The 72,089-nt window shown below is 41.7% G+C and overlaps 1 long non-coding RNA gene across 1 annotated transcript; it reads left to right on the forward strand.

Moving 5' to 3' along the window:
* The first annotated feature begins 9,053 nt into the window (after positions 1-9,053).
* On the forward strand, positions 9,054-27,804 carry LOC134171628 (uncharacterized). Its single transcript, XR_009967691.1, has 4 exons — positions 9,054-9,482; positions 10,638-11,054; positions 24,543-24,708; positions 27,685-27,804. It is a non-coding gene; the product is annotated as an uncharacterized LOC134171628 (long non-coding RNA).
* The last annotated feature ends 44,285 nt before the right edge of the window (positions 27,805-72,089 follow it).

Consider the following 72,089-nt stretch of genomic DNA (forward strand, 5'->3'; position numbering starts at 1 on the left):
AATAACAGGAGATGCTTTTATCTGTCTATGTGGCTGAGTTAATTTTCATCTGCTGGAATTATTCATTTAGTTTGCTTTAATTATTCTATATTGGCAGTATCATAAAAGGGCCTGATCCTGCTATCTTAATATGGACAGAGCTCTTCTTGAGTCCAGAGGAAGAAAGACTAGATTCAAGCTGAGCTAGTCAGGAGGTGCAAATTGGAACGCTGAGGCTTTGGGCTTGCAGAGACGCATGCAGACATACTGCTAATGGTACAGAAGTCCATTTAAATAGGGGTCAGGGCAGAACTGGGCAGAGACACACTCACCAGGCTCTGAGATGTGGAAAATCCACAGAAGAGGTGCTGTGTCCTGTTAATACAGGCATTCATGCTCTCCCACATCTGTTTGGAGGGACTTTGGAGGTTGAAAGATTCACTCTTGTGTCCTTCCAGGTTTTGCCCTCCTTTTGCCAGGGCAGTAATGTCCCCAGCTGGGCTAGCGGATGTTGGTAAAGCAGGCAAAGCCTGTTCCCTTGCTTTACTCACCTCTAAACTGCTGGCATGTTTAACTGCCCCATGCCAAACAAGCTTTTGGGCTTGCTTCTTTTATGTGTCTTTTGTGGCACTGGGAATGGTTGACCAAATAAAAAGATTACTAAGTAGATGGGACCTGCAGTTAGATTCCCATATCCTTACCACACACTTTGGTCTGACTTTTGAAGTGCTAAACACTTGGCTTCTCTCATGGCCTTCAGTGGTACCTGCTGGGTGTTTGCTGCTTCTGATAGCAATGCCTACTTGGGTGAATGCTAAAATCCCTGCTCCTGTGCTCTATTTGCAGTAGCATCCCTGTGGCCATGAAGAGCCTGGAACTTGTCTCAGATCTTGTCTTATATGCACATTTTATTGATCCTGTGCCTTATTACCTTTGTATCTCACCAGCTTAGCTCCCTCTTCCCCTTGTATTTTGGCTAAGAACACAGCCATCAATACTGGCATTGCATCTCTAAACACAAATATTTCTTTGCTGTATTTGACTTTACTTAAAACACAGGAATGACCTGAAAGAGGAAAAATTAGAAACTGATGATGCAGCCTTGTGTAACTATGCTATGGCTGTCATTTGAAGCAGGTGATCAATAAAAATATTTATCATGGTTTTTGTTCAGATATTAGTTGTCACATAATCCACAATGAATCAGCATTCACAGTCTCAAGAGCTTTTCCAGCGCCCTCTGTATGTTATGTTATAGTTTATTGATTTTCATCTTTTTCCCCTTAGATGTATAAGTCATGAACCCTCTGTTATTAAGAGCAGTCCCAATTGCACATACCTTTCATTTCCTTTGGATTACATTAATTGCCTGACATCTAAAAGTGATCTGGGCTTTTCAGTCTTCAGCACTGGACCACAAGAAATATTTACCAGCTAAAGCAGATTTATAAAGATGCCACCAAGATGCCTTGAGACTAACAATCAGAAAACACAGCAGCAAAACAACACTATTTTTTAAGGTTAAATGCTCAGAATGCTAAAAAGGAATAGCACATAATAAAGCCAAACAAAGACTTGTATTCAGCCCATTTTTTCATCCACTTTTCTTGCATAAAAGGAAGGTGCTGATGGTTTAAAAACGATTGCACAGCATCACATGACAATTAGAAATTTAAAAAGGTAGCTTTAATTTTAATTTGGTGTTGGGTATTTTTTTAGTTCAGATATCTGTTAGATTCAACCCTCTACCTCTATTGCACAGTTGTTTTCTTTTCTTGAAAGCCTTGCCTCCCTTCTTTGTAAAACTCAGCTGAGAATGGCTGGATGATACACTATAAAGAGCAGCTAAGGTGAAGAAGGGATTTTCCAGGCTGATGCTAACAATCTAGAACTCAGACATGTCCTGCACAGAATCCTAGAATCTTTTAGGTTGGAAAAGACCCTTAAGATTGAGTCCAACTGTTAAAAACACCATTAAACAATGGTTAAAGCTGATACACTGTACTGTACAGCTGATGAGAATACAGCATAGTCCTTCAGTATAGTATTTGCATGACTTCAAACAAGTCATTTAGCCTCACTGCACCCTGTTTCCCAGGTATAAAGTGAAGGTAATTTCACTTCTCTCTCACTGAGGGCTGTGAGGATAACCGCTGTAGGAGGTGCTCAGGTACTATGGCAACCCGACCAGGAAAGGAGCTTTGACAGAGGAAATATCCTGTAGATGTGTAGCGGAAAGGAAATGATACAAAATGTGCAGTCTTAAATGCATCAAAAACTTTGCAGCTTTGTTTCAATGACAAAATTAATAGGCCTGATTCTCATTCAGCCACAGTCACCACTTCTTGTATCTAATAAGATCTGTCCTAAAGGCCCCACATCACTCGCAGAGACACTACCCTTTCATCTATACAGGTATTGGGGTCTTTTTCACTTCCTTGAGGAAATGACTGAGGTCCATATGTATGATATGAAGATATTCCCTGCTTTAAAGTGACTTCAGGTCTGCAAGTAAAAAAAATAAACTTCAAGAAACAGATGTTTTACATTGATCTTGGTGTTATTTATAATTCAAAATGCAATGTTCTATGTACAAACCCAATGGAATTGAACCATTTAAAGCTAGTCGGCAAAGGCAGTAATAACCATTCTTTAACGATACGCAGTGAAAAAATGTGATGCAAAATATTAGTAATTCTTACCCAAGTGACCTTGTAGCAATTGTTTGTGTTTGTCTGGATTTTAGATAAATGCTGCACACTTACATATTTATAAATCGTCTTCTTTCAGAGGGAAAGGACTTGCTCACAGGGAATGACACTTCAGCAGCAACCTGACCTGTCCTGAGGTTCTGAGAGCCAGGGGGGAGCAAACCAAGTTCCATGGTGAGTGGGGATTTTAAATAACAGAGGTGCCCACTGTGGTGGGTGTACTGGCCTCATTTGGGAGGCCATCAGAAAAGATTGGCAGCAGCAGGGAAAGGCTGGAATTGGTAGTCTTTTTCTTCTCTCAGTGCCTCAATGGGAACTTGAGAGATGCTGTTATGGCCTGCTAAGCTGGTTAAGTGAGCCATCTTCCTGGGGGTAGCCAGAACTGCCTCCAAAAGCACGTTAAACTCCCTCAGTGGTGAGGAAATTGTTGAGCCCTTTGCTACCCTCTGAACTACATCTTTGTATTACCACAAGTTTGTGCTGGGAGCAGGTTTGAAAACCACCCTAAACAGGATAAAAGAGAGAAGAAAAATTCCACAGTGGTATAGCCTTCCATTAACAACAATTGAGACATTATTGGCAGGCACTGTTGTCTTTCCAAACCTTCTTTGAGATTTTAATTTCCCTTAGGAGGTGCATTAGATTTAGTCCATTTGTCTGTAGTTTTTCTGAAAGGTGCTATTGCTGCAATGGGACATGCTGATGGAGGTGAGCAGCAAAGCTGCTGTTGCAGGTGACCTAGACAACTCAGTTTGGATGACTGGTTACTTATCAGCTTCCTGAAATTGGTTTGCAATAGGTAGGTGACCTAGGTACTTTGAGCAGACCAGAAGCTGAGGTGATAGTGAACACTGCAGGTTGCTAGCAATTTAGCACAGCAGGGTGCCTGGTGCCAGCAGCGTTTGAAGCAGGGTCAGCCCTTGCACTGTACCCTCTCCATTATGCAGGACAGAGTGGTTGGCGGCAAGAAGTTTTGCACACTGCTTAACATTCACATTATCTACGTGTGTGTGTAAGGCTGAGGTATATAGCCTAGCTATTTTAGGGAAATGCATCATTATTTTGTATTAGGAATACCTGAAGGGGCTTGAAAGTTTGGATTAAACTCCTATACAGACTCTGTTGACAAGTACCCTGATTTCAGTTTCTCAACCTATTACCAAAGTGAGTTAATTAAATAAAAATGGTCTTAAATAATTTTGATGAACTCAGTGGTGTAATGTGGTTTTAACTAATTTTGTATAAATTAATATCTTTAATGTACATTGTTCTTTCTGAGAACCCTTTGATAGATGAGGTCTAAACATAGGCTTTAAAATCTTCAATTGTTTTATACTTAGCAGTAAGTGGAAATAGTTGTTTTGAGATCCCATCTTTGTGACTGGTTTAACAAGCTGATTTTGTTTTTCCAAATGTGTATAAGCTATTTTCCAAATGGAATCCTTATTTGAGAAATAGTAGGAAATTTTCACAAGCAGGTACTTGGTATTTCTCAGTTATTTTATGTGCCTGACCCTCTTTGCCAACATGGCATTGAAGGAGCTATTTTATTTTTTCAGCCCCTGAAGTACTGGATGGCAGGTATTATTAATTTTGTGTGGTTATATCACATTGTGACTCCAGGTTTATTCTTCTGCAGTGAAAAAGGAAAGATTTTGAGTTTGCAGTGCATTAGAACATCACATTTGTTACTCTTTCTTATTTTCTTCCCTCTGCCATTCAAGTTGGAAGGAACTCCTCTACCTTGGAAATGGGTCTCTTTCTCTGTGGGCCTTCAAATCTTTCAAAGCCTAAGGCTGGCTACAGTAATCCTGCTTTATCCATTTTTTTTAACCCTTAAACAGAATTAATCATGTGAATTATTACTCATGTGAATCTGCAGTACTCATTTTATTATTGTTCTCAGTCTCAACTTTGACTGCTTTTGATGATTCAATTCAAACTGTTATCATATATTCGCTTTCAGGAAAAGGCTGTGGGGACTTAAATTTTTCTTTAATCCTACCTCTAGCTCTGAACCTTTGGAACAGAGAACGTGTGTGTCTGTGGTTGTGTGTGTGTGTGTATGTCTGCATAGGTTGATCTACTTGAGTGATCTTTTCTTGAGGATTTGCCTTATCTGTTTATAGATACAGTTAAGACCATAGAGGGATTATACCTAGTGATCTTTGCCTCCAAATACTCAAGTCATCTCTAAATTGGAGATGTCTCAGCAATGGACAAGGAAATTGGAGCTATTGCTTTTACAGATACACTTCAATATATTGTATTTAACCCATACTTTATTGCCAGAACAAATTGCTTCCCAGATCAGGGACTCCTGGGGAGCAAGAATGTATTTGTGGAGGTCTCCTGATGGGGACTTTCATTTTGGTCGCTTTTTGTTCACTTGTTTTGTTAACCTAAAATAATTGGGTTTAACTGGGTAATCCCTGTGTATTGAGGAGGTTGGGGAGGAGAGAGTATGTAACTTTTGCACAGATAATAAAAAAATTCTCCAAGGCTTGGGCTGAACAAATCTCTGAGGAATCCTCCTTTTCACCCTGCATATAAACAGCACCAGTATAAACAGTCTAAGCAGTTAGTTACATGCTCTTTTTCATATCTTAGTGGCCTCAGCAGCAGACATTTGCATCATTTCCCCTTCTTCTAATCTGTACTGTAGTATGGGAGGACAGAAGAGGAAATCATTAAAGGTGAGGGAGATGCCCAGTGAAGAGGACAGGAATTGCCAGCTGTGTTACAGCAACAGGTTCAGGGATGAGAGAAGGGAGCAGGAAGACCCTTAAGCAGCTGGGAAGATTTCCACAAGCAGAGAATACCAGTTATTTATCCAGGACATTTCCTCTAAGAAAATTAGGGAAAGGTAGGAGAGTAACTTACCTACCTGTGTGAAAGGAACAAAGACTTAGCCTCCTGAGCAGCACTGAAATACAAGAGGTGGCTCTGTTCTTCCCATTAGGATGAAGAACTGCTGCTGCAAACCAAATGAGTATCTGACTGAATGAATTTGAAGCAAACAGCTAATAAAATCTGAAATAAATGAGATAACTGAATCAAATCATAGAATGCAAAATATTTGTGTAATTGTATAATTCGAAACTGTTGTAATATTAATGAATATTATAATACAATGATTAAACAGAGGTTTCATTTCCTTTGCAAATGTGCCTAAGCCTTTAATCTAGCAGGGTATTACAACCTAGGTGAATTCTGTTAAGCCTTTCTGTGAAAGCATTTTATTTAAAAAACACAACTATAAACCCCTTTTGCTCAAAGCTCTCATCATCACTCATTGTTTCCTTTAGTCTGCTTCTTCCTATTGTTTCTGGATCACCTACTGAAGATAAAATGAGACAATATGCAACTAAGACGACACATTGAACAGTGAGAAACCAAGGATATAGTTCAGCACAGCTGAAGTCCAATTGCCTAAAGCACTCTTTTATTCAAATCCTGCCTTTTCTTTTCCTGTAGTCTGATCTAGGCTCTTGTATAAAGTGCTTTTTTCTCTGAATAATCTTGCTGTTCACAGTCAGCTCTTTCAGGAGCAAGGTCCTATTTAATGGCAGTGAGCATGGCAAAAACTAGCCCCAGGAGGAACAGTAAAATCTTAACTGCATCCTCATTTGTCTTAATCTCTGTTTATTTAAATTCTGTTTATACATCCCAACAAGCCAAACATAAGCCAAGCAGTATTTTTCCCTAAGAGTTTTTGGAACATCTTCTATTCAGTGGCTAAAAAAATGATGTTCAAACACCTTTGTGTTTCCTTCAGTCCTCAGGAAAGTTGCAGAACTTCAGCCTAGGCTGAACAAAATTGATTGCTCCTATTTTCTGCTGTCTGGTAACTAATCTTGCTCCTTGGAGCCTTGCTTTAAGTTGTTCTACAGAGCTTTTGTGCTGTTGTAAATCACTGCTGTTGTCAAGATGGAAAAGTTTTGAGCTTTCATCCCTTAATGCTTGCTAGTGTAAGGCTGTTGGCTTGTCTCTGGACAAAGTTTGCGAGATCCTGGCAAGAAGAGGGGCAGATTTCTTGACTGTAGCCTTTACGTCAGCACTGTGCAGGCAGTTGCTTTACGTCCTGTGATGTGAGCAGGGCTAAGAGCTTTTCCAGCCCCTTGAATACCCTTCCTACCATTTGTGTTTGAGTCTGTTCCTGGTCAAGTCACAAAATCGGAACTCTATGGACAGTGGGGGGCTGTGATAACAGCTCAGGAACTCCTGTCCTAAGCAAGGTAGGTGGTTTTGCTGGTTCAGTTTCCCATGCTCATCTCCTTCCCCAGAGAGCTGTGATGCTGAATCCCCTCAGTGGGCAGCTCCACCTCCTGCTCTGTCCCCCCAGCCTCTCCCTTTCCCCCCTGCAATGTACAAATCATGGCCACACCAGTGTCAGTTCATGAAAGAAGCACCCATCGGGTCTGATTCAGCTCTGCAGGCACCAAGCCATACGAACCAGGCATCTACCATTCCATTGATGAGTAGACTGTAATATCTATGGCTTTGAGAATGTTTTATCTCTCAAAAAGCTATTTCACCAAAAGGAGCATCTCCCCTGATTACTGGAAAACCAGTGAAAGAGGAACAGATGTATTATGCCTAGAAATAGGTGTATGTTTTTGCTGCAAGGGGAATTAATCATTTAAACAATTTACCTTGGCTTGTGCTGGATTCATTGTCACGTGAAGTCTTTAAATCAAAACTGGATGCCTTTTCTAAAAATAAGATCAGCTTCATTCAGAAGTTATGTGTCTGGTGAAGGGCTTTACTGGGTGAAATTCTGTCATACCAGTGACCATTCTAGTCCCTTTTAACACTAAAATTGGTATGAATCAGTGCTAGGAAGGTGGGTGAACCTTTCCCACACTCTGAACTACCTAGCAATTGATTGCATGGTGTTACAGTGATCATGTGAGTTGCCTTCATACTTTTCATTCCACATACTTGCACCCATCCTGTACTGCAGCAAGACAATATGATAGGATCCATTCTTTGTAGGGTGAGGAAAGAATCTGGTGAAATCATTTTGATTTACAAAACAAATTGCAGAAGAGATATTAGTAGATCTAAGGTGTACAAGGATGTGCATCTACCCTTTCACTCCTCCCAAGCAGCAGAGCAGAAGGCAGTTGTAATTTTCTGGCATGCACATACAGCCTTTTGTGCATCCATTTGTAAATACAGATCAAGATTTAGATTTCTGGCCTCTACACCTGAACATAGCACTATGGGCATGAGGTTCCTTGGAAGGCAATGAAAGCTATTATCATGCTATTGCCTCTGTCATGGTTTAACCCCATCTGGCAACTAAGTACCAAGCAGCTGCTTGCTCATTTCTACTGTCTTGGTTTAAGGATAAGTTGTTTGATGCTTGCTACCAGCAGACAGAGATGTCAGGAATAGACTAAGATTGATCCTGGGTCGTGTAGACAAAATACAAGATGAGCTTGGTCACTCCAGAGGGCATTACTATGGAATAATAGCATTGTTTGCATCAGTTTTTAGCATCAGCCATGTGGTTTTGTGCATGTATATGTTTAAGAAAGGTCTGGTAATGCATGTAAGGACTGTCCTAGATGCTTTCTGGTTAGGTTTGACTGCACAGTGGTATTTGATTTCCCTGTCCTGTCAACCAAGATGGTTGATTCCTTAATGTTACAAGAAAATTCTATTTTCCAACAATGATTTTTCTCAAATAACCTTCCTCCCACCCCCCAGTTTTGCACTAGAAATCACAGAAAATTGTAAATAAATTGCAGGTGCAGATGGGGCTAATTGCATCTGTCTGACAGAGCAAATTCTGGCCCTCTGAGCCTTGCAAAGGCTGTGGATTCAAATTGCAGTCTACAAAAGGACAAATGGAAAGCCTTTCTGAAAGTTAGGCATTTACTGAGTATGGCAGAGGTCCCCCTAAAGCTGTGAAACCAATGAGAGGTGATGAGCACTCCTGGAAATTAGGCTATGAGAATTTATATGCCTTAACTGAGGGAACTCTCACAGAGAGGCCTCTGTGACAAGTAACCCAGCCTCAAACAGAGCAGCCACCCTCTCAATGCACAAATGTTCAATTTAGATGGTTTCCTTTCCACATATATTTTGTATCAAAAAAGTATCTGTACATTCATTTAATTTTTTGCACTTTTTCTCATAGTGTATGTCCACATTGCCCCTGCAGTTCTGTTGGTTTTCTGTGGGTTTTTTTCATGTTTTTTTCATGTGTGTTTCAGTTTTGGGTTTTGTTTGCTTTATTATTCTCTCATAAAGCACCTTTAGGTGTGGATGACAAACCGTGGCCATGAGTGCCAATAGAATGCAGCAGAGGAGGAAATGGGAGGTGGGAAAAGAACTTGTGGAGGTGGCAGCTGGAGGTCTGGTGGGAACCTGATTATGGTTTGAACTGACTCAGGGATGTAGGAATGGTCTGAAGGAGCCCAGAGAAGAGTAAGGCCACTGAGCAGCAGGTAGGGATTAGCAGAAATGGAATGGCAAAGAACAATTTGTATGCAATTCTTGTCTCTTTGTGGCCAAAATGATTCTCCAGAGGCACCCCCGTGTGGACACAGGGGTAAACTTGAGGATAAGCTGAAAAAGGTGAACAAAAGGGGGTGGGTGGACTCTGTGACAACAGGAGTGTCTTCAGTGTGTGAAGGGTGTGGTCAGCCTGAAGCCTGGCAGGAGAAGCTAGGCATGGAGAGGCAGAGGTAAACAGAGCATTGAAGGTGTTGAAAAGAGGTACCTGTGCATGAGGACCTTGTGGGATGAAGAGGAAGAGTGATGCGGATAAATCAACAGGTGACTGCCAATGGAGCCAAACTGAGATATTACTAAGATGTTTTTCTCTGCATTGGACATACCTAACCTATTTTCTTCATGTTCTGTGGTTCCTCAGAAACAGAGTGTGTTTCTGTGCATGTCCTCTCTTTTGCCATGCTTTGTATTATCATTGCTGAAATACTCCTTGCCATCCTGTTTAGCTGATCCTATATTGTCAGTACCTTTGTGTGATCTCCACAGCTGGGAATACTCAGCATAAATCACTGCTATGTAAGTGCTATTTTTTGTGTGTGACACTTCTGGCAGCTGAACAGCGCTCAGTTCTGCACAGGGCGAGAGGGCTGTGGTGTGGATGGAGCAGAAATGCAGAAAGGGAGAAAGAGTGTGAAGGTTCACAGCCTGACTTGCCTTCGTAGGTACTGTGCTGAGGTCTCCTGTAGTCTTTAATGTATCCCCATGCCTGGTGCCAGCTTGCAGCCAAATTACCCATCTTGAGAGTTAGCATCTGACACAGAATTTACGTTTTCTCAGCATCTGGAAAGCATGTTCTATAAGGAAAAATGCAATTTCACTATAAACATGGCCCAGCCATCATTTTGAATGGGAATAGAGCACCTTCAAAATGAATTGCATTATGCTGCTCCATTGAAGTGTTAAACTGTTTGATGAGCATTTCAAAGCTGAAGCCCTGCCACTGATTGCTAACAGCACACATACATCATGCACCCTAGCCTGTCAGCATTGCTGGAGGGCTGCAGGGAGTGCCTGCTGCTCTCTCCTGGAGTAGCTCTTCCACCTGAAATGTCTGGATTTACTGCTTATTGCCTATAGTGCTTAGACTTCAGAATAACTCTGCATTGGAGTGCTCAGTTTTTAATGGCCTCTGACATTCAGACACACATCCTAATGTATTTCTCCCCAAAGTATGAGTTCTCACATCTTTCTGAGACTGGAGCTGGTATTCCCAGGTATTTCCCACACCTGGGAATGTCTAAGTTTCCATTTTACTTTGGAAAATACTGGCTCTCAGCCATTAGTCATGCTAAAATGATTAATTAGTATTCCTTTCATCCTAAAAATTTGTGAGAAGATACAGCTAGTTTAGGAGCACCATGACTCTGCTACCTGGTATGAGGGAAGGATTGCTTTCTGCTTGTGTTTTGTCAAAACCAGAATAGCCTACAAGAGCTGACAGGTTTGGGCAGGAGAAGAGCTCAGTGATAAGAAGGAACAACGACAGCCAACCACCTCTTGGCAATCAAGCAAAGAAGCAGTGACATCCATTCTCCTTTCCTGGGGGAGAAGTAAGACTGAATGTCAGCAACTACTTGTATGAACGCAGTGCTTTGTGAGAAGGAAGCAGGACTTCAAAGTGGTGAGACACCAAAGGTGGCTGCTGCTGTGACAGGGAAGCCAGTGCTTGAAAATCCTGCTGCCGCAGGAGAGAAAAATCCTGTTTGCTTCAGAATTGCTCCGCTGCACTGGTCTAGCTCTTCTCCCTTGGAAGCATTTTGATTTTATTGACAGCACAGTGGGACCTAGTGTTACAATCACTCAGTCTACCTCCACAGCCAGCATTTTTGTAATAGTGTAAGTAACCATTTGTGTAACCACCAAAATCTGGCTGTAAGAATCAGGGCCTCATCTGAGATTATTTCATTTTACTAAGCATAAGATGTGCCTTTCTAGACAGCAGTACTAATTCCTGCAGAAATCCTGTCCCTCGAAGATGTATTGCCTATGCTCAGACTGTGGGCTGCTTTTTACAGCTGGGTTTGCTCTAAGCATTTATTTTCTCTCATTGCTCAGGTCCTGGCGTGAAGGCTGTCTTTGTCATCCATGCTGTCATTTGGCATGAAGACTTTTTCATCTCAATTCCCTAGTCAGATATTTACCACTGTAACTCTGGCCACAGGAAGGCAGAATTAATGTTCCTGCTCGATGTTGCATCAGGGTATCACATAGAAAGCTGGGAGTGAAAGACTGAAGAGAGGCTCCAGAGACTTTCTAGCTCAAGGCACTGCTCCAAGGAAGGATCAAGTCAGCCCATGCAGCTCCCAAGACATACCACAGTTTAACTGTTCTCAGCAACTGCAATGAAGGGTTTTCTGCACACCCAAAGGCAGCATATCTTGATCCTTTACTACCTTAAGAAAATCTTTTTCCTTAGTATCCAGAAAGGGTCTTTGCTGCTAATAAAGCATTTTCCCTGCTCCTCCCCCTTATCCTCATTCCCACTTCCTCAACCACTAGGGTGGAGAATAACCTGGAACTCATCATCCTTTAGAATAACATTTAACATACAGACAGAGTATCAACCTACCCCACTGGCTTTCTGTTGGGTAGATGAACAAAGTGAAGCCATTCAGTGCTCATTTTTCCAGAACTTTTCTCATTTTGGGCTTTCCCCAAAAGTTCAAACTTCAGAGAAGCCTCAAAAGATGAATGAAACATCACTTTTCCTGGTTACTGGGCCCCATCTATTTAAGACTTCTTTTTTTCTTTTCATTTTAGTATTGTTGGAACTAAAAATATAAAAGGGGAAGTCTGGAAACGTGAAACTCTTGCAAATCAAAGTCTGCCTGAATTCATGTGTATTGTTTGACAGGTGAGATTCGAGCAGCTCATCAATCCATGCTCCAGCTCTGTTTCAGACACTGCAAGGAAGTTACTTAAAGCAAGAGGTTTTTTTCTCAACTTGCTTCTTTAGTGCAGCCTCCATCTGCAGGCAATACCATCTGCAGGAGCAATGTCTTCTTCAGGCTTGCTGTTCATTCTCAACTCTCTCCTAGGCATTAATTACTAAAGAAAATTTTTTGTTCTTTTCACATGAATACATCCTCATTATGGTATGAAAATTTAAAAGCAAAGAAACACATCCTAGATCTAGCAAAGGCATGATTTTAACTTGTTGGATACCATATTTTCTATTCTATGAGATGGTATTTTTTGAACATCCTCATCTGCAATCTAATCCTAAAAGATTTGCCAGTGTGCTGCACTTTCTGCTCACTGAGTGCACTCTGGGAGCTCCATCCCTTCTCACTGATAGCAATAGATTGTCTTATCAGTACTTTTCCCACTACATCTGCTGACTGGCTGGGTGCACCACAGAGTACTTAGAAAATTCTTTGCTGTAGAGCGAAACAATTATAAAGCATTTTTAGAACAGTGCACTGAATGTTTTTCACAGCTGGCAGTTCTGATTTATGACAAGTAATAATTGCCATGGCTAAAAAAAAAAAGGAAAAAAAAGGTTATTTTTAAAGGGAATTTGGTACCCTTGGATTTGAAAGTTGGATCCAAGCAACTGAACAGTGAGGGTGCTGAGAGGGATAGACCGGGTCTACAACAAGGCATTGCTCCTAGCTGGTGGTGCCAAACCTGTAAGAGGTATAGCTATACACTGACCAGGTGAAGACTGAAATAAGTGGCATTTTGGTTTTTGTCTGTGTATCTTGGTTTGTTTGTTTACGAGCTTTTTGGGGTGTTTGCGGAAGCTGTGTCTATCCTGTGGGACTGCAAAGCTCTTCTAAGCTCTCTGGCCTCAATGTTGTCCTGGATGTACCTAGAAAGCACGCAAGGGTGAAACCTGAGCCTATACGATGAAAAAGACCACACCTCTGGCCAGATTCCTGACTGCTCCAAACCTTGCTGTAGGAGGTCTGTATTCCTGTGTAGGAGAATGCTACTTCTGAAGCCTCCTCAGCTGGTAAAGGCAGCATAAGTGGGACAGAGACGTGAAGTGCCCTGTGCCTTGCCAGAATGGGATTCCTCTTACTCAGCCATTGTGCAAGAAAGTTATAGGGCTGTACCCCGAAGACCAGCTCTCATCTGGTGGGAAGAACTGCAGTAGAAACTGTGAGCAGAGCTGTCACCTGCTCTAGGACTGCAAATTATGTACAATGGCATTCACTCCTCACAAGTGATGATGCAGCATACACCCAATTAGTAAGCAACTTGGGCCATCTATCTAGAACATTTCTGTCTAGAACGTTATCTAGAGCATGTGCTATACAGTAGTGTATAGATCCCCAGGCTAGAAAGGGTATAGTTATAGAAACTCTTTCTGAAATCGGAAGAACTGGGCAGTAACATGATGCATTACCTTCCAAGTATGTGTTTTCTGAGCCACTCTGCAAATACATGTTGGAGTTCAAAAGGCTTGAGCTCCTATGGCTTCATACAGATTATTCCTCAGTGCCACTTGTTTCACTTAAAATTTTCCTTAAGAAATTCTAAGACAAAATATTATGGCTTTTGAATTTGAACTCCTCAGAGCAACTGTTTCTCAGTTGGATAGGTTCTGTGAGTACTGTTCAAAATCTAACACATTTTTAGTGTCCTGGCAAATACTTTTATTGAAATATTTCCCAATGAATCACCTAACAAAGCTTACAGCCAGCAACAAGCAAAAAGGGAGATTGCTTTGCAGGATGCAGATAAACTCTCTCCATTTTTTTCCTGAGCTCACATCACTTTTCCTGTTTTAGTGGGAAGACAAAATTTATCAAGACATGTTGTAAATAGCATTTCCATAACTAGTAAAGGTCTTTTATTGATGCTTGAGACTATTTATTTTCATGCAGAGAATGTTATATAGCCCATTTAAAATGGACAATACACTTTTTATGTTTCTTTGCTGTATGGCAAGCCCAGGTTCCACATAACCTTGGCTGGGAAGAAAGATCTTCCAACTCCTTATAAAGGAAGACAGAAAAGAACTGCCAGGACAGTCCTGCAAATGTAGGATTGCTCAGGGAGTGCCCCTGCTTTGTGGCTGGAAAGCTTGTGTATCTAGGCGTCACCAGTCTGACTTTCTTTCCAGTCTCCACTGTGTCTCTTTCAGAGCATGGGCTTTAACTCAAATCAGCAGGAGGGGACGAAGAAAAGGAAAAGATCAGTGTTTACTGTGACTTGGCTATGGCATCTAGATTGATAGCGTCTAAGAAGTGGCTGGCATGATGTGAGCACCCAGCGAGGCTTTTGGCTGGTCTTTTTATTTAGACTGTGAATTATTATCTGCACAGATCCTGCATCCTATCATGTTGTATGACATTCTGCGCAGTATTTCAAGGCAAATAAATAAATAGCAAGACTAATAATTCTCTTGCACTTTTCTCTGAGCTGCAGGATTTTGGGAACCCTTAGTTCACATTTCTTCTAGGTCTTCATTTTTGAATATGCCTATAATGAGGAGAATTAAAACAAGCAGTTGGCTCTAGAAAAGAAGGACAGTTAAAGCTTTCCGTTAGGTCTTGCACAGGCAAAGCCCAAAGCACCCTGATCTCTCATCAGTATTAGCAAACCCATAATAGCAAATAGTTTCCTGGAATTTAAGACGATTTGGGCTCTTCAGAAAGAAGTCAGCAGGAGTTTCCACATGCTGTAACTGACATGTTTTATGTGCTTTCTTGGGCTTAGGACTTTCGTCATTGTTTTCTGATGGTACCTTGGAGATTTTCTGCATCTCTGTGTACAATTAACGGCTTCTGGAAAAGCTATTTTATGGATAGTCTATAGGGGCTATTCTTGGAAAAGAAATGAGTAGCATATTTGAGGAAAATGTATTGTTTATCCTTCTCCCTACATGACTATGTGGGGTCACACAGGGACACCTGACTTTGGGTTCCAGTGCTATCAAGACAAGTTTTCATCAGACATCTTGTGCTTAAGTGAAAGCAGAGCTGTGCCTGCTCATACCAACTGAGGATTCAGCCTTTTTAGTGAGCATAAGGATTGACTTCAAATCCCATGCTGCCACAGCGGCAGAGCTGGATCAAACATGGTGAGGAATAATGCTCTATTGCTTTTTTTTTGTCTTAGGCTGCACATGTCTGAGCATTGCAGTTTCAAGCAAAATAAAACCCCTTGACTCCCTTCCTAGAGATGGATTTTCAGAGACAAGAGGATCCCAAAGCAAGCAGAACACTCTGGTGGAGGAAAGGGAAGATAAATGTAAGGGCTCAAAGGGGCTGAAACATGAACATTTCTTTCTCAAGAGGGAAATTTCTGTTAAAAAGAGGGCATATTATAGTGAAAACTCCTCCATTGCACCAGCATGTGATTCATTATGCCCAGGTGTGCATAGAAACTCCCTAAATGTAGCCAGGCAATGGCTTCTACCATTAGGATGCAAAAGCTTGAGCCTGAAAAGAAGAAGGCTGAGACTGATTTTGGAAGAGCTTCTTTAAGCTGGAAAGGAAAAACTAACACTGAAGGGGTTCTGTGTGTACAAGCACTGGGGTCCATGTGTTTTTGCCGAAAAAGTAGATGGGAGGAAACCCACCGTGGGGAGGTGGAGTAGGGAGAGAACTGCCAGGCAGCAGAGAGGCAGCTTATGCCAAAACAGCGGTGGCTTGAATTAGGCTTTACTGCTGACTGAATCCTGACCTGTGAGTACTGTGCTACTGCAAAAGGAAGATAGCAACCAGCTGCCTTAGGAATCACCTTGCCACAGGAGAGACTTTGAAAAGTTTTAGTTATACTTCAGGAACTAGGTATTATGTGCAGATATTATATGATGACTTTATCAACTGCACTGGTGTTTTCCAGTGTTGCTTAACAAATACGTTTTTGCTACACTGGTTGCTATTTGGGAGTGGAGAAAGTGCCTCACTGAGCATTGTAAAGACTTCAACTTCACAGTTTCTGGAAGGAGACCTGAGCCAGTGATTTGCTTGTAACCTTTATAAACACGACCTTTTGGCAGTCAGTCAGGTCTTGGCAGAAGACTTGCAGTTGCTTATCGCAAAAGTCTTTCATGTAAGTATGTCGAACTTACCTACACTTTTATTTTGGCCTTGATTTTGAATTCTTTCTAAGTAAAATTCTTTTAGCCTCTGGCTAGCCAAGGCTCTTGGGTAATTATTTAATTACCAGTTATGTATGGTATCTCATGTAGAGTACATACAGTTGGTTTATGTCTGATCTGAATAGTTATCATTTTTTTTTTTTCTTGCTGTTTCCTTGCTAGGGCTTGTTTCTGCCACTGTATGCTTTTGTCTACGTTTCAGAGCCAATACTAATAATTCATCAAGAATCACAAAAACATAAGTGTGCAAGTGATGATGCAGGCCAATGCTTGGCTCTCTTGTTTGGCAAAAAGGAGCATTTCCTTGGAGAAACAGTGCTAAGGTTTAACACCCCTTTTTGCCTCATTGTTTCTCCTGCTGCAAGTGGAAGAATGTGTCCATTTCTATGCTAGATCTGGTCCTCATTCAGGGCAGTCATGCCTGGTTTTGGGGGAGAATTTGAAATGAGTGGAGGAAGCTTGTAAGTGTCATCTACCTTGTACCTGTCTGCATAATCCACCTCTAGCTGTTCAAAGGCAGAAAGCAGACTGTTGACAAATGTCACCACTCTTTCAGAATGCATTGTAAGATAAAACCTAAGCCATATTTACTCTTGTGTTCTGCTACCCTGGATGTAGCTCAGTGCCTAGAATATGTATCTAGAACAATTCTTCTGTTTACATGAGCTATAGTGTGCTTACTCCAAGTGCTGGTTTCCTGGGAAAAAGGTTGGCAGTGACCATCTATTATCTCTTCTGCAAAAAAGTAAACGCTTAACCACATGTGAAATTAAGTGATTCTTTTTTAGCAATTTGAGTTTAGTTTTGGTGATAGTGTTGGGTTGTAATTTAATAGGTCATTATTTACTTTGCTTATAATCACAAAGTAATAAATAACTATTGGCAAGATGGATAATAGCTAGGTCTGAAAGGCATGAAAAAGATAAAGCAACAGGCAAAACCACACACTTTATATTCATAGGAAATGGATTCTAGCCAAGAAGTGTGATGTAAACTGATATGAGAGCAGATTTTTATGAGATGTCTCTGATCTGTCGATGGTTAAACATCTACAAGAGCTAGTTGTCTGTAGTTTATAAAACATGTTTTGGACATGTTACATAGAAGTATTCCTTTCTAAAGAGTTAATTCTGTATCTAATGGACCCTGACTCATGACCTCATGGACCTAGACTTCCCTCTGAAAGACCGCACTAGCCTTTTGGGCCCAATTAATCAAGTCATTAGTGCTTCACTGTTCACTTGCTGCCCTATTCAACATCTGCTGCAGCTGCTGCAAGTTGCACTGAATTTTGGGCCACAAGTTCCTCATCTCTTCCTTACTTGTGATATCTTATGCAGTTCCGGTCAAACAAGTAGTGGCCTCTTGCATCCTTTTGTATTTTCTCAGCCATTCTTGTTTCCTTCTGTGCAATGTAATAGTCATTGCAACATACCATATTGCATAATTGCATAATTTCTGCCATAAATTCAACTTGTTGGTTTTGATTATCCCTAGACACAATGTGCAGAGCTCCAGGCTTACTTTGTAGTGTGCAAGAAAGCAGATATGAAATTGAGATCCAAATGTGGCAACAAACTTCCTCAGGGTTGGACAGGGAGGATGGCATGGCTGTGGTGCTCATCACCAGCTCTTGAGCTCAGCATTTATTTCTTCTGTGACTCTATTCTTCATTTGGCTGGGGCCAGAAAAAGAAGATGAAGGCAATGTATAGATGCCTTTGACATGGTCCAGTTTTGAAAATGTGGGAATACAGTTGTGCAGCTCTGAGCCTGACATCAAGGTCATGCAGAGGAAGCCAGTGGCTGCTGTTGAAAGTTTTTTGATTAATGAAGAGGATTGACTTGAAGTATCTGTCCTTTTCCTTCTCAGGAAAGTTCAAAGAGAAAATGTCTTTGCATATTTTTTAGGAGGTGAGGCGATGGGGGGGAGGAGTGAGATGACTGCAAAAGTGCCAATGGATGTTTATTCGCTCCTAAACAGAGACAAACAAAGAGATCTCTTCCCTATTTCTCACCAGCCTCTCCCATTTCCAATACATGAGCTTTATATCTGATAAATTTAAGAACAAAATGTGCTCAGGGAAAAGAGATAAAAACTGTGAAGCAGTTTCCTTTCCTATCAACAAAACTGACAGAAAAATGACAAAATGCTTGTGGGAACGATTAAAGAGAGTGAGTGTTCTCATTCATGTCATGTTGTATATTGCTAATTTATATGAATTTGCTTTCATACCAATCTGGCAAATTTCAAGAAAGAATCTGCCAGGAATCAATGAGAAAAACAGCCCTGTATAATTTTTTTTAAATTAATAATAATAGTATTTGATGTGTTTTATTTGGGTTTTAATGACATCTGTAATGAGTGATGGATACCAGGAATGGAAACAACCAGTAAAAAGAGACAGGATGGCTCACAGCAGGACTCTGGGGCCTTGGGACCTCTTGCAGGCTCTGCTGTTGTCCTGTTGGGTGACCTTGGTCAATCAGTGTACCCTCCTCTGTGCCTCCATCTGGGCAGTGGAAATACTGATACTTGCCAGCTTTGCAAGCTAGTTAGACTGTGAGGTAGGATTGGCCACGAACCAGGAATTCTGCTGTGTAAGGAACAGCAAGGTCCAGTGTTTCATTTTATCTACAGGAAAATGGAGAGGTGAGACCTCTGAAACTCTCCAACAAGGGAGCAAGGTTCTGTGCAGTGCAAGAGTGGGGATCTGAATCTTTGCCTTCTGCCCCTCATACATGTGCTCTTGATTGTTGGTTTTCTAGGGGTTCCTTCTGTCTTTTTCTCTCTTTTCTCTTTCCTTCTTCCTATCTCTAAAGAAATTATAAGCCTCTAATTTCCTGGTTACTCTGTCCTGTGTGATACAGCAGTTAATAAATGCAAAACATAAATTGGGTATAAACATTCTTTCACTTGCTAGGGCAACACTCTCTTTGCTCATCTTTTGGCCACTCCAGTTTTCGATGTGTCACTAACTGATGCTTTCATTTTCCACTATTACTCTTTCCTCCATTGCCACTGATCTGCAAATATGAGACACTCACCTTTGACTTTTTCCTTTCAGTTTTACCCCATTATTTGGCAGCATTTCTCTAGATCACCCTAAATATCCTCTAATTTCTTCAATTCTGTTGCTTTCCCCATAGCAAGTAGGGAGTTATTTAAAGTTCCATGAACTCTGCTGGTTCCAGTGACGTGATGTTGAAATTAAAAATTCTCCTCAGTAGCCTGGGGAGTGTGTGTGTGCGTGTGTGTGTGAGATTCTGGCTTGTTCACCTGGCTTTGCAGAGGCATTCAGGTGCCCAAATCCTCTTGATTTCCATGTCTCTGGAGAGTTGGCCTTTATTTAATACTTCAATAGCCTGTAGATGTGCTGATTTAATTATCATTCAGCACAGTTATATAGATTTCGTTTTTTCAGTCTTTCCTTGTAAAGTATCACTTAGAGCTCTTTAATCACTCTGTTACTGATTTTATCTCCTTTGCATGCCAACCTGAATTTTTTGGCAAGGTTATTGCTTTCTAGGTTTTTAGCCTGAGTGTCAGGAACATGGCATGGCCAAGAATAGACCAGGAAATATGGTTCTTGCTAATCTTTTCTACAGAGAGAAAATGAAATTCAATGAGAAGAAACACGTGCTCTCTAGCAGAACTTGGTGTGATGAGAAAAGGAGAAGAAAGTAAAATGTCTGTGAGGGGTAACAACGGGGAAGCTAACAAGAACGTGATATGGGAACTCAAGAGGAACACCACACAGGTGGTATATCATCCCAGCAAATATGCTATTTTCCTGTCTGAATCCATTGATTTGATCTGAGAAATGTGTTGTGTCTAATCTGTGCCATCCTCTTTCTCAGAGAACCTTTGACAATGCACCTCATCTCATGAATCAAATTGCATTTTCATACCAGAGGCTGGTGCTTCAGGCTGCTGAGGCATTTACAATTTGCAGGAAGGCTAAAGCACTGCATGGTAGAGGACAATTCCTTGCACGATCAATATGTATTTCCAAAGGGAAGATTTGCCTTCATGGCCAGCCAGACTCAGTCTCACAGTATAAATGATGTGCTGTTGGGGGTCCTTGTCCAGGGGGGCCCACTGACCCATATTTTTCTCTCTTGACACCCATGCGTCATCTCTTAGATAACCTAAGAAGGGCTGGCGAGGGCCCAGACAGCCTGGGAGGGCTGTGAGCACTGGCACAGTGAAGCAGGGTGACCACTTTCCTCAACAGAAAGTTTCCCCTTTCCAAGGGACTTAAACCTGAAAGAACTGCTTGGTCAGATGATGGAACTGCTCCATCTCCCTAAACCACTTATGGTGTGAAATTTTATTTATTTCTTTCCATTCTGTGGACTCCTTTTACAGCAGGGTATGTCTGTTATGATTATCTCATACTCTGGTGTTGGAAGGAATGTCAGCTCAGCTTTTTCATTAGAAGCAGAGGAGATATTAACCTAGCCTGTGTATGGGAAAGGGGTGGAGAGGTAATCTTGGTCTTGGAGAGCAAATGACTTAATTTACTGGAGCTGCTTTGAAGTCTGTCTGTTTGGGCTGACTCTTCTCTGACTTGGCTTAACACAGGAGTTATCAGCCAGAGGAATTACTGTTTAGTGTAAGGGAAAGGAGATTAAGGGGCAGGGTCTGTGAATTGTACCCATCTGGTTTTGGAAGAAAAGTGATGTAAAGAGAACACAAACAATTGGTGCATATGCTGTGTTTTTTATCTTCAGAAGCCTGTGGTAGGTGTGCCAGTGTGCTGTTGTTCAGCAATTAGCAATAAAGGCAGACAGCAATTAACCACATGTCTTCTGTGACTGGTAATGCAGGTTATTTGTATTTAACCTTCATGATTCATGAACCACTTTCTTTCAAGGAACTAGAGAAAGAGGGAAATCTTATAGCCCAATGTCACCATGTGAAAAATGGTCAGGTTTTAGTTGTCAGTAATGAAAAAAATTATATCTATAAATAAACATAAATGTATAAACTTTTCCCATTGTTAGCAAATGAGATATAATTTCTCATATATTCATGCATGCATACATATCTATGTACATATATGTATTTGTTGGATGACAATAGATTTCTACTTCTGGGAATTTCAGGCTTTGTTTATTTTTAGGATCTCAGGTCAGGTATGTACTGAAGCCAGTGGAAGAATTCCCATCACTATCAATGGCTGTTGCATTTGGACTGCTAGTAAAACCACCGCTGTAAGAGCCATAGGCTTTGAAAGTTGTTGTTTTTTTGTCCCATGTGTTTTTTAAGGTATTAGACTTACTTGAGGAAATTAGCCTGTATAGGATTCAGTATTCAAAGGAATGCTATGGGACACCCAGATTGATGCAACTAAGCCTGTTCTGATGCCACATCCTTTTCAAGGATGTTTGAATTGGCAGACAGTCCTCAGGAAGAATTGTCATTGGAATAGGTACAGAGCTCAGTTCTTTTCTGTATTTTATATCTTATATTTTTATTATTTTTTTTTACTATATTTTATTTATTTTGTTTTACTTAATTTTAATTTTATTTTATTTTAACTATCCCAGCTGTGGGTTATTCTCTGTTAAAGAAGAAACAACTACTGCACAAAGTTGACATACACTGTAAGGTAACTTTTTCTTTTCCCCTGAGTTCTCTCACAGAACTTGTTTTTGGCAGAATGAGGTTTAGCAATCAGTTTGTCTCTTTATAGGTAAACAGGTACATTTTGGATAGTTTTGACCATTGCATAAATTTGGGCTTAACTGTAATGAACCTGCTCCAAAATGTGTATGGGAATATTGATTTTTGTGAATTAATAAGATATTGTTTTCAGTTTTTTTTATGGATTAATACTTAGCTACAAACTGTTCAGCATTTGGATAGAGAATATCCTAGTAGTAAACTGCAATTTTGTTTTTAAAACAGATGGCGCAATTGGATTGGTGGACAGATTGTTTTAAAGGGTAGCAAGGGATAAGCAGAAAGTGCCTTTATTGGTTTTTCTGTCAATACAAGTCATAAGTATTTCCAGTTAAAATCCAAGGAGAGCGAGTCTTCTTTTTGAAAATAGAGTTTTGGGGGCTGTTATTTTTGTCTGTGCCTAAAAATGTAGTTTTAGGGAAAACAAAGTAAGTATTCTGGAAGGAAAACAATTAACTTTTTAAAATAAAAAGAAGTCATTAAAATTGTGTTCCCATTTATGACAATGTACCACTTGGCTTTGAATCAAAAGCTTATTTAACACTTAAAGCAAACACGAAATCTGCTTTCCTCCTACTATCCTTATTTCCATTGGGAACTCTAAAATTTTCCAATAGGAACTTTTGCAAAGGTGAATTTTCTCAGGAGAATTTTCTTTCAAAATATGTACCTAGTAACCGAGTCATGGAGCATTTCAGATGTTCCACAGTGAGGTGAAAAGAGGTCATGATACTGTAGAAGGAGTTCAAGGACAAGAGAAGTGATTTGTGCTGAAGACTGTCAGACTTGTTGGACCATTTGGACCATTAGCAGTGGGCTAAGCATGTTGCAAAGGTTGACTGGCACAAACAAGAATGCGCTCTGCAATTTGTGACTACCCTGGGAAGTTCACTCTGCTGCGTTTGTGTGTGTTACCTTTGAGCTACCAGAGTCTGGACCAGACAAAGAGCAATGACGTTGGTTGGTGCCTGTGGGAAGAGTATTTCGAGTTGTACTGGTCCAAAAGGGTTTGCACTACAGCATATTGGAGGAAACAGCAAACTCTATGTGTTTTGCCATCCTTTATTTGACTTTAATTATTCAGCTATGCTAATGCCAATTCTGTTTTCAAATGTAATGCTAGGTAACTGCACTGGTTTCAGAGGAGTTAATCCTTAGTTGTTCAGCAGAGAGCAACATTGAGGCCATAATTTCTGCTACTAAGCAGTCACAAACACAACAGATAAATAACCGTTGGCATAGCTTCAAGAAATGTGTTTGATCAGTTATGGTTCTTGTGCCATGAAAAGACCTGTTACAGAGCATTCCTGTAGGGAACACGTTGCACTTGAAATGTAAATCAAATTCAATATTGTTAGACTTGTTAGTATAGTCTTTGGTGCTGCTTAATAAACAGACAGCACATGGAGCCTTGATGTATTGCTGTTTGGGCATTAATAAAGTACTTGGTCTGCATTTTAACTGGAAGGCAATAGGGAGAGATATGCAGGAGTGAACTAACACTTGGTCTGTATGTACTTCAGAGAAGATGTGAAAAACTTGAGTGTCCTTCGATTGGAAACAATCGTTTCTGGATCTCGAGAATAAGAGTGTGAAGGTGAATATGTCTCTTCCTGAACCTCAAAACACACTGTGCATCGTTATCAAAGCATATTGTTTTGCAGGTCTGGAGGAAGCATAGCTAAGCGCAGCTCATCAGACAGAGCGTGCAGCTGAGCTCTGCGGAGGGATTTGCTTTACAGTCACAGGATTGCCTGTGAGAAGCTTCTTGATCAGAACAGAAATATCTAATCAGGTCTGTCTCCTGTAACTGTCATGTAGAGTAAACAAGTCTTCAGACTGGATTTGTGTGATCAATGGGCAGGAAAGACCACTTTGTCCACCTTAGTGAAGCTGACTTACAAAACGAGGGTTTGATGACAGCACGGTGTTCTGGCAGGACCAACTCTTTCCTGTCTGGCAACTTGAGCTGTTCTGGAACCATACACTGATCATTTTTAAATTTTAGCCACAATTTATACCTTCTTGTAAGTCAATAAAAAACCAGCTGCTGAGTTCAGAAAGAATAAGATTCTTCTTACAGCAAAATCAAAGGAGAAATTTGCACTGATTGTACCCTAGTAGATACACAGAAAAATTTGGGTACCTAAAGGTATGTTTTGGAATTTATTCAAGTGCATCAGCGAATTAGAAACCTCTACATAGTTTTTCAAAGGCCAAGGCTGCAGAGGGGAGTGTGGTGCAGGGACATGACCCAAACAGAAATGGATTCAGGGCGTGAGCAAAGCCTCTGCAGCCAGGTCTGGCATCACGAGGCCACTGTTAAATAGATCATCCAGACCTGACAGTTCATAGCTTCAAGCATTTGCAAAGCATGAGCAACACAGCAGGTCTTGCTGAGTCTAGTGGCACTGTAAATCTAGTAAATAAATAACTGCAGAGAAGATGGGAGCCATATATGAATTTCATCTTACAGAGTTTTGGCATAGTGACTTGGCAGAGTCTGCTGAAGGATTTGAATTATCTTGATGGGTAATGAAACTATTTTCTAGTTTTCTCTCTCTGTTTATTAGAACTGGACTTTTTGTAAAAGAGGGACTGTAGGCAGCTGGCCACAGTCTGGATGTCTCCCCATGAGTCTGGGAGAGAGGTTGATGAGATGAAGAGTGCAGCTTTTGAAACCTCCCTGAACATGAAGAGCTGTAGGATCCATTTGGAGAAGAGAATAACTGCATCCTGGTATGAAAAGGAAATGGGTCACGGACACTAAATGACAAGTGTAATGGAGTTGGCCTCTTCTAATGACCTGATGTTTGCTTGCTTTGTGAAATCCTCTTTAAAGCAATACTCCAGTTTAAAAACAAAACAAAACCAAACCAACAATAGAACCCAGACTGGGATCTACAGCTACAATTCCTTACTTCAGAAAATGGAGCTTTTCTGAACAATACCATCTTCAGTCGTGCTTAATCAAACTAATTAAAAACCACAACCACACTTTATTAATGTAATTTATCTCTTGCCTGAGGTGAACTATATTTGTGCTCCAGTTACTCAAACATTACTGTTCTATGTTTGAAGGAATAATGTTATTCAGTGATGTTTATGTTCTGCAATATCAGGCAGTAATTGAACAAGTGCCTGGGAAGTTGGATATTTTCTATTTCAGAAGAACTTCTTTGGGGAACGCATTGTTTCACAGGTATATTGGTGAACAGGCTGGACTTGGGCATATCCTTCTCTGAATTGCAGCTGAAGGCCTACATAAGCCAAACATTCATCTGTAAGCATTATACACGAAAAGCCTGTTTAACTGAATGCACATGTTCACATCATTTAATGAATTAGGGCTGGGAAGCCAAATTTATTCCAGCTGAAGATCTGGCAGGGAAAGGCTAATATGTGCTGAAGGAGGAAGGAAGGAAGTTAGTTCTAGAGCTTAAAAACATTAAAGAAAGTGTCAGTATTAAAAAATGTACTTAGTTTAAGAGATATTAATGGCTTCCATGAAGCATGCCTCTAGTGTAGCATAGTTGCTAACGGGCACAGCATCCACCAACTGGAAGAAGGAGTTTAACATTCTTTGTGGGGTAGAACAGCTTGACACAATGGAAAATATTGTCCAAAACTGACTGAGGACTTTTCCTGGTAATCATGTGCAAAATTATTGCTATCTGCTTGATTAAAGCAGATAGGAGAGACAAAGGACAGAAGCACAAAGCTGTCATGGGCCTGGCCTGCTAGAGGGCTGAGACAGAATACCCGGATGTGCAAGGGTAGAGATACAGTGAATTGGCAGGGGAGGTAGCAGCCTTCTGCTTTCCCTACTTACCTGGTTTCATTTACAGTGCTGAGGTGAGCTGGATGAAGGCCACTTTGGCTGTCTACCCATAGTACTTAAAGAATCACAGATTGGTTTGGGTTGGAAGGGACCTTAAGGATCATATGGTTCCAAAACCCTGCCTGGATTTGAGGCTAGCCCTGAGTGCCTGAGAGGAAACCCCAATGGAACTTGGTCTTGAAAGTACACTCAGAAAGGACATTGCTTATGGCCTTTTTCTACATCTTAAGCAGATAAGATGGGCCCTTTCCTACAAGGGACCAGATTTTGCCTTAAGGGCAGCTGAGATCTGTAGCTGTCTCAGACCTGAACTGGATTCAAGCTGCTTAGGTATGGCATGTGCAGAGTTCTGGGAAAGCCTGGGCTCAGGTAACATAGGAATAGAGAAGATGGTGGGGAGCACAGCTGGGTGGGAAGATAACATCCCGCCTTGTGCTGTAGCACACTTTTCAGTCTCAGACCTGCAGGAAAATTTGCTGTCAACAGTTCAGAGTGGAACAATGTCAGCTGTCTTCCAGCCCACTGGGCATTAGTGCAATGACTATGCCATTTTACTCAGGTTGATTTAAAGAATTTCACAGCTAAATTTAAAGATTTAAAGCACCATTAAGTAGGATGATATGTGGGGAACAACACTATGCTGTTTTACATTTTTTTAAGCCTAGTGTTTGTAGTTCCTGCTTTCCTAAGTGGGTTCTCAAAAAATATCTGCTAAGTAGAATCTGTCTTGCAAATAGATCCAAATGAATTTTATTAAGAATTTTGCATAAATCTTTTCTACCCTGCTCCCAAGTTGACTTTGGCAGCTTAAAAATGCTTCTATGAAAAAGGAAAAAGGAGTCTTTATCCTTTATGAATAAGTGAAATGCAAATTTCCTTGGGTAATGGTTAAATCTATTTTGGACTTTCCTAGAAGAGGACAATGACTCACATCCATTGACAAAGTACACCTTACCTCCTTATTATTAACAAGTGCAGTCAGGTGGATCAGATTGCATCTGCCATTGAGACTAGAGATGCTTGTTTGGAGGACAGAGCAGGACTGAGCTCCCAGCATGTTGTGTTTATGGTTTCAAAACCAAAGTACAGATTGGAGATTTGTCCCAGGTCAGAGTCTCCTTGACAGCCTGTGCACTGTTGCATATCATTTTATTCTCCTGTATAAAGAAGTTGGATGGCAAAAAATAAATTCTGGTGCTCTAGAGTAAAAGGCAAGTCCTGATGTCTTTCACATTCTAGGAATGTGCCTCTCTGCCAGCTCAAAACATAGGATAAAAACAACAAAAAATCCCCAAAGCCACAATGAAGATGACAGGATGATGTGTGAGGTGCAAAGTGGCAGAGACTGAGGTAAAAAAAGAATAGAAATTATTTGGAAATAGAAAAACATGACTGGAGAGGTAACGGAATAGCATGTGAACCTGATGATAAAACAAGAAAAACCCATGCTACAGAGCTGATCATTAGTGCAACTGTGATTTTACTGCTATGTTGGATAGTTTCTTTCAATAGTGGAGAAATGGAAAGAATATGCCAAAGATTTGTTAACAAATAAGTCAGCTGGAGCAAGCATGTAGTATTCCATGAATGTGATGAGATCCAAAAAAAGCATAAGGACTGTAGAAAATGGTAAAATGCATGGCACAGTAAACTGTCATTCTGTTGTAAAAGCCATTATAGCAGTCCCAAAGCTTTAGTGATTTATGCAATCAAGAAACAGCAATTAATTGAAGCTGGAAGAGACTTTTCCAGATACAAATCTGGCTTCATGTTTCTAAACCTTTTTATTACAATTAATATTTTATTTGCAGCTATTTATCTGAAGGCTGTCTGCATATTAGGTCTACCAAGTCCTATCTTGTTGTTTCATACAGATCAGCCTTTCCCTGGTATTGCTGCCAAAGGCCCTTCAAAAGCTGTGGTCATCCAAAAGCCTCCTTTGGCAAGCAGCCTGGAAATGGGTCCTGCCTCATGGAAGGTAGTGGCATGTCCCCACAGTACCACGTCAGTGTGACAAGTAACTTTTGGTGTCATTGCCTTGAAAGAAAACTTGACAACATAGATTTTCATTAAAAAGAAAACCTACTCTAAGTGTATGATTTCTGTCTCAAAATTGGTGACCTTTACCTGGAGCAGGGTAAGATACTGTAGTCCTAAAGTCTCTTTGTTGCTCCCTGCCCCAGTAAAAATGAGAAAGAAAGCAGGATTGCAGCTGGAAGGGAATTGGTTTTGGAAGCTCTGGAGTAGTGCACAGAAATACCTCTTCCCCCTTCCACAAGAAGTGTCTCTCTGCAGCACAGCCAGGCCAATGAATCACAGCAGAATTTAACAGGTTCAGAAGAAGCTGAGGGAAAGTGCTTGGTAATCCTATGAGATGTATTGCTTTATTTGCTATTTATGCAGACAGCAGATGCAATTCAGATTTAGAGACTGACTACAGTAAATAAATGGCTGATATGGCCTAGCCAGATGCATTAAACAGTGGCACTTCATTGCTATTGCACCAATATGCTAATTTTGGTTCCTAACCTGGTGCTCAGATATCGATAAAAAGAAAGTAGCCCCCACACAAACTAATGTTTCCATTGAGGATGACAGCAGCAAAGCTAGGACAGACTGGTGCCTTTGTCTTGGGAGCTGTGAGGGGTAAGTGTACAGCACAGCCAGGAGATCTCTCTCCAGCACCCTAAGGTGATAGGTACTGAATGGTAAATCTCTTGCTTAAGAAATGGGGTATCTGTCCCTTTCATGGAGGGTCAGCTGGGGCTAATGAAACACAGAACCTCCAGGGGCTTTAGTGGCCAGTGAGCCTCCTAAGCAGTGTACCAGGACTGCAGGAGCTCTGGTGTGGTGTGTTGTGTTGTGTTGTGTTGTGTGCCCTGCAGAGGAGCAGATCCCACAGGTGGCTCCTGTGGGGCCTCATTACTTGTGGGAGAAGCTGCTAATGAGAGCTGCACCCTCTGCAGGGTTATGGCTGCTTTCAGGGATGAGGAACAAAGCTGCTCCTACAGAAAAGGGGAGAGCTCCACTACTGACCTTTGGTTGTTCAGCTGCATCCCTTGGAAGTATGGTAGAGGAGGCTGCAACTGTCAGGGGTGAGCGACTTGGGGGTTGCTGTGGCAGAAGCCTTGTGTTAGGGAAAAAGAGTAAGAGGAGGCTGAGGTGGGCCTAATGGTGAGCTGGGAAGGGAAGGTGTTTGCTTGACGGTTTGTTGTCTGGCCATGAGAAGGAATTGTCTGTCTGGGCAGCCCGATGCAAGACAGCTTAGGGAAGCTTCGCTCCTCTGAGTCCCCTTCTGTTGATGAGTGTGGCTTTCTGGAGATCAGTTTATTTTTACAGCTGGAGGATGGCTTGTCTCCTTGCGTGAGGTTATTTTCAGGTGCAGTTCAGTTTAGTCCTCAGGGTGGCTCGGCTCCCTGCAGGTGCTGAGGAATGACCAAGTAATGGGGCTCAGGATACTTTGGCCCTGATGTTAGTGATTGCAGCTTTAGCAACACCCAGCTGTATCGATAAGCAGTTTTCCCCCTTCTCAGCGTATGCTGCTTTGGCTCTGTTGTTGCTGGTGGCTTTCCTCCTCTTAGGCTTTCATGCTGAGAATTTTGAACCACAGCAGCATGTTGAGTGCAAGAGATTAATTGGTACAGCACGGTTTTGGGGGAAGCATGTGGAGGAGGGTTTCAATCCTTTGTGCTGTTCTGAACAAAAGGCTTCTGTTGTGGAACAAACTAGGTTTTTGTTTTTTTTTATGATGTAAAAAGTGCATTTTCTTCCAGTCGATGTGATGTATTTCATACGTTTGTCTTGGCCAAAACAGAGCTTTAATAATAGACATGGGGAGAAAGCACTGACTGAGGGTTGTTCTGCTTGTGTGTAGCTGTTGCTGAATATTCAGTGATGATACAGCTTCTTGGCATAATTTAAAATAAGTTTTTACTGTCTGTGGTTATAGGAAATATCTCGCGCTTAAATTCCTTTCTGTCATCATTGATGGTATCATCTAGCATCTGGATGCACGCAGGTGACAGGTTCAAGGGGAAGGAGCACTGTCTGTGCTGTTATCTGCTTGCTGTTGGTGCAAACCCTTGCCCCTATGGGGCAGCACAGGGATGCTGTGGGAGAACAAGGAGGCAGGCGGAGGTGCCGTGATCTGGATTGGACCCGTGGTGGGGTCCTCTGCTGTTTGCACTTGGCAGTAATAGGGCCATTAACCCCAATGTCCTGGCTAAACTCCAGCCTGCCTAATTACATTCTGCCTGTGAAGCGGTGTATTTCCACTGAAGATTCAGATGTGGATATAATTCTTCTCTTCTAAGCAGTGTTATATGAAGGGTGATCTAGTGCTGAAGATGAAACCTGTTTTATTCAGAAACCTTAATCTGAATTTAAGGATGTAACACAAAGTGGAGCCTTCAAAGCAATGAGCAGGCTCTTGAGCAGACCCAGGTGCAGAACGTGGCTCTTTCTCTCTTTTGCAAATTTTTCACATTCCTTTATTAATAACAAACCTCCTAAAATCTATTTAAGCTCATTACTTGTGGCAAATAAAAATACTTCACGCAAAAAGGAAACAGATGGTCCTGGCTGTTGAAGATCTATTTGAGATGTATTTTCAGCCCACTGTCTGGAACTTGTCTGAAGTTGTAAAGGAATTGAAGTTTAATTACAAGCTCTGCAACACTAATGCTGTGTAACCAGGGGATTCTCACATGTTGGCCTCTTTGCATATCAGCATAACTTAGTATTTTATGGTCTCCATATCCTTGTTAAAGGAAAATACTTACGTGTGCGTTTGAAGGAAAATAACCCTGGGGTTGGGGATTTCTCTTCTGGGACTTAATCTTAGAGTCAGAAAGTTTTACAGTTAAGGTGGAGTGAATGAAAGATCTGCATTATCTAGGCTGACCTGGCATCCTACCCATGGATATGGTACATGTGTATACTTCCTTCTAACCTCTCATTTACACTTCAGAGTGAAGCTGGGCTGTGCGAAGAGCCTCAGACTGCATCTATACCCTGTGTGTATAGTACTGCAGCCTGCAGTGTCTGCGTATTTCTCATTTCTATGATCTTAAAGCTGTATTTGGGAAAGTGCAGGTTTTAAGCACAAGCAACGGTTATGGATTTTTTTTTTTTTTCCATGGGGACACCTCAGGAGGTTAATTCAGTCTGTGTTGCTCAGACTCCACAGTTCCTGCTGGCACATCATCTAGTTTTCATTGCAGGTGTCCTCCTTCCAGCTGAAACACAATATGGTGGGGTTTTTGTTGTTTTTTTTTTAAATGGAAAAAAAAAAACCTATCACTCAGCTGCTGTTGTGTAGGTGTTGTGCTCTTAGATGACCCATGGACATGTTTCCAATCAGGTAGATATGATCACACAAAATGAATGAGTGGGGGAGGAGAACCTAAAGCCAGAGCTCAGGCTGAGCCCAAGCAGAGGAAGGGCTGCATGTGAGTGCACCAGCACCTGCAGGGCAGGTTAGCCCATTTCATAAAATAATTATTATTGTAATAAGTTGTCACCAAGATATTTTGTTTGGGAGGGAGGTCATGAATCTGACTCTGACATTAAGGTTCATGGGATATGTGAGTAATGATGCTGTTCCTGACAGCTAGGCTGTTTAACGCTTGTGCTGAGTTTGATTACTTGGGATGTCTGATGCTTTTCTGCCTGGTTGGATGCTGCACACCTTTGTAGCAGGACAACAGCAAATGACAAATACCATGCATCTGAAACGAAGCTCTAAAGGCGTAAATTCGGGCTTGAGACTGTTGAATTTACATTTGCATAACATCAGTGAATACCAGACTGGTAGTCAAACACCTATAAATAAAATAAAGGCTATCACGTAAAGGGGTTTTAATTTAAAAATTAATGACTTGAATGTAGGATTTTTATGTAATAAATTTTTTGTAGAAATCTTATTTTTGCCTCAAATCTAGGACTTGTTTTTTTCTCACTTCCTCCCCTCATGCTTTCACAGGAAGATTGGAATAGCTGTAAATGTAAGGGTTTATGGAGGAGGCATTCTCAGCTTCTATCTAATAAAATTATGGAGAAAGAAAAGGTTAAGCAAGTTTTCACTTATCAGATTTTCTAACAGTTTTTCTCCTTCACCTTAATTCAAAAATAATGAAGTGAAAAGTATTCTTAAACATAATTAAAAGGAAAGCTTCTGTCTCCTACAAAAAAAAAATAAAATCAGAATTTTCTTTCAAGAAAGGTGAGTGACAGGATTCTAACCTTGCAAATACATGATGTTCCCTACTCTACCTCCTTCACCCCAAAGTCCCACCAGCTCTTCAGTAAGAAGATGCCTCAAGATTACTCTCTTTAGCAAAGGAATATTTCTGGATTTTGTTGCTGCCACTGTTGTTTGTTTTTGTTTGGGACAAAGAAATCTCTGTTATTGCAAAATAAGCTAATATATCCTGGTTTATCCTCAAGGAAAAGAAAATCCAAACAAACTACCTAGTACTCAATGTTTGTATAGCTGGGATCTTGATTTGCTCTTGTGTGTCTGCCTGTGGCTGTGACTGTGGGCAGAGCGATGGGGCTGGGGTCTAGCAGGTTCCTTGGTCTATCTAACCTGGGGGCTGGTCTGATGTTCTGCAAAGGCACCAGCATTACTCAATGTATGTTTGTGCGGGTGTTTGTTTTTCCATGGACTGGATTCACAGTTTGGCTGTTTGAAGGTTTCTTATGATTCAGCCTCTGTGCCCAGCTGGGGGGATTAGAAAGCCTCTTGTATCTTCAGCCCATAAGCAGGTCCAGCTGCCCCAGTGAAGGGATTGATGATGCAGTGGGGAGCTTAGTGGAGGCCTTGGCAGGCTCCCTGGGGTTAGTGTGTATTCCGTTTCCAGGGCTCAAGCATGTTTTTCAGTGGTTTTGTTCCAAAACCATGCCTGATTTTATTATTCCATTTGCAGCTAGGGCATTCCTCTGCATAACTACTTCATAGCTCTAATAATATTCCCCTCTTAATTTTCAGCTAAGTATAAAACATTACCTCAGGAACAGCCTAACCTTCTCCTAACACATCTGCTGCTTGCCCCCAAATGTACAAAGAACTTGATATTCGGTCACCTTTGAGATACTGCCTATCAAAATCAGTCTTCTTTGGTCCCAGTGCTCATATTTTGTGTGTGTATTGCTTTCCGTTAATATGTATTTTGGTTTTGCCTGTCTACTCTTTATCCAGGATACAAGTGTTACCTTGTTTTGCAAGTGGTCCCAAAGTCTCTGATCAAGAATTCAAATGAAGTCTCTTTCCTGAGTGCCCAGCTTTGCTGTGAGTAAGAGGGTCTCCCCCTCTGTCTTTTACTTCGAGTGTGTCAATGAAATATATGTGTGGTCTTGGTACAGTTGCAGGCTCAGGCATCTGGTGTCAGATCCAGAAGTGTCAGTGCTTGAACAGAAATAACAGGTCCTCCCCATACTAAAAATATCTCTTGTGGACTTGGTGCTGCTGTTCATTACTTGGTGGTGTACGCTCCCAAATAGTCCCACTGAAACCACTGCAGGAAAGAATGGTTCATCTCCAGCATGTTTTATAGTGTGAAGTTTGAAGCATATTATCTTCAAGGTGTGGAGTTAAACGGTGGTTATATTGTTCAAAGCCATAATAACATTAGTGTGTCTATGGCAAGCTGCAGTGTGAAGTCAGTCTAAACAGCTCTTTAGCATTTTTAAGAAATCACAGTATCACAGTATGCTAGAGATTGGAAGGGACCTCAAAAGATCATCTAGTCCAATCCCCCTGCCGGAGCAGGAACACGTAGATAATGTTACACAGGAATGTGTCCAGGCGGGCTTTGAATGTCTCCAGGGAAGGAGACTTCACAACCTCCCTGGGCAGCCTGTTCCAGTGTTCCGTCACCCTCACTGAGAAGAAGTTCCTTCTCAAGTTTAAGTGGAACCTCTTGTGTTCCAGTTTGCACCCATTACCCCTTGTCCTATCATTGTTTGCCACTGAGTAGAGCCTGGCTCCATCCTCGTGACACTCCCCCTTTATATATTTATAGACACTAATAAGGTCACCCCTCAGTCTCCTCTTCTCCAAACTATGTAAGGGAGATGCTCCACTCCCTTAATCATCTTGGTTGCCCTGCGCTGGACTCTCTCTAGCAGCTCCCTGTCCTTCTTGAACTGAGGGGCCCAGAACTGGACACAATATTCCAGATGGGGTCTCACCAGGGCAGAGTAGAGGGGAAGGAGGACCTCTCTCGACCTACTAACCACCGCCCTTCTAATACACCCCAGGATGCCATTGGCCTTCTTAGCCACAAGGGCACAGTGTTGGCTCATGGTCATCCTGTCGTCCACTAGGACCCCCAGGTCCCTCTCCCCTACACTGCTCTCTAACAGGTCGTTCCCCAACCTATACTGGAACCTGGGGTTGTTCCTGCCCAGATGCAGGACTCTACACTTTCCCTTGTTATATTTCATCCAGTTATTCCCTGCCCAACTCTCCAGCCTGTCCAGGTCTCACTGGATGGCAGCACAGCCTTCTGGCGTGTCAGCCACTCCTCCCAGCTTAGTGTCATCAGCAAACTTGCTGATAGTACACTCAATTCCCTCATCTAAATCATTGATGAATATATTAAATAATACCGGTCCCAGTATAATCTTGAATGTGTTTTGTATTCTTCCAGAAGACACATTTTGTACCTTCCCCCCAATATGTAATCTGAAAACCCTTCCCTGATGTAGATTAATGCACTAGGATTGGCATTTTATGAAAACATAGGAAATTGACCAACCTGTTTGTTTTGGGTTTTTTTAAATTGCAAAATACAATAAAGCTGCTCTACACAAATGTCACCAATCCCTTCCTAGTGGTGTTTGTTACTGCATTTGGACCTGTGATCTAAGGTTGTGCATAGCAGAGCTTCTCTGTCAACCTTGTTGCAGAGAGTTTCTTCCTGAACATGTAGCTTATTGTTCTCCAGATGTAATTAGACTAAGTGTTATGACAGTTGGTAGGATTACAGCACTTTGATAAATGACTTGTTTCTTAGAAGGGAAGGTTTGTGAAAACAAGACCATTTATCTCATTTGCTCATTTCTTCTACCCAACTTTCTTCTAGAAAATATGTATATAGAGTAAGATGTATCCCCAAGGAGAGGACAGCCTGTGGCTCTGGTTCCCTCCAAGTGGTAGCCCTGCCCCTGAGTATATCAGCTCTTCAATATGGTGTCATTTACAAACTTTGCAAGAGGGCTCTTATCAGCTCCTGCAGGCCTCTGATACAGACACTGAAGATGACAGGTCTCAGTACAGACTCCTGCAGTACCCTGCTTGCTACTGGTTTCCAGGTACTCCTAAACCCCTACCTTCTGGAGCCCAACCATCCAACCTGTTTTTTTGCCCATCTAGTTGTCTCCTCTTCCCTTTCAGACTAATACAACCTAAGTTATATAAAAGACTGCGGGAGGTGGTGTCAAAAATGTTGTGGAAGTAGACATAAATGAAACCTGTAGTTCCAATATTTCTCCCATAGCAGGCAATCACATTGGTCAAGCATGATTTGCCTCTCTTCAGTCCAGGTAGACTGGTCCCAGCTGCTGCCTTCTTAGGAGCCCAAGAAGATTCCATGACTTTCCCACCAACCAAGGCAAAGCTGATTTCCCCAGACTGTCTTTTTGGCCTTTTTTTTGGAGATGGTTGCAACACTTGCTTTTCTCTGGTCTTTGAGGACCTCCCCAATCATGACAATATCTCAAAGATTACAGGAGTGGCCTTCCTATAGCACTGGTCCTTTCAGCACTCTTGGGTGCAACTCATCTGGTTCTGTGAGCTCGGAATCAAGAGATGGGATGAAAAATCTTCCATTTCTGATTTTTGTAACTGTTACTGAAAATGCACTGTGGAGGTCAGATGGACTCAGTGTCATGTCTCTTCCAGCCACGGTCACTGTAATGAACCTGGTAGACCTGTGCTTCATCAAGGGAACTAGTTTTGTCTCTTGGCACAAATTAGCCTCCTTCCAGGATGTTTTGATGACTAGTTCTCATCGGTTAATGTAGATATTTCTGCCCATGCCGAAGCTTTAGAGGAATTGCAAGATCATTTGGAGATAGCTCCAACCAGCTTGGAAAAGCAGCTAAGTGTGAGGGCTTCCCTGTGAAGTTCTGCACACTGGAGTTAATTTATTTATTTTCTGAGTAATATGTGTGTCAGAACTCAAGACAGTAGCTCACCAGAGGCTTGAACAATGGTGGCTATCCATTCCACTTTACAGTGTATTCTTTTATCTGAAATTGGGTTTTAGGCTTTCCTCTGTTGAGCTGTGTGACTGATCTTAAAAGCTTCTTGATATATTACCCAGGCCTATTAGATTCTGCTAGACCTCTCCATCACCAGGAATTGATTTCCCCCTCTTCACCCCTTAATGCTTGAACTTAGAAGGCCCTTAGGGCTTCTGGCTTAATTAAAAATTAAATTTACAGATAATTTCTCAAATCATCCCTTAAGCAGCCAGTAATAATGATCACTTCTGAGTGGTGTGTGTCACTGTCATCGTAATGTGCTGTGTTGTAAACAGTAATGTGTCCCCTCTGTGAACCCTGTGTAGAGCAAGCTGTCCTATGCTGCTTTCTGTTGGTGTATAATATGTGTATAATACAAAAATCACTGTGTTTTGAGCCCTGGAGATCTATACCATATCTATACTATATTCCACCTTCAGTCTGACTGAACATGATGGTTAGACTTGTTCATGTCACTTTTTCCCCCTTACCATAGAGAAGGAAAGAGTGAATTGTCCTGCATCTATTAACACTTCTGTCTGTTTTGAAAACTGTTTTCATCTTGCCCAAGTGTTTCCTCTATAATTTGAAGGTTTGGGTTTGTTTGTTTTTTTTTCTCCTCACTAGGATATTCAGTTTGTTGAAGTCCCTTTTCTTCCAGTTGAAAGGAAACTCACGTTACATGAAGAGAATAGCTGCCAATCCAAATGGGTACAAAAGGTTCTTGCTGTGTTGCTTCAAAGCAAACACACTGCTGAGAGTTTGTTAGGTGCTTCGGTACTACAGGGGGTAGAGTTCATTGCAAATGGATCATTCAACAAACTGAGCCCTTTCTTATGAAGCGGCCAATCTATAGGCCAATCCACTAATGGCTTTGTGAGGGGGGTTTTATTGCACAATTTGCCTGAACTTATTTAATCTGTGATGAATCTGCCAAGAGTTTTCTCCGATTATTGCTATTCATGCCATGTAATTGATTGCATAAAGCATTTGCTATATCTGCCTTTTTTTTTGTTGTTATTTTGTGGGTTCTCTGTGTGTTTTAAAATGGAGAATTAATGTTAATGGATACTGAATACTCTTGCTGATGTGCAAGTGTCTGTCCTTGTGAAATGTAGGTGTTTGTGTGAAGGCACTTTCAAGCATTTGATTAACATTTCACTGAGTGTAGACCTGTAGACTTGTACAAATGAGACATCTGGGGGCTCTGTCCATGTTTTCTAATCAGATAAGTGTTTTTCTTTGCTTTGTATATTTGCTTGTCTTCTCAATTCCATTTTATTTTTACTTTTTTTTCTGTATTCTTCTCCATTGTTCTAAAAGGCATGTGCCTTAATATTTGAATTTACTCAAGCTTCAGAGTTAAGCATGCCTTTCTCTAACCTGACCTCAGTAGCCCTGTGTGAAGCCAGAAAAGGCTTATGCTTGTTTCATGATTTGGCCAGCTTGGATGTTTTTCATTGTTCCTCACAAACATTTTAGCAAGCTGTCTGTGCTGTCACACCTTTCAAGCTGCCATCAGTGGACCTGTGCCCAGCAGCCTCAATTCCACCGGTTCAAGCAGCGTTGTGTTACCCTGATCTGTGGCTCAAGCGAGCTGCTCTTTTCACTCTCCAGGCACCACTCTGTTCTATTTCCAGATATATTTTTATTCATTAAACTCCTAAAAGAGAGGCTGATCAGAAGGCAGTCCCAGGGAGCATTTGGCCTAGAGATGCTTTGCCAGGTACTCTCCATTCAAGGCTGAATTTTGATGGGGATGAGCATTTAAGAGCTCTGCAAGTGGTCTCTGAGCTGAAGCCCTGCAGTGATAGTGAAGAACAGGCTTAGGAAGAAAAAAACACCCTTTGAAGCCCTTTTTACCAGAGTAGTACATAGTTTAATAATTGTTTGAATTACTCCAGTGAAAGCCCCTTGCACTCTAAGAAACATCACTAGAGAAAAATGTTAGCCCCTGCTGACTTACCAAACCATTAACCTCAGTTACTGAAGTGACAGTGCCTGCTTGGGCCTATGTGAAATAGCTATTCAACTAGTGCCATCAAAGGAGTGGCTATTCTCCATGTTCTGATGGGGGGGGGGGGTGAAGAGGAAATGCTGTTTAGAGTATTTTGTAGAACAGTCAGGGCTGCTTTAAAACAGTGGCTTGAATTCACTGTAATTTGCAGAACCCTGAAACTTTCCCAGTGAAAGTTTGGGATCCTGCCCAAAGTGGGGTCTTTGTGTAACTGCCTGCTGCAGATTCCCTGGAAACAGCCCGGAGAAACTTCTTCCAGTCAACCACAGCCAGCTTGAGCAATCCACAGCTCCTGATCCTGTTGCTTCTTGGGCTGGGGTTGTAGTGGAAAGGGCTGACCTAGAGCTAGGAGCTGCTAAAGCTTCTCTAAAAGAGAAGGCAAATCAGCTGAAGAGCCATGGAGTAGTGTGAGGCCAAAGAAAAATGTTGGTGGTTCCTCTCTTAGAGGTGCTGTTGCACCACAGCAGATGCAGGCAGAGCAGCATCTCAAGTGCACAGCTCCTCTGGTGGTTTGGGGTTTAAGAGACAGGGTGCCATTAATCTTCTGTCAGCAATTAGTCATTTTTTTCATTTCCTTTTCAGACGTGCAGGATAAACTCTGTGTTACTGCTCCCAGCCACAGCAGAGGGGGAGTACTTGTCTAACTGTGTGCCACTGGCATATGTGTGTTAGGTCCCTGATGAACGTGTGGACGGGTCAGCTTTCACCAGGAGCTCAGTGGGGCTGCAGAGCACAAAGGCCAGAAGGATAGGTCAGGGTAAACTATTCCCCCCACCCACAAATAACACGATAGCTCTTGAAATGAAGGCAAGAGCTCTCTTGAGTGTTATTCTGTAGTCTGCATGCATATCTGACACAGATGACCTCAGGGTTTTCTCACAACTTGGGCTGTCATAACAAATAGACTCAGAGTTTGAGGCATCTCTTGCATCATTAATTTGCTTTTCTTCATTCTCTCCCTTTTCCTCACTTAAGGATGCTAGTGCATGAGGAGTCCTTGTTCCTGATCGCAGATCACTCCAGGGGGTCATGAATTAATAGTTAAGGTTTTTGGGATGGCAACTTAGTTGATGTGCTGTTGTTTGAACTGGCTTGATTGATGCCTCCATGTGTGAAGGCAGGAGAGCAGCAGCCCTGTCGGCAGCTGGCTTGCCTAAGGCAGGCTGGGCATGGCAGCAATCTTCATTTTTCTCACATGGCTCAGGCCAGTGCTACCTTTAGATTTCCCCCTCACATCTCACCAAGGATCATCTGTATCATGTGGCTGCTGTTTGTGACGGTATCTGCCAACACCACCATGCTTGTCTTGGTACCAATAATTGGTTGACGAAAAGTCCTCCTTCAGGCAGTCTGTCTACACCCATGGTGAAGGGGGAAGGCATTCTGCTGGACTTGCTTGTGTAGCCTTAAATAACAGCATGTTTATCTTTGTTCTCTGATAGTGTGTTATTTCTTAGAGTAATGCTGTGTTTCAGAATATCTGAGAAACATCAGAGTGCCTGCAATAGAGAGAAACTATAGATTGCAGGTGCTCTGAAGCTTTTCTCAAGTAAATCTGTTTTGTGGAACTGTAGAAGATAATAATTGAATATACTTAAAAATAATGCCTGTGGGGCTCCAGTCTTACATTGCATGTTTTTGGGGTGTCCTGATAAGAGTTCAGCGCCAAGGGTGCATGTGTACAGCTAAAATGTCATCGTACCTGAGATGTCCTCTCTGTCTCATAGGATCCTAGTTCCTTGAAAGTATTTGATATGAAACTGACTGAAACTTTGAAGTTTGGCAGGGAAGCCCCTGACTCACTCAAGTTTCCCTGGAAGATGGCTCTTTGGGGTGGGTGAGAAGGAGAATACTTGTGTGGGATCAGTGAAAACAGCGTTTTAATTTCTGATCTGCTGTCAGAAGGCATATTCCTATGCCAAACTAAAGAGGATTCCAAGTGAAAAGTAATATTAATAAGGATGAAAAAAAAAGGTTGTTTTTTTTTTTTTTTTCCATAATGCTTCATTTTGCTTTACTCCTTTCACTGTCCCTCCTTCTTCCCTGCAAAGTTCTGGTAAAGTCACTGGGATCTTGCCAAGTATTTAGCAAGATTCTAGTAACTTTTGACAGATCCATCACTGATAATTCTCTGCAGTCTGTCCTGTCTGCTCAACACTGTGTCCTGCTCAAAGAGTCTACTTGAACTGTTTGTGTGTACATATAAATGATGGATTTAGACAATGCCCAAAATAATTGTAAAGTCCGGCTGTTTTGACACACTTATGTTTTACATTCGCTTTGCATAGACATAACTGATTGTGTCAGGCGCGCAGTATGGGACATGAACTGTATCTTCCTTTAATGTGTACTTAAGCTGCCATCTGAGGTCATGGTAGTGCTGACTTTTCTGTGGATGGAACAGTTGTGGCTTGCTGGAGTTCAGGAGAGTTTATACATTATTGAGCAACTGAATCTTCCAGTGGTGCTTTGAGAATGGGTTTTGAGCAGCTGTAGCCCAGTTGGGTTTTGTGGAGGTCCCAGTGGTGAAAGAACGACATTGACCTTAAGCCTGGTATCTGTTGGATGCATTTGAGGTCCTTATCCCAGCTACTCAGGAGCTTCTGGCTTGTGTCAGCTCATCAGCAGTAGCAACGTGGCTTTTCTTCTGTCCTCCAAGGTGGGCAACTCTGCTTTATGCATATCTCTTCTGCTGGAGGCATAGCTGGGGTCTGTCTCCCTGGTTGCAGGCTTTGCACCCAGGGCAGAGCTGGTTGCTTGTAGACCTCTTGCAGGATAGGCTGTGAGCACTTTGGAAGGTTTCCACAGGTGGTCCTCTGCTCAGGTGGGCCAGAGACACTTAGCAGTGAAGCAGCAAATATTCTCAGTAATGATAAAAATGCAAAAAAAAATGTATGTGAGTATATATTTAACAAATAGAATTAAACCCTATTTTTTCTTCTGTCTTCTGTTTCTTCTGTCAATCTGTGTGCCACCACCCCCACCTGGAGGACTAATACCATCAGTGCTGTGATGACCGTTTATACATATTTGTGTAAATGAGGTTGTTTGATCTAGTTGTTTAAGAGGAAATCATTGAAGTGGCCTCTGTACCATGCCATGCTGTTTTGTGTCCAGTGCACCTAGCCTCTGCTGGAACAAGATAAGCTGAGAAACCCTTTCAAGCTTCCCAGCAGAGCTCCGATGGTCATCTTGGGGGACTTCTTTGCCAGCAGAAGTTTGTGCTTGTCCTGCTGAGCCTTGTCTCGCGTCCAAGTTTTTCTTTCTACTGCCTTAAAGTAGATTAGCTTCTACTCTGTTTCTCTCTTCCCTAAGAAGAAAAAAAAGAAAAAAACAAAAAAAAAGAGGTAAGAAGGGATAACAGCTAGCTTGGGAACTGTAGCATATGTGAATGCAATTTTAAAGTAGATCTTGTCTGTTTTTCTTGGAGGCTACAGTTAGTCTGTGCAGCCGTGTTGTCCTGCCTGTTCTTACCAGGCTTGCATGTCAGTGCTCCCAACAGCCTCATGAAGTCCAATTCTCTGTCCTATCCTGATGCAACTGAATCCTAATGCAGTGAATTGGGAAAGCATCTTTTGCTCACCCTGTTTCTGTCGAATGCTGCTATCAACTTGGTTATTGTTCAGCCATGGTGACATTGCTGCTTGATTTATGTGGCCTCTATCCTTCTTGCTCCTCTGCTGCTTGAGTACAGCCATTATAAAAGCCATCTGCAGCTTGTGCCTTTATTCCTTAGGTTTCTAGGCTGGCAGATGGTACGGACAAAAAAAGAGCTTTCCTCTGTCTAAATTAAGCAATAACACATCAACTTCCAATCGCATTCTTATTATCACCTCGTGATCGCACTTTCATAAAATCCCCGTTTCTATAGCTAAGCAGGATAGATATTTCTCAGCCTTATGGCTTGTGTCTGGAAGGACTCTGTGCCACCAGCCCTAAAAGAATTTCAAGAAATGACACACCTGTCCTTGTCTCCCAATTTCCCATTTGCAGCAGCTCTTGCTCACCCAGCCATTTGTTGCTGCTAAAATAAAACATCGACAAGTTCTTGTGTTTGATAGGGACCAGAGGTAGCAACAGCCTGGCTGACGTGCTGGTGCCTGAACAGCCTGTTCCCTATCTCCTGTGCTTTCATTTGGTATGAGTTCGGGTATCATCGTAATTCTGAAATCTCATTTCAGAGGTTTTATCTTGTCACAATAAAAAGAAATAATTTGATTCTGTTTGGTTACGGATTTATTTTTTCCTTTTGACCAGCTGGTTTATTATAGTTTCCTCATTTGGCCTAATTAAAGTGCTGTGTACAGCAGCTTGTTAGTCTTAACTATGTCCCTGCATCGCTCCGGGTAGTGCATCTTCACTGATCGCTCTAGCAGCAAGATAGGCCCTGGGCAAATAATTTGTAGCAAAACACTTGACTGACTGAACACCACCTCCTTTTTTGGTTTATGAATTGTCTGTGGCAGATTGTTATTCTCTTAAGCTTGTTTCTTGCAGTGATTTCCCAGCTAATTCCTGTGAATAATTCCTGGCTGAAGTTGCTCACCCGTGGGTCCTTGTGACTCTGCATTTGCAGTTCAAGCTGCTCCAACTAGACCTGTAATTTGGATGAGATGCTTTGGTTTCTTGATTTAATCAGTATAACCAACTTCAACATCAATACTTAACAAAAAGTCCATATTTTCTTGGGCATTCTGGATATTTTAGTCAGACTTTCAGCTTTAGTGAAGACTTGCTTTATTGGATGTGGAAGTTGAACAAAGAAAATAGAAAGAAATTAATTACAGGAAATGTCTGATTTATCCCTGGCTATTTTGTGCTATATACTCTTTTGTATTATTTCCTTGGTTCTAGTTCCCAGTCTTCCCATTGACCTCTAAAAGGAGCTGGATTTCTGTGACTCAAAGGGACCACCCCACATCCAAAACTAGGGGAGCAGAGGTGACAGTAATGTATTGATGTAGCAGAGGAAACTTGTGGCCGAAGCTAAACCCTTCTGTCTTTAATCTGCAGCAAATGCTAAAATTTGCCTGCAGCGACCAGTAACTTCTTGTTTTGCTTGGCTATGAGCAGGCTTGGAGCAGATGAGTTTTGTGGCCTGTTCCCATGAGCTGATGAGGCACTGGGGGCTCTGTGTTTCTGCACAGTCATGCAGGGTCACATCCAATTCTGGCTCACTTCCAGCATTTGTATCTCTCCAACCACCTCTTGTGCCTTCATCAGCTCTGGCAGCTCCGTGCCCTCCAGGTGAGACAGTGTCTTACTCTCAGAAGAAGGCATTTGCTGTGCAGCAGGGGGTTAAGTTACTTGCATAAATGAAAACAAAGTGCTTAGTTTCTCTGCAGTGTGCTCTAATGGAAAAATATACTGGCTATTTTCTGCTCTTCCCTCAAAACTGATGTGTTTGTAAATTCTAAACAAGTACTGACAGGTGACTAATTTATTTGTGTCAGATTAGCAACAAAGGCTACCCTTTGCCGCCACATTCATTTGTTATGGCATTGCATTGGCTGACTTTGAGATTCATTTGGGTTTTTAATATATCTCACTGATACATCATTGTAGCTGTTCAGCTGCATTCCTCTCCTTTCCTTCCAAACCTAATTAATTTCTAATTTCTTCATGTTATTTCTTTAATCTTTTACATTGGCAGACTTGCATCTACAGATGGGCATTTACAATTTGCCTGAGATGGTGCTGCTATCCTAAAGCTGCCGTTTAGAAGCTCATCAGATTGTTGCTGACTTACACCTATATTTTTATAGCATAAAATGCAAGGAGAAATGGGAGAGGAGAAGAGAAAATTTTATTTGTCTTTTTTTTTTCTTTTTTAATTTTTCTGGAAGATGCAATGTGCCACTGCCAAAAATGATCAAGACTGATGTGCCAGCAAACGCATGAGTATGTCAGTGAGTACTGTCAGAGTTAGTAAGTGCCTGGAGCAGTGACAGCACCAAGTGCTCTCCCAGCCGCTCTAGGCTGGTGTGAACCCAGCCAGCCCAGGCAGTGCTGTGGGAAGCACAGAGCTCAGTGTGGGCAAACCCTTCACATCTTCATCTACCTTCTGGGGAGACTGGAGCTCTTAGTATTGTGGAGGGACACCTGAGAACAGATTCAGCTCAGCTCTGAAAAGTAAAGGGCTGGAAAAGTAAGGGATGGACCTTTGATTTTTTCCTGTACATAGAATCGTAGAATCATAGAATAGTTAGGGTTGGAAAGGACCTTAAGATCATCTAGTTCCAAGCCCCCTGCCATGGGCAGGGGCAACTCACACTACATCTCCTAAGTAGCCCACTGATTCCATAATACGAATGAAAATCATTCTCTTGACCTGCTTCTGCTGTCACCTAGCACTGGGTGTGATACCAGGGGTAGCAGGACTCACCTTCAGCATCTGATGCTCAGTCTGGGACTGGCTGCAGCATTTGACCATCTATAGTGATGCTAGGGGAGGACAGTAGTTCCTGTGAGTCTTCTCACCACTGTGGGTTGGTAGTGGCCCAAGTGTATGTCAGCCACCCAGAAGAAGCCACTTGTCTTGTTTTTGCTGATGTGAAACAACAGTTCCTCCTCCAGATTGTCTTAGCTTTGCTGGTGAGTGAAGTGACCTGTGCTGAACCTGGTTCAGAGTTTCCAGGAGTCCTTTGTGCTTGGAGAGGTAACTCTGCCCTGCCTCCTGGTGTCTTTGCAGCACGTCATGTGGCCAAAGATGTGTCCATCTTGGGTTTGGTCATTATTGTTCTTTGTTGCTGTTTGGCAGGAGCTTGTGGTGATACAGAACCACGGACTTGGCAGATATCGCTCTGTGCTTGACTTTGTGCTATTTTTGGTATGTTAATGTGAATAAGCATAGTAGCAGTCTTAGAGATTATTGGTTGAGATTATTTTCTTGCACACCATTCCTTGGACAGTTCTAGATCCTTTTGTCTTCATGCATCAGTTTAAAGCTGGTGGATCTTTTTATTTATTTGTAACAAAGTTGCTGGGAACTTCCCCTTAATGTTATGAGTACTAACATTGAAAAATATCTTTATAGCATGTTTCTAGACCCTTTAACTTCAAAAAAGCATTGAGTAGTTCACTGATGGCACCATTGCAATTATCTGTCCTCTGTGCATTCCTCTTAGCTGTCAGACTCAAACCCTGTGTTAACCATACATCATTGTTAGACTGACTTCATAGCACTAATTGACACACAATGAAATTCAGAGCAGGAAACAGAGAGGCTCTACCATTCAGTATGAACAGACTGAAAATTAGTGTTACTGCTGTACAGATTAACTTGGATTGAAAACTGTTCTCTTACTGCCATGTAAGCTGAATGCTTCCTGGGTGGGGGGGTGTAAGCCATGGTTGGCATCTAAAGAGTAGAGGGGATGCAAAGGGAAGGAGAGTACCCTGAGGAAATCTTGTAGCAATATTTCACTGCTGTACAGTGAATGTGGACATACTAAAGAACATGTGCTGGTTGGATCAGATCAGACCTCTGTGCTACTGTTCCATTTCCTTTGCTCATAGCAATATGCCTGCTCAGTGTCTACCCAAAAATGTCCAAGAAGCTGCATGTGCTAAGTGAGCTATCTTTTGTCATAGTTCAAGTGTGGCATCTTGATAGTGTCTTATTATTTTATGGAGGACATAATATGTGAAAGCTTACCTGACATAATTTTTTATAAGCTTCAACTGGAATAAATGTGTGCGTATTACTTGGTCCTTGGCAGGTCAAAAAGGCTCTTCTGAAATAGGATGGAGATACTGGAAGTAGTGACTGAGATTGCATATTAATGTCAGCCTTAATTAAAAGTGATCATTTGAACTTCGTAGGCAACTGGAAGGCACCTAGGCGACTCCTGAACTGAGGGGTCTTAAGAAAACCCTGAGTTTTATGTGCATGCATGGAAGGGAGCAAGCCAGTCCCAGCTTAGTGAGCTGAAAGTCTGGGACATCTGAAGTCAAATCAAGATAGGACTGAATGCTCAAATGTGTATAGGCACACAGCTTACTTCTGTTTTTACCTTTAAGCCACAGATTTGTACGAATTAAATGAAAGGTTATGGAGAAAGTCTTGCCTTTCAGAAATTCATCTAAAGACCTCCAGTTTTTGGCAAGTTTTTGTGTTAAGAGTTTACTATAAACATTAGAAGTATCTATTTAAATAGCTGAGTTCACAGAAAATAGTAATTTTTGGTCCAAAATGAACAGATACTGAACATTGGCTGCTGAAAACAGAACACAGCAGAATTGTCACCTGCATTATGCAGATCTTTCTCATGTGATAATATAGAATAGTTCGGGTTGAAAGGGACCTTCAAAGGTCATCTGGTCCAACCCTTGCAGTTCTTTCATTTCTCCTGTTCCTGAAGCACTGCCAGTGGACACTTTGGAAAAGATGTGCTAAACAGAGATGTCCAAGTGCACTGTGCTTCCCATTTCACCTGTGGCTGCCTCTCCTCCAAAGGACCTCCTTTCTCCAAGCACTGCCACTTAGGTATACCAGTGTCCATATCATCTTGTCCTCACAGCCAGCCTATGCAAACAAACCAATAGCCCAGGATATTCATCAGGATGTAGCATCAGAAACAGGTTTTTTAAATAGAATCATAGGTCTATCTGGCCTCCAGATCTATAAGAGAATTGTAATCTAATATGGCAATCTTTCCCATGATTATAATATTACAGTTCTTTAAACCTAAGTTTTACCCTTAAAAGTCTGTGAGTCCAAAAACATAGAGTTAGCAATATATATAAGAGCCAATAAAACATTTATTCCTTGACAGACAAGTTTATAAAACAAGTTCATATATATCAAATATGTGTTTCTTGCCAGTTATTGTAGTGACTGCTTATCCAAACCAAATGCACTGCCCATGTTTCAGCTACAGGATGAATTTCCATATGGCATGAGGTACTGTTTCTGATGACACACACACAAACAGCCAGTAAAACCTGCTAATATATTGCTTATTAGAATGCACCAAGATGCCGGAGGGTGTCCAGACACGCTTTTTTTGCTTACAGGGGTGTTCAGACAGAGCTTTAGAAAAGCTGAGTGGACAGTTCACTAATGACAATGTACTGTATGAGCTTATGAAAGCAGGGAAGCGCTGTGCAAATGGTTCATTAATTTCACTATAAATGAACCATAGAATAGAAAACTGACTATTGGCGACTAGAATAATTTGACTAGGAGAAACACTCGTACAAAAAGCCCTTTTCACCTTCTATGAGAAAGGTATGTGCTTTAGAAAGATCAGCATAAATGCTGCCTCATCCCGTGAACCTTTAGCTTTTTCTTCTGCAGGCTCCTTGTTCAGCCGTTGGCTGATGAGATGTAGCAAGAGCCCTTGAGAGGTTTGACCCCACCTTGTGAAATGAACCAAGTCTGCTTTGCCCATCCACAAATGACATTGCTGCAGAGAGGGTCTGAGTCCTCAGAGGATGGTTTGAATCCCTTTTGAATTGAATTCCTGCTGCTGCCATTGTATTTAGCAGCAAGTTTTCTAAGGCATTGAACTCAACATGGACGGGGCCAAACTCTGTAGCTTTAACTTGATAGTAAAATACATCTTGTTTATAACTTTAGGTGGAAAGCCTAACTCTGCATACTGCAGGAAACATAAGAAATACACTGGCTGCTTCCCAGCCCACTGACAGATGTCATGTCCGAGAATTGACTTAGGATGGATATTTCCAGCTCAGAATTGCATCCATAATAGTGTGTAACCTCTTCTCCTGTCAGTTAAAAAGGCAAATAGTGTATGTTTCACTTATTTTTTTCTCAATTTAGTTTTTGTTGGTATGCATGGCACCACACCAATTAAGTAATTTCTGTCTTGGTTTTAAAAATAATTTATAGGCAAATTCTCGTGAACTAAAGCATCTTTTATGAAAGATTACAGTGAAAGTGTTTATGTGCACTGTGATCAGACGGCTTGACTTTGCACAGCTGTATTTCATCTAATATGACTTCATGCTGTGACTTGCTAACAGTAGTCTGTGTCATGTCCTGTATCTGTATGATTAGCTTATCAGGAGATGTGAAAATAATATAAATATTCAGTGATGAATTTAGAAGTGACATACTGCAAAATACAGATGCTGTGAAATGAATGGTTTACAGGGTGTGATATTAACCCCAACATTCAGAACATGTTTTGTTTCAAATGTGAATGAAAATATCTTTTTCCATTGTCAGCATCTCCCTGGTGTGGGAATTATCTGCCAGGTCCATCCTGAGCATTTAATAGTTGCAAGGGAGCCTTGTCCTAACAAGTGTCCTAATGCCATGGTCTGAATGTATCTTTCACATACAGCTGAATGACTTTCCAAAGGCCTAGTCCTGACTGATCTTCAGCAGTGGAGAAGCTGTAAGGTTTTGACAGCCGTGAATGTGGCAGGGTTTAGTCTTGTTCATCAGAGCAGCCACCTCCATGTGGACTACCGGCACGAGGCTCTTGGTTTTGAGAACTGAAAGGCTCAGCAATCTTTAAACGCCATGTTTTGGTACTGCCAACTAAGGGAGTAGAGCCAAGCCATGGAAAAATTGAGTTGTTAGAAACTCAGAGTATTCAGGGAAGTGGTGGAGGTGGGGAAGAGGACTTCCTGAAGACTTTGATTAGTGGGCAGCTTAGTGACTTTACAGTTGGGCAGCTGGTGGTGGGGCTGGTACTTAGGAAGGGAGAAAGGGCTCTTGGTGCCCAGGGAGGTCAGCAGGATCTATCACACCACTGTGCAGTAAGTCTATAGAGCTAAAAGCAATTACTGAGCAAAGCTGGTCATTGGGAACTAAGTGAAAACAAGATGAGAGGTCCTCTGACAGCAGTAACACACAAGTTACACAGTGGCAGGGGCTTATTGTTCTGTGGTGAGGTGATGCTTGCTGCTGTGCTGTGGAACAGGGCTGTGCTGGAGTCCTGTTTTCCCAGCATTCCTGGCCCTTTGCAAGCTCCAGTGGCTCTGAACATTTTATACCAGTGTAATGATATTGAACACAGTACTGGTATTAAGTAATTACAACCAGGTAGAAAACCCCCCAGCACTAGCCTGTTTGCAGTGTCTTGCTACAATTCCTATTGCTGTTTCATTTAACATCTCCTGGAGGTGGATTTAGAGTTTCTTTCTAGAAATCCAGTGTTTGTGCTGCACTTGCTGCTTCTTCCCAGTGCTGTGATTTACAAGGTGATTGCATGTACTCTCATTACTAATAGCAGATTTGGTTTTATGCCGTGCACAAATTCTTTTGCCAAGAACCATGTAGTAACAAATTCTGTCACTTTGCTTTTTGGGTGTTTAATGCATTTGCTTTTCTTGCCCTCCCCAAATTGCAGAGGAATGGGGTGCTTGTGGGAAGGACAGGAATAGGTGTATAAAATGATGCACACTAGGGCCAGTGAGTCTTCCCTGACTAAATAAAAGGATACACCAAGTCCTGTAAACTTACCTTTTTAGTCACTATGAATAGCATATCAAGGCCAAATTACTTCTCCTAACCAAAGCAATGGCATAGAGTTGTCTCATGCAAGTCACGAGTAGGTAGCCTTCAAACTATTATCCTGAACATTAATTAGAGATAGTTGTTTTTGCACAGTCTGCTGCAAAACACCCTCCAAAATTGGAGTTTGGCAGTTCGTAAAGAACTTAGGTAGCCAAAACCTCATTGCATATTCCAAAATTTGGTGAGTGGAGCAGATAAAGAAGAGGACATGACTGTTAATCAGTGCCTCTGGAACTTTTGCGTTAGTTTAATTACCATAACAGAAGGATGCCACTGGGAATGCCAGGGCATTTAGTGGTTGATGTAATTTCATGATTCATTTGTAGTGCAGTTTCTTTTAGAAACCCTCACTATGGACCAAAACCCGTAATGCTCTAGAAGCAGCAATGACCACACTTCCCTGGAAAACTACCAGACTCACAGATCTTGTACTGGTCTCTCCTGCACATCAGGTACAGAAAAATATTTAGCACTTTTGCCCTTAAAATAAAATAAAAAATATAACACTTTTGTAGCTTGGGGGCAGTTTTGCATTGAAGAGATGTTTTTAACGAAGGGTGAAATCTGTTGTCCTTCAGAAGTTGGTTTTGTTTACCTCAATCAGTGCTGAAATATTCATTAAAGACAGCAGAACTGCTTTATATTATGCAGAGAAACTTTGTATTAAGTGTTATCTGTATGTGTTCTGCATATGAATGCATAATGTTCTTAATACTCAAATGCAGCAAATAGTTGTTTTTAGAAAAGGATCCCAATGACTTTCTAAAATACTTATTTGATAAAAAAAATAAGCTCAGGATTGTATCAGCCCTCTGGATAATTTTCATATGAAAGACTGGACAAAATTTCTTCCAAAGGTTTTTCTGGAAGAATAAATTGATCTAGACAGAAAATGTAAGATGGAAAAAACCTGATGAACTTTTCTACTAGTTGTTCTCTTTTGTTGCGTTTACGGGCATTGCTCTGTGTGTTTTTATTTTGGCTTTGTGTAATATGGACTTCCCTGCTGGGCTGGTTCTCCCCAGTTGTGCTCCCTAGAAAACACCTCAGTTGCAATCTTCCAACATGACGTAATGTCATTCTGGTGGCATTAGTCAAATCTTCCATTGAAGCAAATGAAAAACGCTCTGCAAAATTCACAGCAATGGTTTATAATTCTCAGCTAAACAAGATAGGGAATTCTGAATTAAAATTGGGTTTGGACATGGGTGTTGGTAAATGCAAGATTGAGTCGCTGCCCTTTCACCTTGTCATTGTGTCGTATTGGCAATATATTGTTTCTTTGAGCCTTAATAGCAAAAAAAAAGAAAAAAGAAAAAGCCAGATCTGCAAGACACTGCATTATAAATTTGGGGTTGGTTTGCTTGTTTGTTTTAGGAAGTTTGTGTTAATTTTGTCATCAGGAAATTAAAGCAAGATTCATGAATAAATACAAACTGATAGAGATGAATCTAGTTTCTTTAATAATTACAGTCTTAACTATGGAGTAACTTGAGTGTAACTGACTCCTCAGATCTGCTTTGGCTCATTGTGCAGAAGAGCAATAATTTTGCAACTTTATAAGAGCATCTAATGATTTCTGAAAGAAGATTAAAAAGAGATGACTTGATACTACATTAAGTGGCCATTTTTAGTCAAAATATTGTTTTTTTTCTCGGAATTATCCCATTGCAGTTCTCCAATTTGAGTCTTTCTTCCTTAATAGAGGCTTAGTTACTAATGACATTATAGAGGTGAAACTGTGTTAAATTTCTAATTATTTTCATTCCTCAAGTGTTCTGAATGCATCGTTCTGCCTTTTGTCATCATCTTCTAAAAAAGCTACATTGAAGTGAGCACTTTCCAGTTCCCCCAAGTGCTATAACTCAGTGCAATGTCTTTAAATAACAGGGAGCCATAAAATATGGTGGAATTAAGGAAATTCAGGTGGAAATAACGTGAAACATATTATTTGGAGTAGATACAGATCTTAGTTTTGCTTTTACCTGTTCACTGCTGCATTAAAAGATGTTTCTTCATGGTCCAAATCAACAAAGTATAAAACTCCTAAAGGGAGATTTCCTTACTCCTGCCTGAGAAATGAGTCAGTGGTGCTCCTTTCCGTATATCTTATTTAATAAAATATCATTTAATGTGTCTTTTATGTGAGGACATTTAAACATACTCAATGACATTAAGTTTTCATCACTTTGAAGTGAGTTCAGGAAGCTATGATTGAGGTTATCCAGAATGAGCAAGCGGGGAGGCTGATGTATGAAGGCAAATTGGTATTGGCACAAGCTTGGCTGGTGGCTTTTTGTACACTGACACATGTGCTGTGGGTGTTACTGAGAGGAGGAATGTAGGTTGCTCACTACAAGTCTGCAGCTGCAGTCTCATTCCCGTTTATGGCAAAACCTCAGTGGGGAAAATTCGGGTTGTATGTCTTTTCTGTGATTTCAGGTGTGATCTCTGTAAGGACGTGGTAATGTATCTCCCATTCTTAGGGTGTCCAGGCAGCCTGTGATGTGCACAGGGCTCATTCTGGCTTTTTTCAGATGAACAAATAGCGTAAGCTATCAGAACAGCTCAGTGATGGGTCTAGATGGACCTTTCATCTTCTGCATCGATGTATTGTGAATAATGTAAACACTGTTCTGCAGTCATTTGCTGCACAGTAAGCTGTATTTTAAGGTGTTCCCTACTCATGACTGCTGAATGTCTGTGCATGTACGTGTGTGCTGCTCAGCTCAGTGAGACCTCGACCTAGAATGGCAGAGGTGATAGAAAACACGCGTCTGGGAAAGGGGCACTGCACAGGGTTGCAAGTGCTGCTTAATAAGAAAGTTATGGCTGTGCCAGATTAGAGGATCTCATGTTCATTGTGCTGCATAAATCATAAGACAAGGATGAATTGCTGTGATTTAAATTCCAAAACAGGTAATATGTCTAAAGAGAAAGTCTGTGCAAACTGCTGGACCAAAGCCAGGTGCATCCTTCACCACATTGCCTGCTGAAACTAGGAGTACAGGTGATAAGTTCTTAACAGGGAGGGATGCTGACCTTCCTGCTTCTCCAGTGATCAGCTGTGTGAGTAAAAAACCCGTAGCTTGATCTATATGACTGTTAAAAAAAAATACGGGTTTTTCATGTTGTCTGGGACAACCCTTTTACTGGAGCCTCAACAAAAAGAAGTGATGGTGCTAAGCAGGTATCCTGGGTTCAGCTGTAACAGTTACTTTTCTTCTTAGTAGCTGGTGCAGTGCTGTGTTTTTGACTTTCAGCGTGGGAGCAACATTGATAATGCCAATGTTTTTAGTTGTTGCTAAAGTCTCCTCGCTTTGTCCTTGCCTGCATTGTCTGCACTCGCTACCTGACTCCGCATTTCCAGCACTTAGTGACTCTTTGGGAAAAATATCTCTAAGTAACAAGATGTGCAACAGTATTCTGTAAGTTTCTGCTATAACCTTCCTTCCACCGCTGCTTCTACTGTCCAAATTCAGCTCCAGTTTCACAGAGGCTCATAATCCCACAGTAATGTCTATGTCTAACACATAACCAGGCCTATCTATCCATCTATAAATATTTTTTTTCAAGTAAATACAGGATTGTACAGTTTTGTTTTCAAAATTGAAGTACAAGTTTTGACTGAGCCTTTTAAAATTGAAGTGACATCTATGTTTTTGGATATGGAAGGAGGGGAATCGAGTTCTCTGCTTTTTAAACATTCAGCTGAACTCTTGTCTCTCTGAAGATCTGTTGCCTTAGATTTCAGACCAGCACCTTACGGGTTGTGCTTCATCTTTCTGTCCTATCAGAGCTCTGTGGTGAAGCAGCAACACTTTCTGCCAGCCGTGTATACTGACAAAGGAAGCTTTTTTTATTGTGCCTCAAAAGATATTTCCTGAACTTACACAATCTGAGATTTGCACTTTTAAAATCAGCTGTCTGAAAGCTGCTAGGCTGTTGTCAACAACAGTGTTATTTACAGCCTGCCTGCCTTGAGGCTAGGAGATAAAATATTCCTTTCACCAGATATCTATACACCAGGTATTTGTACTTCTAATCAGAACAGAAGATTTGATGAACTTGGTATATTGATATTCATACTGGGAGAAACTGATTTCTTCTGGTCCTGCCCTGAATTACTTGTATGCTAACCAAGGCTACTGATAATTCCTTACTTGAAAATGAGGCTGGGAAAAGAGATAGGAAAAGACTCTTGGGCTTGTTTCTTCTTCCCAGGGTTCAAACCTGCTGACCCATAACTTGAAGCTGTCCTAAGGTCAGGAAGCTTGAAGAACGCTCAGAGAGGGAGGTATGGTGGGCATAGGGTCTTTGCAGGCTGCTTCACCATACCCTGTACTCTGGCCATTTTTAGTGAGGAAGGACAGAGCTTTCAGTTGAGTAAATGAAAGTTTCTTATGTTGTAAACATTTTGTACTTAAAGCTTTTTATTTAAAAGTGGAAAAAAAATAATAGATCTCCAACCAAAACAAAATAGCTTAACAAACCCACAAGGAAAGCTGGTAGAGGGAAAGTATCTTCAGTCTCTCTAGGATTTCTGCTAGAATAAGAAGGGAAATTATTAATTGGTGTTTTGGAAGAGCTAATAAAATTTCAACAACTAAAATTAAATCCTTATCTCTTTGGCAACAGGATAAGAAGACTGCAAAAGTTATATTGGGAAATACTGTCCATGTCAACCAAGTTCAAGTGGCCTCTGAGTGCAGGAACACTTGCCAGTTCAAGTAATAAAGTTTCCGGCAGATATTTTGCTCTTGTTAAATCTGAACACTTCTCTTCTGCAGCTGAGGGGCTACAGGAGGCTTTGCTGAGTCCGTAGGGCTGACAGAGTCCTGGAAAAGCAGAAGGAGCCCTTGGAGAGGGACTTTTTCTCACCACAGCACTATATGGTTTTAAGGTGTGATGGAGTACTTCAAGGTGTCAGCCCATTCCTTAGTGGATAATGGTAGTAGATGTATTTACAGTTTTCTGTAACTAGATTTGTATGGTCCCATCAGAGATGTGGAGGACTGACGTGGGGTGGCTGCCAAATGTAGCAAGGTGGGAGGTGCTGTGGGGAAGCTGCAGGGGCTGTTTGAACTTTGTAGACATGACGAGTCTGCTGATGGCTGACAGTATCCTTGAGTGACACTACAACAAAGGAGACCCTAAGCTCAGTTATTTTAAGTAAAGTACATGTGGTATGTTCAGGAGAAGCTTAAGCATTTATCTGTTTTTACCTGTGATGGGTGAACGTCTAAGGATGGGTTTTGTTTTCTCTCTTGATGTTTTATGCTTCACATGTTAATTCCAAGCTTTGCCAAAAGCTCTGACAAAATTTGCTTTTATTAGAAATTTTCCTTTCTTAGTTCTTCTCTGGCTTTGTAAAAGCATGAGTGGATTACAGACATAGCCTTAAACTGTTTCTACAGCTTTCCAGTCAGTCTGCCAAAGCAAGCAGGTACAGCAGGTACAACATTTCCCTCTGTGGCAAGCCACTTGCCAGTGTTATAGCCTGGCCCTGTGACAGGCAGCTCCATCCCTCCAGCTCTTTCTGCCCTGTGCATGAGTATTTGACCATTTCCCGAGTCCCTTGCCTTCCAAGCTGTGATGTGGTAGTTGCGATTTTAGGCCACTTAGCTGCAGCACTTTGCTCTAGAACTGGTATTTGCTGTCTTCCTAGGAGATACAGATTTGGGCCAGAAGTTTGGCCCAAGTCACTAAAACTCCATGTGGGGCAGCACCTGGCTACATGTTTATGGGTTGGAGGTGTGAGTGGGCTGCATGGTGCAGCAGCAAGTAGTCAGCGGAGCTGCACCTTCCTGAGGTTGGTGAAGGACCCCAACAGTCCATCAATCTAAAAGGAGCCTGAAGCAAGAAGCTCAGACATACAACACTAGAGAAGATGATACCCAATTCTCCCCCAAGTAATTTTGCTCTTGCCAAGTATTCTGCTTTCTAAAAAAAAAAAAAATAAAAATCAGTGTTTCCTGAGCTGGAGAATAGGTGAGATGCCATTCTGGAAAGGGTTTCCTGCACCTTTTTGTCTGCATATTTTCAACTGAGTATTTTATAAAAGGTCTCCTTATTACGCTGCTGAAGACCAAAATCTAACGAGCTGATATTGGTGCTTTTCACCAAGCAGAGATCTTTCCTGATGTTAGTATTCTGTGGAGCTAGTGAAACAATTTATATTACCTGAGTGTAGATCATCATTGCAACTTTCTGGTTTGCTTAATGTACTTTTTGAAATCCTGCTGGGCAAGGGCAGGTGGGTTGTTTTTTGAAGTGGTGTTTTGAGCAATTGAATCAGCAGAAGGTACTTCTCATGGATTTTTTTTTTTTTATTTTTAACTCTAGCCTCACTTTTTTAACCACTGTTGTGCTAACACTAGCTCTATTGCTTTTGTAGGGAGATTAATAGAATGACATTGGTGTACTGGAGTACTCGGAAATACAGGATAAGAGCTATACTCACACTCTGAAGGTCTCTCCACGTATCACCAGTTCACCAAGGCAACGTGATAATCTCCTGAAAGCTTACATTTCTGCCTCTCAGCTGAAAACACATTTAATCTGATCTTTTTGTAGCAACTCTCTATTACAGAATGCTACAATTCTATTGTGTAGATTTGTTTTATTTTCACCATCTAATCTAATCTGCCAGATTTACTATCTGATTATTTTACTTTATTGTGAGATCCCAAATTAATTAGCACTGTAATAGTGCTGGCTCATTAGCAAAATTTATTGGGGTCATCCCACACAGATAAGCATATCATCAACCTAAGGATGTGAATTTCCTATTTATATTACCACATTATTCACTTCTGCTTCCTGTCTTGGTGATACTGGTACCCCATAACATCAGAAGAATCCACTTAGCTCTCTCGCTTGCTATGAGTTTTCTGTCATCAGTTCTCATGGTGTTTAAATGTGCTACGCAGTACGATTTGCTTCTGTGCTCACATCTTTCCTGAGTCCTCTGCATTTGCTACTTGTATGCAAAGCAGTACTCATGGTGTCACTTCGGGGATCATTTGATTTATATTGCATGCAAGACAGATACATCTCATTGAGCTCTCCTACTTTGGCAATAACTAGGTATCAATATAGCAATTGTCAGATCAAGTCTCCTAAATAACATCTGTCTGAGCCCGCTGTTTCCTTATTTTTTAATAAGGCTTTTTTTTTTTTTTGTATCATCTTGCGAAGTGCTGTTACTCAGAGGCTGTGTTTTCTTTATACTGTGACTCTGAGTCTCATTTCAAACCAAACCTCTAAGCCCCAGTTGTGATGGGATTGTCTGTGAGAGCTGGTATTTATCAAACACTGCATCCCTCCTCTGCAAAATGTTAACCGACATCACCTTATAGTGCTGTGTGTCTCAGATACTTCAGGATCCTCATGGCTGTGTGTCATGGTCTGAGGCAGCTACTAACTCATGTGTTGGACACTAGAGATTTTGAAAGATGTCTCTTTTGGGGTGTTTTTGACATTTCTGCCCCGTGTTAGATAACCTGAAATAAGTGAGCAGGAGCTCTAGTGAAAAACTACCATCCTAGTTTTTGTTATTACATTGGGGGTCCCTAGGTCACCCACTCTCCACAGTCTGTGGAAAGCCAAAGCTTACGTTGTCCTGGAAGCGGTACCACTCTACTCATCTAATTCAGGAGATGAAACACAAGACCAAAGACTTCCTCGGGTTAATTCTTGCCTGGATTGTGTGACCTGCTGCAGAGAACAGGAGACAAGTGAAGTGTGCAGCCATTTATTTTTAGCTGGAGTAGTCTAGGCTGCCCATCCCTGAGTATCTGAGAGCTGTTAACAAGCCTTTTTCCCATCATGTAACCAGACGTGTATCTTCTGTAGAGCCACCAAGAGCTGGGAAATGCTCCTCACCAGTGGCCATTTAGGCATTTCCATCACTTGGCTGGAGGGCTGGGGAAGGGCTGCGGAACAGGCAGCTGAGTCCTGTGTATGGAGCAGGAATGGGCTGGTTACACTGCAGTGTTGCTAGTGTTTCAGAGTTTGCCCTGTCTGCCAGATACAAGGGAAAAGAAATTGATTAAAAGTCCCCAAAATACATTTGATACAAATACATTTTGATACAAAATATTTCTATCTCCTTGGCCTTCATTTCACCAGTGTCTTTCATGTTGCAAGTCACAGCCAGACTTTGAAGCCTGAGAATTTCCCAGAGACAGATTTTGCTCTTTCCCATCAATTCTCTGCCCTGTGCTGGAGCCTTTCCAGCATGAGGAAACACACACTGCCTTGTGGTGGCCTTCCAGGGAGGGAAGTCTGCACTTCTTGAGTGTCTGTCAGCAGGAGCTGCTGAGCAGTCCTGGAACTCTGCTTACTTGAACTGGTTGTCCAGGAAGGCAGGACTGATGCACCAGCTGGGCCTCACCAGGGTCTCACCAGCTCCCTGAAGGAGCAATGGGTGTGAGCAAACATGTTTTAACAGTGGTATGACAGTAAGAGGGATGAGACACTGAGAATAAAAAGGTGCAAACCAAAACAGGGATGAGTTTTCTTCACTGGAAGGAGTGAGAGGTCTCCTAGTATGGTGTTGTGCAGTCAAGCATAGTGTTTTCAGTTGTGCTTTGAGGTGATGGTATAGATAACGGTAATAGGTACAAAGAAGGGGCAGCTGTCAGCATTCTGGTCATGATACTAATCAGAATTGTCGTCGCTTATCAGATGTCTCCGGTAGCTGGGATGCCCGGATCTCCTTTGCTGCAGCATCCTTGGCCTGTGCATTTTGGAAACATCAGAATGACATTTCGCAGTGACCACCAAAAGAGTAAAGAGGTCAGCTTTCCTTTCAACTAAAAAAGGCTAATGGGAGCAATAGCAGTTTAAAGCCCAATTCCTGGTTGTTCTTCCTAAGCCTTCCATTTTAGGATTATTTAATTGATGTACACTGCTGTCTGAGAAGCTTCTTGCTGCAGGCACTGTATTGACATTGCCAATTTCTACTGCTTCTGCAAGAAAGTGACTTGAACAAGGGTGTTGAAAGTATCAGTCTGTTCAGAAGCCAGACAGAGTTGGGAATGGAAGCCAGGTATCATGAATATGTTAACATTCCATTTAATTGCAAACCATAGTCTCTTTCTATGACCATCTCGGTAATATGGACAGAATAACCATTTTCACTGAAGTCTAAAGAATTGTATTGTATTTTGGGTTATCATGTCAGTATGCACCTACGAGGTAGAATAAGCCTGAAGGGAAAACAGATGTAAGAAAGTAACTCTCAGTGTTAGAGATGCCAGGGTTATACACATGAAGAAAGTTACTCTTAGAGCTTGTTTTCCTTTAAGGGGAGACACATGTGTAGGTATATATAATAAAAGGAGGAAAAAAAAATCCTTGAATCTTTAAAACAAACAAACAAAAGAAACCATATCCACAACATGAGTCAGCCCGTGTAGTAGCCTGTAAGCAGTTCGTTACAGTCCATCGAAGTAATTCCCAGGCTGGGATTGCAGATTATTTGGAAACAAATTATTTAGTGGGACGACATTAAGGATATGGCATCCAAAAGAGAAATAAATCGCTTGGAGCTTATTCTGGGCTGGAGGAAATATTTGGGAATACCTTCAGGACAGAACAAATCAAGAAGGATTATGATTTAGCAATACCAGAACCCAATCTGCCCTACTGCTGATTCATTCATTGTAACTACCCAATACCATTGCTGTTGTGAAGTGGATACACACTACTTTTCTCTGTGAGCGTTCCTGCAGTATGACTCGTAGGACTGGGATTACACTGTCCAGGGAAATGATGGGATAATGACACTTTTGTATGTGCTCCAGTTGTACAGTTGTTGGGTCTCAAAATGAGAAGTATGGCGAAACCTCTGTTTAACTAGAATTAGTTTCTTTACATGAAATGGAGAGACTTCACTTGATTAATTTGTCTGCTTCCTGCCTTTCATTATCAAACAAAAGCTTCTTTGTATGCTGGATTGGTGGATATTGAGGTAGGGAAAGAGATCAAAGGCTGCTGTTTTTCTGCTGGGTGGTTTTCCAGATCAAGCCCGCAGGAAGTGGCCTGGATGCTGGAACTGCTGTGAGGGGATTCAGACACAGATTGAGGCTGGCAGGTTTGTGCTTCAGGCTCTTTGAGAAGACTTAGTCAGAAACTATTTTTGTTTAAAGCATTTCACTTTCTGCATTATTCAAGACTTCAGGCCTTCTGCAGAGTCCCCCCGGCATCCCCTGCTGCAAACAAAGGCCCATCTGTGACCTGGCTGCTGGCTGTGGTGTACAATGAGGGGAACTTTCGTCCTTCCCAAATTACAGATGGAACTGAAAATTCAAGGAGACCTTGATACTCCTGAGGTCAGGGACAGTGCAGATTTGCCCCAGTTCTACCACTGCCTTATGAGGATGCAAACATTTGCATGAATCTTAATAGCTTTGTATTTTAGATAAGTCTGGATCCAACTTTGTACCAAAGTTGGATTTGCCAAATGGAATATGTTTCTTTTCTCCCCTTTTTGATCAGGAAAAATTTAACTGCAAGAAATATCATGCATTTCTTAGTAAAAATCTTGGGGGAAGGAACCATGTCTATTAGGCTATGCAGACTTTGTGTTGCTTAACTTCCTAGCTGGCACAGGTCTCCATTTATTGTCACAGAAGGTTCAAGGCTGTTCTCTGACCAGGGAATCGAGGAAAGCAAGAATTTCTCAGAGTTTTCTTGTGTTTTTGGAGAAGGGAGGCCCTTCGTGGAGGGTGTAGGACGCAGTAAGAACTGCACCAGAGCTGGTTGCCAGACCAGAATATTGCTGTGCCACCTGCAGTGTTCTTAGGACAGAAAGCCTTGGGTAGTCACATTGAGTAGGCAGGCAGCGTAAAAGTATTTGGTTTTTAATTTTAGTTATGTTTTTGGGGTTTTTAATTGTGGCACTGATGAAAAGGTCACACAAAACAGGCACAGCACCAGGGAAGATACCTGATGGAAACGAAAAGAGCGCTCTTAACCCTGCCCTTCTGTAAAACCCCAGTGCCTGTCCCTGGACACCATGGGCAGACATGGAGACTGAAGCAGGGAAATTCTGTGTGGCTCTTGGAAGTTGTGAGCCTTTCTGAACACTGATGTTCTGCGGCAAGGAACATTCTCACGCTGTCCTTTGGTGAACGGGATTGCTTTGCTCGGTGCTTAACCTTGAACATCTGTGATCTGAAACCCTCAGTGTGGTGAAGAGGATCAGAAACATCACTATAAAGCCAATGTTAAAAGAGATGTTTCTAAAAAGCATACAAAAAGGAACAGGACTCTTCCACTGAATCATTTGCTATAGAAAGGAAAGTCATGGAGTGATGAACCCTCTTGACTTCACCATGAGTCACTGCCTCCCAGCCACCCTCTAGCTGGGGGAAGAGGAGGGCTGACCTCACAGCCGTGACTCTCAGTTCAAGATGATCAACTGTGTCTTGAAAGTCTCCTGGAGATGACTCACAGCGCTCCCTTCACTCTACAGCCCCTGAGCAAAACATGTGATCTGGCAAGAGAGAGAGTGAAGGTGTCTGCCACAGACCATCAGGCTTTTAGTGTGGATGAAAGCTGTCAGTGTCTTGTTGAGTTGTGCAGTCTGTAAGCATGACTAGTTCTGTTTCCCGTTACTTTGGAGAAAGGAAAAAGAATCGGGAAAAGAAAGCAATTTTTGAACAGAAACAGGAATGGTACTGCTACGCATAACACTGGGCAGCATCAGATGTAGGGCATATTGGAAACCTTAGGGAAGGGCAAATGTAGTAAAGATGATCTTTAGAATACTATTGGGCTGCAAGCAAATTTTGAGCAAGTGTGTGGTGCTGTAAAGGGAAAGAAGATAGTGATCTGAATGGAGGGACAGAGTTGCCAAAGGCTCCAACAAAGCTGGAATTCTAGAAGAGGTTTAAATAGTATTTTCCTCTGCATTTGTATGCGCTGAGCTGAAAAAGATGGCCAGAGGTAATGTTTCTTGTGTGAAGTGCGTCAGGGCTACCACCCTACTTAAATAAGTATTCAGGTAAGATAGAGCATGGTCTGGGTCAGTGTACTGAAGAGATCTGGGGAATGCCAAACTAACATGGCACATCCCAGAGAGGATGATTTTAAACTGAAGGACATGGAAGATGCGTGGGGCTGCAGCAGAACTGATGAGTGACTGAGGCTGAAGAGTCCAGCTGGAAATTTTGGCAGGGCTAATGGAATATGGACTGCATTAGGACTGGGACCTGGAACAAAAAAGCCTGAGAATATCTGTTGGATGATCTTAAATTAACCTGTGACAATCAGCTTCCTGTGGAGCCAAGCTGCCGGTTTTGACCTCCCTTACTGGGTGGGTGATCTGGCACGCTGATGGGGTAAATGTCTGCAAAGCTTTGGGACCCCGATGAGAGGAGCTGATGTAGAGGGTCCTGCAGTGCTCAGGGTCAGAGCCTGCAGAAACTGCTGCCTGCTGGGTGGAAACAGAAGCTTTTTCAAGCACCAGCATGCTGTTGCATAGGCGATGACAGCATGAGTTGCATGGGATTATCCATCAGATGAATATTATCATTGCAACAAAAGATAAATGAGTTACAAACCTGAAAGCAAAAGGACACTGATTTAAAATTGAAAATTGATACACAATCCCATGTGTTACCAGAGACAGCATTTGTAGTGCTGAAAATGGAGGCTTATGGGGTGGAAAGTGAGCAGGTGCAGCTCTTGGCTTTTTGGGGTCAGCTAGAGGTATATGAACTAAATGAAGTAGGGGTAAATAACTAGAGAAGATTTTGCTGTGATAACAGCTGGAAAAAGTGCTTGTTATTGTGTTGAGTATATTCAAGCCCTTGGTGGTTTTAAATCTCCAAGTTAGTTCACTGAAAGGTCAGGGGCTGAATCAGGGAGGGGAAATTTAAAGATGTGTCTAGGGAATGAGAAACTCCTAAGAGAACACGCCTAAAGCTGAGAAAGCCCCACTGCCCAAAGCCATTTCTCAACAACCTTTCCTTTTGTCTAAGGCAGGAATGAGAAGATGAGTTGGATTTCTGCTGTTGGTGTCAGATGCTGAAAATAAGTGTGTTCATATTGAGTTTTATTGCTTATAGCAGGGGAGGAAAATGGAATATTTAGCTAGTGCTGAAAGAAGTAAATTAAAAGTGAAAACTCTTCACTGCTGCTGGGGTATCTGGCTTGCTGATTTGAGAGGAAGCAAAGCAGTAAGGGCTGCTGCGGGCAGTGTCACTTGATCTCTTGCACCAAGCTGTGTGTTCAGCATTGCCATACCTGTAGCAAAGCACCAGGATCACTGTGGGACTCTCCTTCTCCAGAAGTGAAAGCTTGAGAGCTTCCCTGTGGTTCTCTGGGGTACATACTTCACAAGCTGGGATATGTAAGGGTTTGCAGGGAGCTCATAGAGATTGGCCATTCTTGCTCTGTAAGGGACTTGAGCTGGACCTGTAGCATAAAAGTAGAGTTCCAACCTCATGCAGAATGAGCATGATGTACAGGGTCACTGTAGAAGAATGATCAGCAGCTTGTACTTAGATGCCCTTTCACATCTCAGAGTGGTGTATGAAAACATCTATCTAGTAGTGTGTGTTTTAAAATGGATGCAAGTAAATATGACAGTATGTTATATAGACTCGAGCAGACTGAATAGGTGAACTCTGCAAGAGTGAACAGCCAGCTCCAGAAAACAAGGGTGCTGTGGCATGTGATGTTCTCTGGTCCTTGCTTCCTTTCAGCAATGGTGACTAATGTTCAGTTATTTATGTTCTTGCTAGTACTGGGAGGCAGTTGTCATCAGAGCAGGTGGTATCTCAGATACTTAAATTCTCAGTAAAATGTTCTGTTCTTTACATCTCTGAAGAAAGCCAGGACAGGATAAGCTTGTGTATGCAAATGGAGACCTATGTTAGCAACACGTGAATTAGCCAGGCTTGCTGTGGATGGGAGCTGCTCATTGTCTGGCACTGAAAATACATGACTTTCTATCATACCAGTTGTCTGAGTGCTCAGGGTGTAAGAGGGAGGGCTGCATGGTCTTTCTCATTTTTGTTTTTAATTATTTTTTTTTTTTTTAGCACAACTGAATGGGAAATAATGTTTGTTTCCAGAAATGGGTTTGCAGGAACTCCTAGAAGGCATTGCAAACACTCCAGCATTCAGGCATACCCCACAAAGAATAAGAGGAGAATTGATATATGTGAATAGACCACAGCTCTGAATAATTGTCCTCCCAAACTCTCCAGGGAATGCTGCTAGAATCTGAACATTGTGGGAGGAGAATTAGGATTTATTCAGTGAAGATTCATTTACCATAAATAAATAAAAATATATAAGTAGGCTAAATTAGTAATGAATAGTTCAGCCAGCTCTAATGCTATATAAACACACTGAATTGTAATGAAAATACCAAAGCTTGTTTGAACTGGAGCTAGAAATCCAAGGAGAAATAACTGTGTGGCACTTAAATTAGCACTCACCATAAAATATAAATATATGATATAAAATATAGATCTTATTCCAATTTATTTTTTTTTTCCTAACCTCCAGAGATTTTAAAGATTCATCTGTTCCCTGTGTTTGGAAGGCTCGAACTAGACCCCATTCAATGCTATACAGTGACACAAATCACTGAGGAGTTATAAAATTCCTTGATGTATGCTTTTGGACAGTAACTATATTTGTAGAGGCTCTCATGGGGGTGCATTTATACTGCTATGAGACTTTCAAATTCATATAACTATCTCCATATAAAGCATTTTTATAGGATTTTTCACACTATGGGGGGTTGCATGACTTTAATTATACAACTCAGGCTGAATTGGCACAACTTATATGCGAAGATAAGCCCTTCAGTAAGGCAGGCTCCTGCACTTGAACTTAAAAGAAAATAATTTTCTTCTTGTGAGCTCCCCCAGGAACAGCTGGAAAAATCAACAGCTGCTTCACCACGCAGGAGAGGCTCTGCTTTACAGCCAGCCCAGGGAGAAGCGTGGGCTGAGTGTTTCCTTGTGCTCTGATCCAGGTATACCTGAGGTGACCCACCTCTGGGTGGCATGAGGCTGCTCAGGGACCACCAAGTCCATCAGCCTCTTGTGAGCCCTTTAGAGCATTTATTAAACTCTAGAGCTGCATTGTATCTGTGAACTGTGGTGTGAGTCGAAGACTTAAGCGGCGGCTTGAATGAAACTGTACAGTTGAGGCAAAGAAAGGCAATGAGCAAATGGAGCTCTCAAAAGGGGGTCAGGAATATTGCCTTTGGAGAAGGTGCAACTGCCCTTTTATTGAGGGCAAAACTGTTGGCAATGGGGTGGGAATTGGCTTTGGGGGACTGCATGGGCCAGTGCTGGTTGATGGGCTGGGGATGACCAGCAGTGCTGGTTCTTTGGGCTTTGGCTTGTTGACCAAGAGAACAGAAATGCCCTGTGGGATCAGAAGTGCTCTGAGGGTTGTGGCAGCTGGAAATTGATACCGATATCAGAGGGGTTGATATGAGTGTCTCAATGTGCAGACTGGCAGCTCTGTGTGGCTAAGGATGTGGGCAGCATGCTGGCGGTGATACGGAAAAGAGCAATTGGGAGCTCAGATTCACTAGTTTACCTGATAAAAATAGGGTTATCTCCATCTCTAAGTTCTGTAAAGCAGCTTTTAGGGGCAGAATATATCTGTATTTTCTGACTGCACAAACAACAAGCAGAATATAAGAACTTAGAAAAAATTAATAAGGTGTGTAGTTTTCCAAAGTGAACTGAAAAGGAAAAAATGAGAGCTTTTTGCTTTATTATAATAGCAATAATTGTTATAATAGGAGGATAATCAACCCAAACCTCCTGTGATCCTACAATAGAGGTACTAACACTGCATGCAGGCAGGAGAGAATAAATTAAGGTGCAACTAAAATAGATTCATGGTCATTTAACAACGTGTCAGGGCTCCTAGAAAAATGAGTATAATGTATTTAAGTCTAATGTACAAATAACTTTAAACAGAAAAGAATGAGGGAAGGAGAAAATGGGAGAAGATTTATTGCAGCAAGCAGCTGAGGTCAACTTGCTTTCACAGAACAAGAGAAGAAAATAGCACACGCATGCCAGAAGGTGGCTGTAGAACTTCCCTCAGTAGGAAGTAAAACACACTAAGAAAGTATCTGAATAATACCCTTATTGTGGGTTGTTCAAGTGCCTAGGAATGACCAAATGTGATTTCTCATCTTGAATTTTCCTGGAGCAGTCATTTCTACTGATGTGACTCATGACATCCTCATGTCATGAGAATCAACTCCAGCCCTCCTGCTCTATCAGTTCTGGGACTTGGCTGCTCAGCAGAATTCACATGGATGTGGGATTTTTTTGTTTGTTTGGTTGTTTTGAGGGGCAGGTAGAATCAAGTTGACCATTGATTTATTATTTCTTGTTCCCCCTGCATTGTTGTCATCTTATGAGAAGTCACCATATCCGCTGTGTTTCCCACCAAAGTGTGATAATCATCAATCCATCTTGGGATGAACAGATGCAGTCAGTGATTCTCTGGCTGCTGCGAAGCCATCTCTGTCTGCAGACCTTGGCTAGGTACTTTAAGAAAAATATATGCAGCTGTGTAACTATGTAAATAGTCTTAAGCTTTGTCCTAAAGACAAGTGGGGGGAATTCAGAGGTATCTGTGCAGCCTTTCAGGGTGATTTTGAGTTGGCTAAGGGAACGGCTGGCTGGGTGCTGGGAATGCTTTTAGTAGAAGTGTATGGACAGAATAAAAAGACCAGTTTTGCTGTATGGACAGTTATGGACTGAGCCCTATCTGACAGATGCCATACAAGCACAAAGGTTTGCACTGCAGAGTTTTGGCATAGTTGGGTAGGGCACAAAGTTGTCACTGCTGGGCTGAAGGCTGAAGTTGCTCCACCTCTTCCTTCCCCTCCCAAGAGCTGCTGCACCTGGATCGCCTGTTGGTGATTCCTCAACTACCCCTGCAGTTCCTCTGCCACTGTCATCATGCCCCTGAGCAAGGCATCAAGCAGAGGCCTGGGCAGCCCTATGGCTAACATCAGAGATTGCTGGCAAGGTTAATCCTCACAGCTCTCCCAAGGCACATGCAAGGCCTTTCATAATGAAATACTCCTCATTCTTGCATACTGGTCTGTGAAACATGAACTGAGGGGAATATGGCATTTGCAGGGAGGACCCTCACTGTCACAGTTTTCCTCCATTTCTCATCCTTGCAGGGCTGTGCCAGCTCTGCTGCCTTTTGTGGTGAGAAAAATGGAGCTATTTAATTTCCTACCATGATGTTACTTTCTCTGCTTCTCTGAAAGCTTATATGTTTCTAACTAGGCCCTCTAAGGACTGTGTTTTAATACCTATGTAATTGAATACTATAAAAAAAAAAAAGGGGAGGGGGAACTTCCTATTTTTTCTTTCTGTCTGGGATTAAAATGGAGACATTAATTCCAGTGTTCAATGGCTTTACTGTGGTGTTGCTCACACCCCTTCCATATTCAGTTTTTGTGACCTGTTTAGCACTTACTGCCAGTGCTGTTCACTGAAACAGCACATTGTAAGTGAACAGGCTCCTCAATGACATGGGTGATTTTATAAATACTTCACACAGTCAGAACATATTTATTCAGGACAACCACTTATTTGGATATTTCCAGAGACTGAGCCACTAACAGTTACATTAGAGAGACAAAAAGGGCTGAACTTTTGCTCAAGAAGGGCTGCTTTGGGCAGTTACCCTAACAAATCTACTGTTGCTAGATAAAAATAGATAAATTTAAGCTTCAGGCTTTGTCTGCTTCAAAGATTCCTGATTTTTCATTTTTCTAAGGTCTTGCTTCTTCTAAAGTTGATCTAAAACTCCACTGATGTCAACAGCACAGGTGTGAGGCTTGGGAAGAATTAAAGCATGAGAGAAATGTTCTTTGCTTTATGAAGCAAGTGTTTGATTTAAAGTTTGTAAATGTACTCTAGAAATCTCTGCCTTAAATCTCTTATTTGAGGCAATAAGATATTTTAGGTTCTTATGTCATAGAGTTAAGCCTAAAAGAGAAACAGATGTAGACAAATAATAAGCCTTGATCTGCTTTAAGACATCAGTGAATGGGCTGGGATCCCTTGGCCATCCAGTGGCCCCTGAACACTGGGATCCACCTGTGCTAATCTGACAGCAGGATCACTTTTGCTGTGAAACTACAAGAAAGAAGATGTTCAGATCATGTTTTTGGTGATGCTGAAAATCTTCTCCTCTAACGGGTTTAACTGGAGCAGGAGTGCCCAGGATGGCAGGTCATGCCATTGTTGAGGTAGGTGCATTAGTTTGAGTTTGGAAACAATGACCTTTGTAGTTAAGCTGTAAGTACAATTATATAAGACATTTATAGGGGAGAAATTTGTCTTGATTTATTTTACTCTGTCCAGATGTGTATTCCTGGACATGTGTGCCAGGAAAGAGCTTTCCCTTTGTAAATCCCAGGCTATTTCCACATTGCGAAAGCAGAGCTCCTCAGTGCTGCAACATCTGCAAGATGGTGAGCCATATTGCTCACTGCAATGGACAAAATGAATATGATCTTAATTACAAAATTATCCCTTTCCCAATTCATGCCATTTCCAGTAGCTCACTGCAGCAGGGCTTCATCAGGATGCAGGACAGGTTTACACAGCACTTTCCCCTCCTGCTCCATCATTCCTGAAACTGCCACAGATCTTTCCAGCAGTTTTGCTGGTTTTATTTGTTTATTTACCTTCCATTCTGCTCATTGTTCTCCATACTTTGAGGTCAGTAGATGACTGACAGATCTGCCCAATTTATTCCTGTGTATGACAAAAGAGACCTGGGTCAACCAACGAGCCATGAACTTCTATTTCTATTTTGCTGCAGTTGTACGACAGTGATCTGCGCACTGCCAGTCATCCACCATATTGATGAGATTAGCTGGTAATTAAAAACCCAGCCAAGCCAGGCAAGGAAGATGACTCAATTAGCAGAATGTCACTGAATCTAATTTACTTTGCTTATCACAGATTTATTCTCTAATGAATTGGAAAAGAAGAGCAGGACACCTTCAGAGGGAGATTAAGGGGCTTAAAGGCTTAAATACTTTCTAACCCTGTTATGCTCATGGTTTGGTTTGCAGGGAGTGTGCCGATACTGCTAATCGCACGGAAAGGCTGGCTCCCAATCAATGTACCCTACGAGAGTATATCAACAGAAGTCTTGGTGTTGGCTGTTTCACATGACAGGCACCGGTTAGGTCAGACCTTCCTTTGTTTGTAAACCTTTGTCTGCTTTTAAGCTGATAGTAAGCAGGGACTTCGGATGCCATGTCATTGGAATTGTGCTCAGGGAGCATTCAATTTCAATGATAGTGGAACTGACACTGAATGTGATGTTTGGCCAATGAAACTATGAGGGATTTCCTGGAAACAAAAGCATGTTAGAAATAGACATTTTCCACTTTAATGAGTACTTTAAGGTACTTTAAGGCACATCTCAATGTTTTTCTCATTTCAAATGTGATGTTCGGATGATTAAGAATTAGAATAACATATTTTACTGGAGCCCTTTGGAAATACTTTAAGAGACTATTGGACAGATGTACAGCTGAATTTGTATGTAAAGTAGAGACTATAAACCATTATCTCTTCTGCTCTCTTCATAGTAGGTAACATAGCATATTATGGTTGATTTAAATGAGGATATTATTGGGCCCTGAGCTTTTAATCTGATCTGCATGACAGACCCCACATGGCTTCATGGGTTTTACTGAGCTTATGGGGAGTGTACAGGGATCTCTATGTGCCAGTCACACAGTGGGATCAGGACTATAGGCTGCGAGTTTGTTACTCTTATTGGGGCTTACTGGAGCTTGTGTAACACTGATCAATACCTGACCTTTTCAGCTGGGCTTGGCAAAGAGATACCAATTGGAGCAAACCATCTCATTCTGATAACTTTGGTAAAGTAATAATAAAAGCTTCATATTTTCTGTTGTTTTTAAAACTTCCGGAGCTATTAGAGAATATATTTGCAGTGACTTAATCCATGCTGGCATCTCTAACAGTCCAGTGAACTGATTTGGAATGAGATGTATGCTTTTCTGCATGTGTGCATGTATATGTTGATTGCAGGAGGGAGGGAAAAGTTGATAATAAGAATGGATTGGTTGGGTAGCTGCCTCTATTTCTGTCCTGAATCCATTATCAATGTATGAGAAGTGCTGGTTCAGTGAGGCTGTAACTGTCCCTAAAATTTACTACCTTCACTAAACTTATGACACAGCTTCTGCACAAAAGGTATTTAGATGTAGATTACTGTGCAGAGATGGACACAAATATTTTGCAGTTTTAAATTTTACACTTTAAATATTCTTTATTGCTATTTTCAGTCCCTATTTCCTTATTTCTTGCCCCAGTAGTTCACAGAAAGCAAATTCTTTAGCAGTGTACCATAACTAGAGGGTTTCTTTTCTACACCATCTCAGTTGCAACAAGCTGTTTTGCAGAGATTTGACCATTACCAAACATACTTCTATAAACTAGCCTGAAGAGAGCAAAACTCACTAAGGTGTTCTCATTAAGCTAATAATGACAAGGAAGTCTAAATCCTCTCCACAGACTCACTGGAGTTATAGTGCCAGGAGATGCTGTGTCGTATTCAGATGATGTTAGTGGCTCTTGTACAGCATTTTGTATGTGTGCAGTCACTGAAATCATGACACTGAGACTTTTATAAGACTAAGTGAACAATATACGTTTATGACTAGCTGTAGCATTGATATTAACAATTATTAATTCCATTCTAACTCCACTGTTAATATGGTGGTTATCCTTGTTATTATTACTTGCTTTGTTATATGGAGAACAGTGTTCACACATGCTGTTCACATAAGCCACAAAGCCCAGCTCAAACACCCTATGGCTTCGGAGCTAGATCTCCTCTGCTCACAGCAGACAGATGCTACTCCCTAAGCCTTTGTAGTGACTTTCCTGATGGAAAATCTTGCAGACTTCCACAAGGACATACCAATCTGTCTCCAAGAAGAATAAGATGTAATATTCATTCATTTTGGTTTTGGATGTACCAGCTGCAGACTGGTCTTTTCCTGGTTTCTATCGGTGAGCAATTTCTTGCAGGTTTGGAGAAGAGATTACAAACCACAGGTAATTTTAGCATGGCTCTGTTGTTGCAGTATTGGAGCTGCAAGTAGAAGTGTTAACTCAAAGAGGTAGGAGTGAACAGAATTGGTGAAGAAAGGTGTGGAGAGCTCCCTGGGGATTCAAGGATGAGAGGCTTAATTTCAGCGCTGTGAAAGAGAGGCAACAAGAGAAGTTGAAGGATGTCATCAGCAAAGCCTATGCTGGGAAAGATAAGGCTGGACTGAAAATGTGAGGAAGCCTGCAGGCATGGGTGCTGAATGATGGCTGTGTTGTAGGTGATGAACAGGATGCTGTATCATTGCATAGGAGAGAGAGATACTTTATGGAAAGGTGTAAATGACTGAAAATGTATCATAGAATCATACGATTTAAGAACAAGATGATGTGAGTCAAAGACAGTGGTATTAGGGGAACTGGTGCATTTACATACTATCAATCTCTGGGATAGGACAGATCAAAGAAAAGTGGATCCCAGAATTAAGGCTATTGAATGAAGGCTTTCCCCTGAGGCACTCTGCTTGTAAGAGTCAGTGCAATGATGCTCTCAGGTATGTCAAGTATCACTGTTACAAGCCACACCATGTGAAATAGGACTGTTCATACAGTTCCTAAGCCAAGTTAGACAGCATCCTTCTTCCCCATGGGATCTCAAACTACTTTATAAACCAGACATATCAGGAAAAGATCTCTGTCAACCAAATATTTATTTAAAGGGCTATCACTGGAAAATGCAATGGATAAAAGGAACTTAAGCCTCTGAGGGTCTTGTATAAACCAGTGACAATCTCCTGCTCTAATGTTTTGAAGTATCTTTTTTAGATTGCCATCATCCATGCATGGTTCTCCCTTAGCTCATTCAGGGGCTCCATCCCTGGTCCCTCCCCTCTGCAGCAGGGCTGCCGTGGTACATTTAGCTAGAGAGAATGTGGAGACAGGCAGAGGCTGTGTGGATAATAAGGCACAGGAGGGCCATTTATTGCTTTTGTGGGAACTGAAGATGAGCACAGCAAGGAATGGTTTCATTCACACATAACAAGCTAGACACCATCAAGTGTCACTTTTAATTCTCCACCAGTCCATTAGAAAGAAGAGCTCAGAGTGATGTGGCCATGTGCATTGCTGTTCCCTGCACTCCCATCCAGCTGTCTGGAGGTAATTGGGGTCCACAACTTTGTGTGGGAGTTGTTAATTACCATTACCACTCATCCTGTGCATGCCAGCAGGTGGTGATGGTGGCACGGGAGGATGAAGGATCCAAGAGCCCAGTCTGGATGCACTGATGAGGAGGAATATCTGTGTCTGCTTCTTGGAGTCACATCTTGGCAAAGCACAGAGCAAGCAATGAAAGTGGAGCATACGGTTCACTGTGAGAGGAAGCAT

Source organism: Pezoporus occidentalis, unplaced genomic scaffold, assembly GCF_034315485.1.
Source record: "Pezoporus occidentalis ecotype Australia unplaced genomic scaffold, CSIRO_AGI_Poc_V1 ctg113, whole genome shotgun sequence".
NCBI lineage: Eukaryota > Metazoa > Chordata > Aves > Psittaciformes > Psittacidae > Pezoporus > Pezoporus occidentalis.